Source organism: Syzygium oleosum, unplaced genomic scaffold (assembly GCF_021117445.2).
Source record: "Syzygium oleosum isolate NSW1041296 unplaced genomic scaffold, Sole_v2.1 Sole_v2.10, whole genome shotgun sequence".
In the NCBI taxonomy this organism is placed as follows: domain Eukaryota; kingdom Viridiplantae; phylum Streptophyta; class Magnoliopsida; order Myrtales; family Myrtaceae; genus Syzygium; species Syzygium oleosum.
Window position 1 is genome coordinate 721,445 of NW_026607494.1, and position 55,905 is coordinate 777,349.

Consider the following 55,905-nt stretch of genomic DNA (forward strand, 5'->3'; position numbering starts at 1 on the left):
GAGTCCCCTCATTGACCCGATGTCCTTTAGTGACTCAAAGTCTCTTCTTATTTTCCAGCGGTGCAACCCAAAAAGGTTCAAATACTAAACCGGTACACTTGCTCCCCCAGTAAAGCTGACACAGGATGCTTTTGCATACTCAAGTGCCTTTTAAGACCTACTGGCGAGGACCCATCAGGCAAATCATCAAATCCTCGGGCGAGAACCCCCAAATGCTCATTGTTTGAGTTTTTCAAGACCTGCTGACAAGAATCCACTAGGCAAACCATCAAATCATCGGGCAAGGATCCCCAGGTGCTCAATGTTTGAGTCTCTCCAAGACCTGTTGGCGAGGACCCACTAGGCAAACATCAAATCCTCGGGCAAAGACCCCCAGGTGCTTATTGTTTGAGTCTTTTCAAGACCTGCTGGCGAGGACGCATCAGGAAAATCATCAAATCCTCGGGCAAGGACCCCTAGGTGCCTCAAACAAGACCTGCTAGCGAGGACCCACCAGGCAAATCATCAAATCCTCAGGCGAGAACCCTCGGGTGCTTATTGTTTGAGTCTTTTCAAGACCTACTGGCAAGAACCCACTAGGCAAAGCATCAAACCTTTTGGTAAAAAACTCAAGGTATTTCTTCATAACTCTTTTCAAACCATCTGAAGGGTAAACCAGGTGTTCCTTTGAAAAAGAAAAACATTTCTCATTGCGCGAGATGCAACCAAGATGTTTCAAACGATATATATACACACTCTAGAATAACCTTAATTATCTATTTCTTCTATGAATACATATGTTTTTTCCACAAAAACATGTCTAACAGAAGACATGCCCTTAAGAGGCAGGAACATGCGTAGGTAAGTATTTTTTACTCATGCCCATTTCCAAAAATTCAGGTACCTACGATTTCTATGGTACCCCCCGAACATTTGACCGACCCCTTGGCTCACCACATACCTACAATTGTTATAGTAACCCCCGAACATTGGACCAACCCCTCTTTGTTCACCACGTACCTACGATTGTTATGGTACCCCTAAGCATTGGATCGACCCCTCTGTTTACCGACCGAATATTGGACCGACCCTTCCATTCACCACATATCTACAATTGTTATGGTACCCCCGAACATTGGACCGACCCCTCCGTTCACCACATACCTATGATTGTTATGGTACCCCTTGAACATGGGATCGATCCTCTCTGTTCACATCAATTCTCTTCAGGTACCTCTGACAAGATTCAAGTACTTCGACAAGTAAACCCCCATCAGGACAATCGAAGATAGGTTTGGGTTCTCGACACACAAGGCCAACTATCTGAAATCACTCTACCCTCCTGGCAAGGTAAGTAACCTCAAGTATGTCTTTATTTGCTTTAGCATGCATCATCTTATATTGCATCTTAAAAAAAGAAACCTATGGTCCCGTCAAAAATAGCATTCATTGAACGTGCATGAGCCAGATTTTGGTGTCTTTTTATCTTTAAACGCAATTTCTGCGAGCTCACCTTCAAAGAGGGGCAGCTATTGATACTTGTTTTAATTTTTGCCCAAAATTATTTATAAAAATTTTAGGGATTAATTTCCTTAATTCCTAAACCAAAAAAATTAATTAATTAGTTAATTAGTATCTAATTGCATTGCATATAGATATTAGGCACATTTACATTAATAGGGCCCATTGAAGTATATTTTCTTAATAAATTCAAAAAAAATATTAATTAATTATTTTAAAAAATTAAAGATTATTAAAAATAATAATAAAATTCAGATTGGGCCGGGCCAGAGCCAACCCAACCCCCTCTTCCTTTCCCCCTCCCCACCTGGGGGGGCCTTCTCTCCTTCTCTCCCTCCTTCGCATGACTAACGGCTTAGCCTCTCCCTTCGCCCACACATGGCCCAGCCGTCTCTTCCCCATGCCTGGGCATAGCCTAGCCCCTCTCCCTCTTTCCTCTTCCCCTCCCCAGCTGCCATGAAAACGAGATACAGAGGAGCATAACATCTCCACTGCACCGGCCTAAAATGGCCATAAATGTTAAAGATGTAGAGTAGGCCGGTGCAGGTGAGTTAATGGTGATTAATGGAGCAGAGACAGTTTGTCTCTGGCCATAAAGGACCAAAGAAGAGGAGAGGGAGGCTCGGAATGGGGTCCAAGAGAGAAAAAAAAATAGAGCAGAAAAGGAGAGAGAGAAACCGAGAGAGAAAAAGGGAGATTGGGTGAGAAATTTTCAATCTTTGGCTTACATGTGGAAGAACATACCTGTAGGAGCCTCCCTAGGGAGCTAGAGCCGCCGGTGTTCCACCAAACCGACATACCCGATCGGTAAGCCTTTCTCGGCCCTTATTGTGCCTTGTTCTTGTTCACCGATTGGCCGAGACTCACGCTGGCCACTTGGCGTGAATCCCGGCCCATACCGATCCTCCCCATGGTCCAGACGTCGCCTTCGAAGGTGAGTCTTGGCCATTGGCGCCTGCCAAAACTCCTAAACAAGTCCGAGTGCCCTAGTTTTAGTCAAGCACGTAAGCTTTTCGATGAAATGCCTCAATGAGGCCGAGTTTAGTTTTGGTCGCTGGTCGACAAGGGGTGGTTAGACGGCGGGCTAGGTGGCCGAAGAAGGTTTTGTTAGGGGCTCTAGAGGAGAGAACTAGGTCGGAGTTGGCCTGGGTCGGCTAGCGAGACGTTGGATCTCGCCGGCCGACGTTCTCGCATACCTGAGTCACGCGAGAACTGGTTTGGATTGGCCTGCAGACCCGGTCAAACCGATTTGCAAGCCATTTGGGGCCGGTTCAACCCGATCGAACCAGCTTCTTTTTGTTATTTTCTACTGGACCAAGCCTCAATCGGGACCGATTCGATTCAGATTCAGGTTAATGACCCAGGTTGACCCCTCGACCCGGGTCAGATTCAGAGATCCGACCCTAGTCAACACATATGGGTCGGGTCCGTTGACCCAGGTCCCTTATGACCCGATCTAGGTTCGACGACCTGACCCGATTTAATATTATATTAAAAATATTATTTTTTTAAAAAATAAAAATATACTAAAAATGAAAAAAAAATCGATTTTTTTATTTCTTTTAAAATTAGAAAATAGTTTAGAAATTAGTATTTTTGAATATTTTTCTAAATTATGTAAATTGTTTGATTAATGATCATGTTTAAATCGGATAATCCTATAGGGCTATACGGTAGTATTTTGCATGTTATTTTTACTACTGTTGTATTGTTATTATGCATGTTGTTTTTAATTAGAATATAATTGCATCAAAATGTCATGTTTTGAATGTTGTCACCTTAGTTAGGGTTAGAACCCTAGACTGTATATTTATCTTGACTACTAATCGTTAATGATTGTGTACTTGTTTGATTGCCTCACATGTTAGAATATGGGCCCTAAAATCAATCCAAATTGCCTGAAAAATATTTTCTAAAATGAACAGGGTAAAAAAGTACCGAAAGAGCACTAGTCACTCAACTAGTATAACCAAGACCCCGAACACATTTAATCTCTGGTTTGTAGGAGTAGAGTGATTCTCCCGTCACCTTACTTGGGTTTTTAATCGACCTACCCCAAACCAATTAGTGGCGACTTCTAGATAAAAATCACTTGTAGGTTAAAAAAACCTAAATCCTAAGTCGCGATATGGTATGAGCTTGGAAAAGCTCAGGTTAAGTCTCAGACTTAGACTTAGCACGTAACAGGCGAGACCCCCTTTCTTTTAAGAAAATTGAAGGTCGGTCGCAACAAGATTTTAGGGTTTCAGGTTTGGGATTTAGGGTTTAGAGTTTTAGGGTTTCAGGTTTTGATTTTTGTGTTTAAGGTCTTAGGGTTTGAGTTTTGGGGTTTAGATTTTAGGTTTTAGGGTTTGGCTTTAGGGGTTTGGGGTTTTGGATTTTTGAGTTTTGGGTTTTGGGGTTTATGGTTTTTGAAATTGTTTCTCTATGTAACATTGTTTCTCTTTTTGTTTTTGGGAACAAAAAAGTAGATTTTTTTTACTTTTTGTTTTTGTTTCAAAACTATTCCCTGGCCACTTTTCTATTCCGAGGAATAGAAAAATTAATTGACTTATACAAACGGATTTTTGTTCTTTTTCCATTTTAAAGTTTCGAGTCTGGGGTTTTGGGTTTTAGGGATTTCGGTTTTGGGTATTAGGGTTTGGGATTTAGGGTATATGGTTTACAGTTTAGGATTTGGGGTTTATGGTTTGGGATTCGGGATTTTATGGTTTAATGTTTTAGGATTTAGGGTTCGGAATTATGATTTTAGAGTTTAGGTTTTAGGGTTTCAGGTTTGGGGTTTAGGATTTAGTGTTTCGGGTTTTGGGTTTGGGATTTAGGGTTTAGGATTTGGGGTTTATAAGGTTTTGGGTTTGGGTTTTAGGGATTTGGGATTTTAGGGATTTTGATTTGCTATGTGTTTTAGGGATTTGGGGTTTTAGGGTTTTTGATATTAGTGCTATGTGTTTTAAGGTTTGGGTGTTGAGATTTAACGTTTTGAGATTTAGGGTTTGAGGGATAAGATTTAGGGTTTTAGGATTTGGGATTTAGGGTTTAGTACGAGAATATCTTGTGAAAGAGAGAGATGATTTTGTTTTTTTTTTTGTTCCAGAAACAGAAAAGTAGATTTTTTTAATTTCTCATTTATGTTCCAAATCTATTCCCTGACCACTTTTCTATTCTGGAGAACAAAAAAACTAATTCACGTTACTAAACGGATTTCTGTTCTTTTTCTATTCCGAGAAACAAAAGAACAAAAAAACAGAGAAACAGAAACGTTACTAAATAGACCTTACACTACCCATCGAAATTACAAATTCCATATTTACCGTAGACCGTTGGATAATTACAATCCCCATTACCTGGACTAAGAAGATCATCTCTCATACTCTACTTAGATCCGTCCCATTGATATGATGCCAGATGTCCATCAGATCCAAACTTCACGTACTGTGTATTTGAATCAAAACCAAAAAGGTTAGTCCCATTTCCTATGGAATTCGTGAACAATGCCAAAGCTCCTTCGACAAGTTCAATATAACTGGTCGTGTCCGGAAAGTTTGTCCGAACAGAGTAATACACCTGCGGAGGATCAGTCTCTGTCTGGGCAAAAACACCCCTAGGAGTCGGTGAAAGTGAAAGTAAACCTTGTTCGGTACAATCCATTTGGGGAATTACTCTCGGTCAATTTCTGCCCCACCTTCAATTTCCGCCCAAAGAAAAGTGAGTCGGTAGGGTGATCGAAGGTTGCCACATTGTGGCATTGTTCTTATCAAAGACAACAAGATTGCCGGTGTCGGTCAAGTTCATGCCCGCAACAGACATACCCTTTGTGTTGGTAGACCAAGCCACAGACCCATCAACATCTGTCAATATCAAATCTCCTTCCGCCGTGAGCTCCAAGGTGGCGTTCTCCCCAACCGGGTTGTTTCGATTAGCAGACCGCACCACTGCTGGATCTACTAAATCGTCGGTGTAAGCAATAAAAATGCCGAAATAGTAAACTTTCGGGTTGGCAACGTAGTAGAAGCCACATGTGAATACCATAGCGGAGCCATTGTGTCCTCTCAGAAGAATGGTGATAGGGCAAACGCCTAATCTCGACGATTATTAGCTATCCATGTAGTAGAAAGGCCTGCGGTTGCGCTGTAAGCTCGAGCATGGGACTAAACCGGAAAAGAATGGCAGGAGAAGAAGGGAAGGAAAGAGCAAAAGGCTTCTGCAGGTGAACATGGTATCGGAATTATCAAAGAAAGCAGAGAGAGGAATGAGGAGAGAGCAGAATGAAAACAAGAAACTGGAACTCGAGGTTAGAGGTGAGAGTGCTATCGTTTTAAGCTCCATGGACTAGTCCGAGTACTTTGGATTTGCTAGATTAAGATATTCAGGACATGATCCTCGTCCACACACTAGATGTAGATGCCTCTGACGTGCCGGCGCGAGGACCGGAATATACAATAATTCCAGAAAGGAAACAAAAGAGAACATCGAAATTAAAAATAATTGTTCTTGCTCGTAGATATCGAAGAGCCAGAATGAAAAATAATAAAAAAAATCGTTTTTTAATTTCTTTTAAAATTAGGAAATAATTTAGAAATTAATATTTTTGAATATTTCTTTAAAATATGTGAATTATTTGATTAATAATCATGTTAAATAGGATAAGCCTGTAAGTCTATACAGTAGGATTTTGTGTATTATTTTTACTAGGGTTAATACCACGAAAAACCCTAAACTGGTACACTTGTGACAATTTTACCCCAAATTATTTTTTTGACCATAAAAAACTCCAAACTGGTACACTTATGACAAATTTACCCCGAACTATTTTTTTGACCACCAAAGACCCCAAACTGGTATACATGTGACAATTTTACCTCGAACTAATTTTTTAATATTATTTTTTATTTTTCAAATTTTTTTTTTATTTTTTTTTCTTTTTCTTCAACCTCTAGCCGGTCGCCGGACCGGCGACCGGCCAGAGGCGGAAGCTGGCGAGGTCAGCCTCGCAGGCCGCTGGCGAGGCTCGACCTCGCCCAACGCCGGTGAGGTCGTGCCTCGCCCGGCCCGGCGGGGGCGGCCCTCGCCCGGTCGGGCGAGGTTCGACCTCGCCGCTACGAGGGCGAGGCCGACCTCGCCCAACGCCCGGCGAGGCCGAGCCTCGCCAGCGACCGCCGACCTCGCCGGCTTCCGCCTCTGGCCGATCGTTGGTCCGGCGACCGGCCAGAGGTTGAAGAAAAAGGAAAAAAAAATAAAGAAAAAATAAAAAAATAAAAAAAAAATTCGAAAAATAAAAAATAATATTAAAAAATTACTTCGGGGTAAAATTGCCAACGTGGACGCCGGCCGGCCGGCGGCCGATCATCGGCGCCGACGTGGCGCTGACGTGAACAACTTTAATAATATTTTAATTTTTTTTAATTTTAATTTTTTTTTCCTTTTTTTCTTTTTTTTTCCACTTTTTTTTTTGGTCTCTCTCTCTCCTTCCTCTGGCCGGTCGCCGGTCCGGCGACTGGCCAGATGCCAGAGGCCGGCGAGCTCGACCTCGCCGGCCACTGGCGAGGGCGGCCTCGCCGCGGCCTCTGGCGAGGTCTGGGCGAGGCTCGAGCCCTCGCCCAGCGATATATCATGGAACGAAAACCGATCTCGTTATAAGAATTTATTAGTTGGGATTTACCTTCTATCTTTAGTTAGCATAATATGTAGTGCATCTTTTCTAATTAGTAAGAGATATTTGGTAGATCTATTCTTTCCCTTTTCTATCAAGCAGTATGTTGTATTAATATTTGTACAGACACTGCATCGTCTTCTCCACATTACACTAAGCTCTCCTATCTTTGACCGATACACACTTTGCTAAGATGGCCAAGCTTTCGTTCACGCAATTCTTCATCACGGCCCTCTTCTTTTCAGGTTTTTATGTGAATTCTTCTGCGGCGATCTTGCTTTGCAAGACGTGAAGTGACTATAAACTGCTTTGCTAAAGACGTTTCTTGGTCGATGGAAAAATGCAGCCATGTCCGTGTGGCCTCATGCAGAAGCAGAGAGGTTGTGCAACGAGGTCATAAAATTCCAGAAGTGTACCAACCAGGCTTGTGTGGCGAAATGTAAGAGCAACCACGGCGGCTTCTTCAGCCAAGCGAACTGCGAGAGAGACTACTTCAGCCCCCAGATAATCTGTGACTGCTACTATCAGTGTTGAGTGCTTGAGTCGTTGGCAAGATGCCCCGTAATAAGGCGAATTAAACGTCTCGCCCCTTGAATTTTTGAGTTTATCAAGTAATATTTGGTCTCTGGTCCTTGTTCCTATCTCTTGATTTCACGTTCAATCTCTCTATGATTACCCCATGAAGACTGTCAATTGCAATTTGAGATTTTTGTCATTCCTAGAGCCTAGCTATGGGGATAAGAACAATAGAAGTGTCGTAACTTTTGTACGGCATTTACGGTTTTTTTTTTGTTTGCTTACTAAGTGCCACGAATTTGAAAAATTGATCATTGAAGTGCCATTGGCGAGGATTTGCCTCACAGGAAAATCCAACGTGAACAATTTTTATAATTTATTTTGCTCTTGCCACGAATTTGAAAAATTGATCAAGTACCATAAATTTGAAAATTGATCACTTGCCATTGACAATTTGTTTCCTTGGAAAATCCACCGCCAGCTGTGGGTGAGGTAGCCTTGCCTTTCGGTACCTTTCATCGTGTTCATTTGAAAAAATATTTTTCAAACAGTTTGGATTAATTTTAGGACATATCTCCTAACATGTGAGGTGATCAAACGAGTGCTCAATCATTAACGATTAGCAGTTAAGATAGCTATGCAGCCTAGGGTCCTAATTCTAACTAAGGTGACAACATTCAAAACACAATAATTTATGTAATTATATCCTAATTAGAAACAATATGCACAATAATATTACAACAATAGTAAAAAGGGTTAATACCACGAAAAACCCTAAACTGGTACACTTGTGACAATTTTACCCCAAACTATTTTTTTTACCATAAAAAACCCCAAACTGGTACACTTGTGACAAATCTACCCCGAACTATTTTTTTGACCACCAAAAACCCCAAACTGGTATACATGTAACAATTTTACCCCGAACTAATTTTTTAATATTATTTTTTATTTTTCGAATTTTTTTATTTATTTTTTTATTTTTTCTTTATTTATTTTTTCCTTTTTCTTCAACCTCTGGCCGGTCGCCGGACCGGCGATCGACCAGAGGCGGAAGCTGGCGAGGTCGGCCCCGCCGGTCGCTGGCGAGGTCGGCCCCGCCGGTTGCTGGCGAGGCTCGGCCTCGCCGGCGTTGGGCGAGGTCGGCCTCGCCCTGTAACGGTGAGGTCGAGCCTCGCCAGATCTGGCGAGGGCCCGGCCCCGCCGATCGCTGGCGAGGCACGACCTCACCGGCGTTGAGCGAGGTCGAGCCTCGCCAACGGCCGGCGGGGCCGATCTCGCCGGACCGGCGACCGGCTAGAGGTTGAAGAAAAAGGAAAAAAAATAAAAAATTAATAAAAAAATTTGAAAAATAAAAAATAATATTAAAAAATTAGTTCGAGGTAAAATTGTCACATGTATACCAGTTTGGGGTCTTTGGTGGTCAAAAAAATAGTTCGGGGTAAATTTGTCATAAGTGTACCAGTTTTGAGTTTTTTATGGTCAAAAAAATAATTTTGGGTAAAATTGTCACAAGTGTACCAGTTTAGGGTTTTTCGTGGTATTAACCCTAGTAAAAATAATACACAAAATCCTACTGTATAGACTTACAGGCTTATCCTATTTAACATGATTATTAATCAAATAATTCACATATTTTAAAGAAATATTCAAAAATATTAATTTCTAAATTATTTCCTAATTTTAAAAGAAATTAAAAAACGATTTTTTTTATTATTTTTCATTCTGGCTCTTCGATATCTACGAGCAAGAACAATTATTTTTAATTTCGATGTTCTCTTTTGTTTCCTTTCTGGAATTATTGTATATTCCGGTCCTCGCGCCGGCACGTCAGAGGCATCTACATCTAGTGTGTGGACGAGGATCATGTCCTGAATATCTTAATCTAGCAAATCCAAAGTACTCGGACTAGTCCATGGAGCTTAAAACGATAGCACTCTCACCTCTAACCTCGAGTTCCAGTTTCTTGTTTTCATTCTGCTCTCTCCTCATTCCTCTCTCTGCTTTCTTTGATAATTCCGATACCATGTTCACCTGCAGAAGCCTTTTGCTCTTTCCTTCCCTTCTTCTCCTGCCATTCTTTTCCGGTTTAGTCCCATGCTCGAGCTTACAGCGCAACCGCAGGCCTTTCTACTACATGGATAGCTAATAATCGTCGAGATTAGGCGTTTGCCCTATCACCATTCTTCTGAGAGGACACAATGGCTCCGCTATGGTATTCACATGTGGCTTCTACTACGTTGCCAACCCGAAAGTTTACTATTTCGGCATTTTTATTGCTTACACCGACGATTTAGTAGATCCAGCAGTGGTGCGGTCTGCTAATCGAAACAACCCGGTTGGGGAGAACGCCACCTTGGAGCTCACGGCGGAAGGAGATTTGATATTGACAGATGTTGATGGGTCTATGGCTTGGTCTACCAACACAAAGGGTATGTCTGTTGCAGGCATGAACTTGACCGACACCGGCAATCTTGTTGTCTTTGATAAGAACAATGCCACAATGTGGCAACCTTCGATCACCCTACCGACTCACTTTTCTTTGGGCGGAAATTGAATGGGCAGAAATTGACCGAGAGTAATTCCCCAAATGGATTGTACCGAACAAGGTTTACTTTCACTTTCACCGACTCCTAGGGGTGTTTTTGCCCAGACAGAGACTGATCCTCCGCAGGTGTATTACTCTGTTCGGACAAACTTTCCGGACACGACCAGTTATATTGAACTTGTCGAAGGAGCTTTGGCATTGTTCACGAATTCCATAGGAAATGGGACTAACCTTTTTGGTTTTGATTCAAATACACAGTACATGAAGTTTGGATCTGATGGACATCTGGCATCATATCAATGGGACGGATCTAAGTGGAGTATGAGAGATGATCTTCTTGTTGTTCGGCTAAGTTCGTATACCAGAAATTGAAATCAAACGTCAGAAAACTAACCTGAAAGCAATACAAACAAATAAGCAGAATGTCGATCCGAGCCCAACGAAATAACATCGTGTCCTTAAGACGAATTTGGCCCCTCAATCAGTACCCGAGGATATTGGACAATCGTCTCCCAGGATAGAACGGATCTCGTTCCTCCGAAGTGGTACGTATTCGGAGGACTCCTTCGAACGCAATTTTGCATAATAATCGCATAAAATGACAATGATGAAGTGAATATGCCTAGAGTGTGTCGGGAAAATGTCTCGCGGGAATATGAATGCCACGAAATGTCACTCTGCAGAACTAAACTGTTCGGTCATATTAAAGTGGCGAAAATGAAGAGTTACAAGCTTTTTGTGAACAGTAGCGAAGGTTCACTCGAACCAGTTCGGTTCGTGAACAATCGCGAAGGGCTTCGGTTTTTGTTCGGGCGAACCGAATCTCATGAACAGACATGTTTGTTTGTCTAAAAAAATAAAAAAATAAAAATTTCTAAACAATGTGTCTGTTTGGAAAAAATAAAAAACCGATAGAGAGTGGACCCGGTCGGACGGGGGACCGACCTAGCTTGGCGTAGGTCCTCTCCCTTCCACAAAAGTGGGGTACCCCTTGGGGCCCAAACCCATTTGTGAGGCTCAACTATTTAAACCCATCTCCTATCAACTCTTTTATCCTATGTAGGACACTTTCATCCACACACTTTTCATTCAATTCTATGGGATTTGGATGCCAAAATCCCAACACTTCTTAGTCCAGGTAATGGGGATTGTAATTATCCAACGGTCTACGGTAAATATGGAATTTGTAATTTCGATGGGTAGTGCAGGGTCTGTTTAGTAACGTTTCTATTTCTTTGTTTTTTTGTTCTTTTGTTTTCCGAAATAAAAAAAGAACAAAAATCCTTTTAGTAACGTGAGTTAGTTTTTTTGTTCTCCAGAATAGAAAAGTGGTCAGAGAATAGATTTGGAACAGAAATAAAAAGTTAAAAAAATCTACTTTTCTGTTTCTGAAACAAAAAAAAAAAAAACAAAATCATCTTTCTCTCTTTCACAAGTTATTCTCGTACTAAACCCTAAATCCCAAATCCTAAAACCCTAAATCTTAACCCTCAAACCCTAAACCTCAAAACGTTAAATCTCAATACCCAAACCCTAAAACACATAGCACTAAAATCAAAAACCCCAAATCCCTAAAACCCAAACCCTAAAACACAGCAAATCAAAATCCCAAATCCCTAAAACCCAAACCCTAAACCTTATAAACCCCAAAACCCAAACCCTAAATCCCAAACCCAAAACCTGAAACACTAAACCCTAAACCCCAAACTTGAAACCCTAAAACCTAAACTCTAAAATCATAATTCCAAACCCTAAATCCTAAAACATTAAACCATAAAATCCCGAACCCCATACCATAAACCCCAAATCCTAAACTGTAACCCCTATACCCTAAATCCCAAACCCTAATACCCAAAACCCCAGACTCGAAATTTTAAAATCTAAATCCCAAACCCTAAACCCTAAAATCCAAATCCTAAAACCCCAAACCTCAAAACCGAAATCCTAAAACCCTAACCCCAAATTCTAAAATCCTACACTCTAAACTGGAATTTTCTCTACCACCACCCAGTATTTATTTTGTCTATAAGGAGTAATTTTCTTTATGATTGTATTAAGGTCATCCAATTATATATCATAATATATTATTATTCTATTTCTAGTCCAATTTTATCCAAACATAAATTGTTAAGTCCCCTAAATTGCAATTTTCTCAATCACCACTCGATATTTGCTTTGTCTATAAGGAGTAATTTTCTTTATAATTGTATTAAGGTCATCCAATTCTATATCATAATATATTCTTATTTTATTTCTAGTCCAATTTTATCTAAACATGAATTGTTAAGTCTCCACCAACAATTTCATTGGGAGTAGGAATTTTTAGTGTCCTACCAAACACATTTTTGTTCTTTTTCTACTTCGGAAATAGAAATTTTGTGTAGAAACGCGTTTTTTTCTCAGAAACTCGTTTAGAGAATAGAAATAGAAAAAATAATTTCTGAATAGAAATTGTTTCTAGGAACAGAAATGCTACTAAACAGATCCGTAGTTATCCAACATCAAGCAAGGAGACTAGCCACTTCAAGCCAGTGAAAGATAAATATCCTAAACTTGGGTGTGTGGAAACTGTTCCTCTGTCTTGTGAAGCTTCGCAGTTTCAAACCTTTTTGGAGCTTAATGACACTTCTTACATCACCAATAACACAAACCTGCAACTTACCCCAGATCTAGCAAATATAAATAAGGAGAGTTGTCGAGAGGCCTGTGCTAGCAACTGCTCATGCACAATAGCTTTTTTCCAAAATGATTCAAGTTCTTGCTACTTAGGGCCTGTTTAGTAATATTTTTATTTCTCTGTTTTTCTGTTTTTTTGTTCTCCGGAACAGAAAAAGAACAGAAATCTGTTTAGTAACATCAGTTACTTTTTCTTTTCCTCGGAACAGAAAAGTGATCAGGTAATAGATTTGGAACAGAAATAACAAGTAAAAAAAATCTACTTTTCTATTTCTGGAATAAAAAAAGAAATAATAGAGAAACAAGATCAACCCTTCTTCTTTCACAAGATATTCTCATACTAAATCCTAAAACTTCAACTCTTAAACTCTCAAACCCTAAACCCCAAAATCCTAAACCTTAACTCTTAAACCCCAAAACCTTAAACCTCAATACCCAAACCCTAAAACCCATAACACTAAAATGAAAAACCCGAAACCCTAAACTCTAAAACCTCAAATCCAAAAACCCAAACCCTAAACCTTCTAAATCCCAAATCCTAAACCCAAAAACACAAACTTTAAAATCCCAAACCCAAAACACTAAACTTTAAACCCTAAACCCTAAAACTCCAAACCCGAAACCCTAAAATCGTAATTCTAATCCCTAAATCCTAAAACGTTAAACCATAAAACTCCAAACCCTAAACCCTAAATTGTAAACCCTAAACCGTAACCCTAAAACCCCTAACCCGAAACTCTAAAACCTAAACCCCAAACCCTAAATCATAAAATCCAAATCTAAAACCCTAAACCCTAAACTTCAAAATTGAAATCCTAAAACCCTAACCCCTAACCCCAAATCCTAAAATCATAAAATTCTATACCCTAAACTGCAATTTCGTCGACCACCACCTGATATTTGATTTGTCTATAAGGAGTAATTTTCTTTATGATTGTATTAAGGTCGTCCAATTCTATATCATAATATATTTTTATTCTATTTCTGGTTCAATTTATCCAAACATGAATTATTAAGTCTCCACTGATAATTTTATAATTAAATGAAAAAATTGGTAGTAGAAATTTTTAGTGTCCTACCAAACGCATTTCTGTTCTTTTTCTACTCCAGTAATAGAAATTTTGTACAGTTACTAAATGCGTTTTTTTTTCTCAAAAACTCATTTAGGGAATAGAAATAGAAAAAACTATTTCTAAACAGAAACATTACTAAACAGACCCTTAATATCTCAAGTATTTTCGCTAACATACTTGAAACAAACTGCTAGACATTCCATTGCTTTCATTAAAGTACAGAATATTTCTAATGAAGTACCTTCTACTGGAAATAGCAAAAAGTCGAACACTCTTAAGGTAATAATACTCAGTTCCAGCGTTGGGTCACTCTTCTTCATGTGGTAAAAAATATTCTAACTCTTAGGAGGCAGGAAGTCGATGAAGTTGAAGATGACTACCCAGAACAATTGCCGGACTACCTACAAGGTTCACTTATGATGATTTAATAGCCGTCACTGAGGGTTTCGGTAAGAAACTCGGTGAAGGAGGTTTTGGATCTGTTTTTGAAGGCACTCTGATTGACGGCACAAAAGTTGCGGTGAAACGGCTTGATGGGGTATGCCAAATCAAAAAATCCTTTCTAGATGAGGTTGAAGCTATTGGCGACATTCATCATGTCAACTTGGTGAGACTCATTGGAATTTGCGCCACGAAGTTTTATAGGCTGCTAGTCTACGAGTACATGTCCAATGGTTCTCTCGATCAGTGGATTTTTTGCAAATCAAAAGGGTCGTTTGTGCTTGACTGGAAAAAGTGGAGGAAGATCATTTATGACATAGTTAAGGGCCTAAATTATCTCCACGAAGAATGCAAATGGAAGATAGTTCACATGGACATTAAACCCCAAAATATTCTCTTGGATGAAAACTTCAATGCTAAGGTTGTTGATTTTGGCTTGTCTAAATTGCTTGATAGGGACCAAAGCCAAGCGGAGACTACAGTGAGGGGAACTCCTGGATATATGGCCCCGGAGTGGTTGAGCACAACAATTACTGAGAAAGTGGATGTCTATAGCTTTGGTGTGGTAGTTCTGGAGATAATTTGTGGAAATAAAGTATATGACAGCTCTCAGAACGAGGAAGACAGGTATTTACTTGACGTTTTTAAGAGAAAGGCTGAAGGTCGACTTTTGGATATGGTTGACAACACTTGTGAGGATCTGCAACTAAATCGACCTCACGTGGTCAATATGATGAGGATTGCTGCATGGTGCTTACAAGGTGATTTTTTGAAGAGGCCTTTCCATGTTGACGGTCATCAAGGTGTTGGATGGAGATATGGAAATTCCAGATGATCTTGGTTATGACTTTTCACATCGCACCTTGAATATTGATGTAAGGGTTGGTCAGGAGAATGTTGATTTTGGTGCTCCAATTTTAGTGTTACCATCAATTCTATCCGGTCCACGGTGATCTTGTATTTAATTTTACTTTTGTTTCTCTTTTATAGTGTCGTTTGAAGTTTATGATCATTCCGTATTGTTGTCAGTTTGCCGAATTGCACTGTAATATTTTTTATGTGCTCGACGGTACAAAAACCATTTCCTCCGTATTTTTGTGGATAGTGAATTCAGACGATGATGTACAATCTAGTCGTTGAATTGCATCTCCGTAGACAGTAAATTGTTTTAGTTAAAGTGCTTAAAGTGAGGTGATTTTTCTTTTCTTGGCGAGGACCCGTCTTATGCAGAAGAAATGCAGAAGTCACATGGCATGAAGGAACTGAATGTAGTGAATTTAGTCATCATCACCGCCTGAAATTGCCATATTTGGAAAACCTGTTGATCTTCGTTGGCCATTTTGTGTCACTTGAAACATTGTACTACGCAAGACAGAGACGCCTGAATCTCTCTGTTAATGAAGCTGATTTTGGTTCTTACAATCAGATTCCCGGTTCTGGTGTTGGTCTTGCGCTATTGTTGGAGTCGGAAGCTGTAGCACTACCCTTTTCTCCCCTCCAATAAAACTGCAATCTTGCCATCTAATTAGTAAGGTAATTGACTGAGTGAAGCACTAGCAACAAGAGCTCCACGTATGTGATAAAACCGAAACAAACTTAGAGAATGCATCGAGTTTAATATGGAAAGCTCTTTCAAAGAATGTTATAAGCGAGATACAGCGAAATTAACCGATGAATTAGTAAAAAATACAGACTGTGAATCACATAGAGAAGCACACCGAGAACATAAGATAAGCCCTATTTCACAGGCTCTGCGATTACTAGCTTCAAATAGCAGAGTTTCTGTGAGTACACTCTATAAGAGCACCCATAGCTTCCACAAGAGTTAGCTACAACGCTGTAAAAAGAAACTCTTTGTTCATTCTACTTTCTTGAGTTTGACCGTACTGTGGGTTGCCTAATTGCACTGTAATGTTCTTGATAAGCTCCATGGCATGGTGACTCTTTTTCCCTACTACTGCAACATGTCATGCATCTCTGCCTTCACTCCGAATGTTCTTTGATAGAGGTCTGAATTATAGCATTGTTGTCTTCACTCTTCAGCATTCATGGGTGAAGGAGTGCTGTGACAAAAATAGGCCATTGATGACGTTCTGAATTCTTACAATGCTATCAGTTTTTGTTTTCCTTAGATTCTTTCTTTTTAACTTATACAAGTAATGTTTGCTCATTGTTATTAACAATCAAGATGAATTCTTTTAACTTCGATGTTTACATTCCTCTCTCGAATTTTCATATACTCCGTGCCGTCTATCCGCACATAGGGTGCATCTATGTCTAGTTTAAAAAACAGAAGATTTTCTGAATATCTTGATCCAAACAATTCTGAGTTCTTGGACTTCTCGATGGACCTTAAAATAGTTCCAGTTTCAACTTTAAGTTGTAACCTTGAAGTTGGGTTTCCTATTTTCATCTTCTGTTCTCATTTCTTTCCTGCTTTGTTTGATCAATCAATATCATATTCACCTTTACCCTATATTTTCCTTTCTTCTGCTACCATCCTTTTTCAATTTAGTCGATGCTGAATTTTATGATTATCCAACTACAGGCCTTTCTGCTAATTATTGGGTTAGCCACAATGCATGCTGATAATTCTGTGAGGTTCCTTTATGCTCTATCTGCCTTGATGCCCATTCATTTGCAATGACACAATTTATTTATGCTCTCTCTGCCTTGATGCCCATTCATTTGCAATGACACAATTTCTTTATGCTCTCTCTGCTTGATGCACTTGACCAATGCTGGCAATCTTGTGTTGTTCAATAAGAACAACACTCTGGTGTGGTAGCCCCTTTGATCACACTACTGACTCTCTCGGTCCTCGGAGAGAAATTGAGGGTAGGGCAAAAATGGAACCTCAGAAGTTTTGTGACAAATTCGACTGAACTGGGTTTACTATCACTTTCGCTAACCACCGAAGGTTTATTTGCTCAGACAGACAGATCCGCTGCAGATTTACTGCCCTTTTCCTGTAAATTTTCCTAATACAATAATGACTACAATTATATCGAATTTAAGGAAGGAGCCTTGTATTGTTTATGGATTATGTACAAAATGGTTCTTTGTTTTCCGGTTTCAATTCATCTGTGTAGTACATGAAGTTCGTATATGATGAACATTAGAGGGCGTATCAACAAGATAAAATGTGGACCGTATCGGATGATCTTCTAATACAAGATTTCGGCGATTGTATGTATCCAATGGTTTGTGGGCAAAATGGAATTTGTAATTTCGATGGACAGTATAGTTGTCCAACTTCAACTGTGGAGACAATCTACTTCAAGCCAACAAATTTTAGAGATCCTAAGCTCGGGTGCTTTAAAAGTGTTCCTTTCTCCTGCGAAGATTCTCATCTTCAGATCTTCTTGGAGCCAAGCATCTGCAGTATGGATACCCAAAGCACCCTTAGATTTAGCAAATACAGATAAAGGAGAGTTGCAAAGAGGCTTGTGGGAATAACTGTTCATCCACTGCAGCTTTATCCCGACATAAACCAGATGGCTAATATTCAGGTTCATGCTACTTTGAACCAGTCAGATTTACATTTTTGTAGTTCAGCTGGAATCTAATATATTTGAGGATGCAAAGGCAACAGCTTTGGGATGAACTTTAAGCAAACTCAAGTCTTGGTTCTCGCATTTCGTATTACCGCAATAACGTAATGCTATGTTTAGTATACAATGCGGCCGGTAAGTAATCGTCACGTTGGCTCCCATTCCAATACTGGAGTTTGCTGAGGCTCCAAAAGTTGGAAAATTTGCGCTCCAGAGGTCTACCCTAAGGAACACCGTTTTATTTCTTTATTCTGTAAAACAAACATGAAGTTACGATGAACACTCCATTGAATGTTCTTCATACACTACAAACCATATAATCATTCCCTCGTCAGCAAACTGTGTTTAGTCGAATGGATCTATCCGCGGGTCGTGTTCACTAGCCATAAGCATTCCAGTGCACAGGCAGGTAGGGCACATGACCTGGTTGCACCACAGAAAGTAGATAGTCAAAACACCGGAAACAGAATGCATAGAGCTCTTCCTACTATTAGATCAAGTTCAAGGAGCAACAACTAAGCTGATTCACACTTTTGACCACGCTTCAGATTGGTTCACGAGTTAGATGATAAAATGCCAGTGTTTTTTTATTAATAGCCCACAAAGTGACAGAAACTTAAGGCATGTTTCCATTAAACTGCCACTAAGTCCGAATTGTCCTAAGCTGATGCAATTAAGTAACAATTTAAACTTGGAACATAAAGCAACAGTATAAGATCGACGAAGAAAATGTCTTGTCTACCTTCCCAGCCCCAGAGCAGTTGGGACATCTCTCAGTTTTGGGAACCTGAAGAGGGCGATCTGCAGCACCAGTTACTAGAATGGGGTTCACACTCAAGCACACACCACTTGCTGAACATCTGGCACAAGCCAAGTATCCTGCCATGAGATCACACAATATGAATCATGAGAATGACACGGGTTATTTCAAGAGAGCCAGAGCAATAAACCATAAAACCATATCTTTATAGTGGCAAGCTATGCCAAGAAACAACTCAATACTCAACCTAGGCTCGTATTTGGACTTATTAGAAGATCTCAATTTGATTAGATAAGTAGATGAACCTGATGCATTTGGCAATATCACATAATAAATTACACTGTGGATCTTCATAAAAGACCTATCAGATTTTCCATGAAAAGCATTCAAATTAGAAAATCAAGTCAAATTGTAGAACTTCATGGAAAAAGACTTGCACGTGCAGAGCAGACTCCACGCGGTAGTAGCAATTTGCTAAAAGTGAAAACTGTCCAAATCAGGGTCAGAAGAAACTATCACGAGGAAGTAACACTAATATTCATTAGCAGATGTCTCGTTGTTCATGTTATTTGACAAAACAACACTTACCTGTTCCATTACAATATTTACACCTTTTCTTCTCTTGTTGCTCGACATTATTAGCTTCGATCAACATCAGGGTTGATATGACGCCAACAGCCCCACCAGAAAAAGATGCTACAATGGGGTCAACCTGACTGATTCGGCAATAGGTGATATCAATAAACCAGCACAAGGAATCAAGAGTTTCATCCCACATGTTTGTTTGGTATAAAATTAAAATTGTGAAAATGAAAGGTTTCATCAGCTCCATTATTAGCTTCATATGTCGCCAAGGTTGAAATCTGTTTTTGTACCTTAACTGCAAAGGCAAATGCATATTACGTATGAAATCTTCATAGGAGGTACCTCCCAAACCTAGTTTCAGCTCCAGCTGCAACGCAACATAAAACAGGACCCAGTGTCAGCACAATCACGCCTTGAGACAAAAAATTGAAAGTGCAGCTACATAGCTTTAAGAGGTCAATCAATCCTTTATTAACTTACAGTTGGTGCAATGAGACCACCAAATAGAATGGTCCCACCTATGAATGATAAGCTTGTCAAGTAGAGCTGTTTCAGTGTCTTCTGTGTCTGTCAAACAGACATGGATAGGTTAGCACTAAAGAACAGCAAATAGATGGGGACCATGGTGAATGAGTGAATGGAAGAACAAAGAACATAATAACTAGTGAGGCATTTCTCCCGTATATGATCCATAACTGATTTGCAGGATGGAATATTGATCATGTTTCCATAAGGAAAAAATGTCAGACTAAACAGAATTAGACTTGGAAGGTTCCTTTTATAGGACTTTCGGAGTTGACATCCCGAAATATTCTTGCATGCAACCGGTGCAGGGAAAACATTCTCCAGGCAAAAAAAAGTACTGTGCTTTTTAGACCTTGATAGCCCAAAACATTCTCACATACATCAAGTGCATATGTATGCAAGCAAGGATGCGGGACCTAGTGGAGCCCATGAGGGACCCCGCTTGATCCAGGATCTTTCTTGCTTGCTGGGTGGACAACGCACCTAGTTTGAGCATGACCCTTAAGATCTGTCGATCAGATAATACCTACCATGTGAGGGAGAAAAGGGATGGAAGATGGAATATCAGGCATCTCATCTGCTTCCTCCACACCGTTCTCGTTAATGGCTTTCACACTCTTTGTTCGTTGTTGAATTCGCAGTCTCCTCACCTAGTACAATGGATACCAAAATCGATATGAGGTCCAGTACACTACAACTTCGTTGCAAGTGCAACCAAGTTAACAGCCACCACAAAACCTGACAAAATTGAAATAACAAAAGATTGCATGAATAGAGTCTTTGAACATTTGAAGAAACATTACCTCCTCCATGAGAAGAAAAATTTTATTACGCCTACTCCTGATGTTGTCTTGAATTTCCCGCAATTGCATCTGCACGAAATCCTGCACAGTCTCGGGCCCTTCTATGATGCAGAAATTGCTGCAGAAAACTATCTCGTCTTAGGAACTAATAAAGCAACAGCATCAACAATCACCTTCACCCATTAAACTACTGTTACATATTAAGAAAAGAACAGCAGAAAGAAGATAAAAACTTTTCAAAAGAGAGACAATCAAGATAGTCACATTTTCCGTAGAATTGATAAAGCTCGAATATCTTCGTTCTGCCATTTCATATATATGAACCCATTTTTCCGTTTTAAGCAAGATTCATTTTGATCCGACACCCATGAATATTTACAAGATAAAGACACATAAAGAGGCAACAATGAGTGTAAATTGATGAAAAATCTCAACAAGATCAATCCATTCGGAGCTCTAAGGAAGGAAACTGATCGTTTCTATGCGGATTATAGCCAAACATAAATCCAATCCCTCAGTTAGGCCCAGAAGGAACAGACTAGAGCTAGGCAGTCCCACTGACATGGAAAAATTTCTGAATTGTGAGCATAAGGAAAGAAACAGAGCAAAAACTGAGAACCAGAGGGGACGACGAACCTCGAGCTCTGGTCGCCGGAAGCATCCCCAGAAGAAGAAGAAGAAGAAGAGGAAGAAGAAGAACAACAACAAGCGATTCGGAAAGGCGACGCGCTTCTGGGCAGAGCCAGTCGTTTGGGTGGCACTTCACGAGGGAACGCGAGGAAGGAGGGAGAGAAAGAGAAGCAAGCCATCGTCGCGTTGCGCTCCTGCTCTGCTCCTGCTTCATGCGAATGGCAGATAAAGCAGCATCGAGAGGGAGCTCTGCTGAGGTCTCTCGGTAGTAATGGAATCTTCTCTGAAGGAACCGATGGCGCTGGAAGCATCTCTCTCCGTGCGTCCTGCCTACTTCCACGACAAGACAACCCGACAAAAGCAGCCTGCTGGGCAAGGGAAACAACATTTTTGTCTATGTTGGTCATCGCAATTTCTATTCTTGTGCAATTAGAAGCCTCTTGTGTCTGTAAATTATTTTTCCAATCGAGTCGTTTTCCTCGCAATTTTACTCCCAAATTGAAGTTAACGTGTTGATGGATGACAACTGAGAGAATCGATTTTGCAGTTTGGTCGGAGCAAATAATTAATTTACGGTGACATCTGAGTTTCCATATCATACATTTTTAACAGGTATCGATAGAGGCGGCAGCTTTACTATGTAAACATCGAAGAACGAGGGAGTTGATTAGAAAATTTCTACGAGCTCGAGGGCTCGATTGCAAAAACTATAAGCTGAGGACTGAATTGGATGGCGTGAGGAGATGATTGGTTGGAAGTAGAAACCACATGACTAGTTTTCTTGGATCGAGCTCCAATAGTGTCCATGATAGGTTGAGTCTGGTGCTTGTTAAAAGTTACAATGCGTTGCCAAAATGGGTAAGCACCCAACAAAAATTAGATGATACATTGCTTTGGTTTGGTGGTGATCTCTTGCTTAGACTTACAGAGAGGAGTCCTTCATTCATCCATCTCCCAACCTGCCGTACAATGAAAAGGCAAAAACAAAAGAAAACATGATCCGATGGATAGCACAAGGTATTTTTGCTTGGGGATCCTTCAAGAGAGAAACAACAGCAACTCACTCTGCTTAACAGCATCCTGGTCCCAAAAATCACAGAGAATGAGGAAATTGTTCGACTTCGCATGTTTTTCGCTTTCCCTTCAATGCTTGTGTTCAAACCTAGCACCGATTTTCCGAGAAAAGAAAATGCTTGTTGTACGAAGTCAGAGATCACATTTGATGAATTTAAGGTTCAATTACATGAATAAATTAGTATGTCTCATATAAGTTGGCTGTTTTCTGCATATCCCCAAAGGAGTGGGTGAACAGGCATAAATCGCAGACAGTGCTGCAACTTAGATCACAAATTTCTGATCCTGCAGATGAAATCTTACTAAAGGCATTTACAATCTGGCAATTTCAACCGACTTCTTGAGGGCCGCAAGGAGACTTCTCATGATTCTCAGCTCGCCAGGAGGTGCTTGATCCTTCATCTGTCCGTTTCTTGTGGCTCGGAAGATCGGGACTGAACCATCAGTCGGTGGGGAAACCAGACAATCTATGTACACGAGGACCTCAGTTTGCCCATCTCCAATAGTAATGAACCCTAGCCTTGCTCCTCCGGGAATTTTATCTACCTGAAGCATGAAAGTTAGATCCTTGTCGTAAAAATTTTAGACCAACAACAAGCTGCATTATATTGTCGTGGGGAAATAAGTTGTACCAAACCTACAATCAGCATACGCATGACAATCACCTGATGAGCAGTCTAAAGACGGAAAAAGGGGTGTCACCATATGTCAAGAATTATGACAGAAGCCTGCAAGTGTTTGGATACTCTAGAGAGTCATGACAGAAGTAATGACAGAATTGGATTGGGGCGGCAGAAGGTGATCCAAGGGCAGAGAAGCAGATAAACACACTATAATGGATAAGATTTTGTTGGAATACCCACAAGAAAATACTTGATAACTAGATTTATCGCCTTCATTGAGGTTAGACAATGAATCCATCCAAAGTGAGTTGGATTTTGGGAGAAATAGCAAACCTTCGATTAATGAATTTACTAGTCATCCTTTTTATGGCACCAGTCCATTTCTTCCTCGCTGCCTTTTTAAGATAAACCAAAGAAAGCTAAAACATGTCACACATGATTGCATTTAAGAACCTGATTACTAACATGCAGCATGAATCGATACATGGCTTCTCTAATTGAGACGTCCTAGAACTAGAATTATACATATGTTCGTGCAGAGGAGATCATCCCCATTTTTTTTTAGGATGGTATCGGAATTGGCGTCATATTAGTTATGGGCCATCATGCAATTCAACCAAATACAACAGTGACATGAGTACAGAATGCCGAAGCCAAATGATATGTCGAAGGCAAACTTAAACTTGAGAAAGAGTTATACATGATCGTGCCCAGCTAGTATTTTGGTACACCATTGAACTAAGAGTACAAGCAACAGACAAAACACGAAAACTCAGATACATTAAGAACTTACCGACCTTAAGAGGCACTGGGAGGGGCAAATTTGCGCCTTGACAGAGACTGTTCGCCCACTGTTACATGGCCAATCGGTAATAGAATGAGATCAGCTCAAAAGCGACACTATAAAATCCATTCCACACCAAGCTGTGATCAATCCAATTGAAATAAGCGCATTTCGACTGTGATGAGGTGATCATTCGTGTCAAACACCAACAATGCCAAAGAACCAAAATGCACTCTCCAAGTTGGGACATCGTTTAATTCTACCACTTCGGACTTCGATACGAGGACTTCTGTTTCACTCTACCAACTCCTTTACCATCTATGTAACTTCCATCTCATCATTTTTTCAAAACGCGAGCCTATACTTGAAGCATTTACGACAGACACAGAGACTTCAAACGCACAACCGTCTTGCAATTAGCACGTTCTCGGATCAAAAGACACTAGCGGTCATCGTCGTCGTCACCCGTACCTGGAAAAGCAGGGTTTCGAACCTCTGGAGATCGGTGTCGGGGGGCAACTTCATGGTACCCAGAGAGACTCCCTCGCCGTCGTCCCCATCGGACGGCACGACGCCCCGCTCGTCCTCCGGCGAGGCCCTGGCGACGGCCGGCGTCGTTTGGTCTCTACGGCTAGACAGCGGAGCAACGAGCTTGAGGGACGAGCGCGAGGACGGGGGCCTGCTGATGGGCTGGAGGAGAGGAGGAAGGAGGAGATGACGCTGCGGACGCTGCGCCTGGGCTCGGGCGGATACGGTGGTGGTGGTGGTGGTGGTGGAGCTCGTGAACTGCGAGCAGCAGGCCATGTCTCTTCTTCACAGCGAGAGAGAGAGAGAGAGAGAGAGAGGTTGATACTTGCTAATGGGAGAGGATAATAAGCGGGAGCGCCCGTGTGGTGGAGGGAGCAACGGCGAGGACCGATCTGGAGTTCCAAATAATTTTGGATTAATATCACGAAAAATTCTAAATTAGTATATCCGTAATAAGTTTACTTTAAACTAATTTTTTGATCATCAAAACCTTCAAAATTATACATCTATGACAAATTTACCTCGAACTAATTTTTTAACCACCAAAAACCCAAAATCGATACACTTGTGACAAATTTACCCCCGTTAAATTATATTAATACCACGAAAACTCACAAAGTGGTAAATATGTGACAAACAGAGGGGTAAAACCTTAAACTGGCATATTCATTAATTGCCACGCGTCATCCAACTTAGCAATTTGACGGTAAAATTTAACGGAAACTAACGGAGGGTAACTTTGTCACGGGCGTACCAATTTGGGGTTTTTGAGGTATTAACCCAATAATTTTTACACCCCAATTTACTTATCTTTGGAAAAAAGAGAGATAATCTCCAATTTAAGAAAAATTACGAAAAATCCAAAAAACAAGCATGTAGAGATATATAATATACTTTGGTGTACGCCATTAATTCGAAAATCGGATCTCACATTGAATTCAATCCCAAAGCTTCGTTTATTTCACAAAAAATAACTTTTAAGAAAAAAAAAAGGATGTATGATATCACAAATAAATCCATATTGACATCACCTAATGATACTTGGGCTTTCGTTAAATTTTTTAGGGTAACAAGATATCGAGATAGCTTATGAGTCGATAATATGAACTTTTATCATATATTTCAATGAAGAAATATAAAATTGCTTTTATTTTCAGTGATCCAAAGATATTCAATTGTAAATTAAATTATAGGAAATTGCATTACATATAAATGTATTTACTATATCAAATCACATCAACACTCACACTATTAAGCGCCACGTCACCTAGTACATCATCTGCCACATCATCCACCAGGTCAGCATCCACGTCCTATGACTGCCACATGTCGCCGTTTGTCAGTCCGGTCAGTCACGTTTCGCATGTCAGCACAACTTCAACAAGCTGGACGTGCTAAATGGTCTGGCCAGTTTTACTAAGCCGGTCTCACACTTTTAACTGTTCATCTCAATCTTTTCCAAATTAGTTTTGCACGTTTTCGGACCATTTCTGTAGGTTTTAAAGTGTCTTCTCTACATTTCTTATGTCAGAAGTGGGGTAACAATTGGCAAGCAGATCCCAAGCTTTCTTTATGGTAGCAACACGACCAAATTGAAGTTTGATAGATGGAATCAAAATGTTGCAAGCACATTAAAATTTGATGATTCTTACTTACTGTCTCATTCCTCCAGGCGATTAACAAAATTTTCCTTAGTCTCACTAGTATTCTGAGTGAGTTCACGAGCATTTCTAGTGACACAACGCCGAAGTAGGCATCCTCATAAGATATGGACATCTCTGGTAGTCATTCGATGTAGTTCAGTCCATTCAATTGGTCTAAACAGAAGGAAATCTCAAATGTATTAAGGAAAAAGACACCATTTGTGACATAACTTTTGAACGGTACTCAATTAAATACCATAACTTTTTTTTCAATCACTTCAATGCCATAAGGATCGACTCGACTGAATAGTTGGAATGGATAGCATGTTTTCTCGTTGGCAAGGAAAGAGACAAATGCATGGCAGAACCCTAAGATCAAGCCTATGCCCTATTCTAATATCAAGGCTAAGCATATGAGTGCATAACTTTTTTACCGCTCATTTGAGTGTCATATAACATTTTAATCAATTACTTGAGTGTTATAACTTTTTTAAAAACGTTCATCACAAGTGTCACGCCACATTGGATTTTCAATACGTAGGTGAACATTATTAAAATTATGGCACTCGATTGAAAGTTGTGACACTCAAGTGAACGTTGTTAAAAAGTTATGTCACTCAATTGATCGAAAAATGTTGTGACACTCAAGTGAGCACCATACGAAACTTATATCACTTGTGCCGTTCTTATCCCCAAGTTTATCCATTATAATGAAGATGCGCACCTCGAATAGCAAAAATCGACAAGAGAGGTAGCGTAAACGGCATTGTAAGCATGGTGTAATATTTCAATATTTGAACAGATAAACTCGGCACCAAGCGTTATAGCCCACTGGTAAAGAGCTTGCTCATCTCCCATAGGGTTGTGAGTTCGATTCACATAATAAACGAACATTATCATCGCATATGCATTCTATTTTGCATTTGAAAGAGTTACTGGCTATTATATTAAATAGTATTTATACCATGAAAAATCCCAAATTGATATAACAAATTTATCTTACACCTGTAACAAATTTACCTTTTATTAGTTTCCGTTAAATTTTACTGTCAAATTATTGAGTTGGATGACTCGTGACTTGTGACAGTTGATGGATATACCAGTTTGGGGTTGTACCTTTCATTTACCGGTTTGGGATTTTTCGTTATATTAATCTAATTTAACGGAAACTAGATGATGGTAAATTGGTCGTAAATGTACCAAATTTTAGTTTTTGGTAGTTAAAAAATTAATTTGTAATAAATTTATCACATGTTTACTAGTTTGAGGTTTTTTGTAGTCAGAAAATTAGTTTTGGATAAATTTGCCACATGTATACCAGTTTGAAATTTTTTGTGGTATTAACCCTAATAAATAATTGCAATTCAAATCCAACATTATGCAATTTTCATTATCGATATATTTATATAAGGCTACGTTTGTTTCGCGGACAACATTTTTTGGAAAAACATTTTCCTCATTTTCCGGCATTTGGTTCTCTCAGTAAAATAAGTCAACAAAAAAGATTTTCCTACCAAAACATAAATTTTGGAAGGTGATTTCTTTTTAAAAAATCAAAAATCATTTTCCAAAATATGATTAAGTATTAGCACTTGGACTAGAAACTTTGCGCTTAGGCACGAGAACCTCAACGCTCACTCTTGGGCGGGACTCAAGCGTTGTGGCTCGGCTCCATCTAGGCCGTGCCCAAGACTCTAGCGCGCCTGGGTCCATCAAGGTTAGGCCCTAGACACCAGTGCCCGTGCCCTAGTTGCCACACCCGTTGATATTGAGACCAAGCCTTGGTCCTCGAAGCCCATGCCCCGATCCATCGAGGCCAAAAATATTTTAAAATTTTATTTTATTTTTTATTTTCTTTTCTTTCTTTTTCCTTCTTCCTCCAACGATCGCAACGTGTTCTCGCTCCTCGAGTTGGCAATGGTGACGTGGACCTCCAACTAGATCGTCATCGCTACATGATCGTGTTGGTGGGGGCCATCTTCTTCACTGGGCCCCTTCTCATGGGCTCGTCCCCAACTATGCCTCCTTCTAAATGGGTCGCTTCGCCAATGTTGGTGTCGGCTACGCCCTCACAATTGCCGTCTACATTGTCGAGGTCTTCCATGCCTTCTCCCGTGGCTTCCTCGCCTACTTACTGGAGGTACTAACTCATTTTTTTTCTCTTTTTTTTCCCTAACTTTGTAGCATCTTTTTCATTTTTTTTTTGTCATCAATTTTTGTCTTTTTCATGTTGAGCGTGCATTCTTCTTGTTATGGAAAAAATTAAAGTTAGATAAATACATCATAGTATATTTCTCATTTAAAAGATGTGCTGCCAAAATTTTTTTACCAACATATTATCTAAATGAGAAATCTACTATGACGTACTTCAAACTTTAATTTTTTGCATAACAAGAAAAATGGATGTTCGACATGGAAAAAGACAAACATTAATAACAAATAAAAAATGAAAAAGATGCTATAAAATTAGGAAAAAAGAGAAAATAAAATGAGTGAATACCTTAGGGAAGGAGGCGAGGAAGCCGCCGGAGAAGGCTGGGAAGACCTCACCGATGTAGATGGCAATCATGAGGGCTTAGCTGACGCTGACACAAGCAAAATGGCCCAATAGAAAGGAGTATACCCGTCAGGATTTCACCTACACATTGGCTATCTTCAGGTTCTTCTATAAGTATACCACTGCTTCGCTAATCACTCTATGGGCCTGTTTGGCACTTTGCCAAATAGTAAAAATTTATGTTCTTTTGTTCCCAGAATCAGTTTGGGAGCAGAAATCCGTTTGTTAAATTTTTTGTGCCCGGGCACAATTTTGCAAAAAATTGGTCTCAGAATCAGTTTTGGAACAAAATCAAGAAGCAAAAAAAAGTAGCTTCTTTATTCTAGAACAATTTTTCTATTTCTTATTCTTCTTCATTTTCTTCTTTTTTTTGGTTTGTTGTTGCTCTTCGGCCCGCCGGCGACTGGCCACAGGCCGCTGGCGACCGGCCGTAGGCCAGGGCCGGCGAGGGCGGCTCACGGCCGCGACGGCGAGGCCTCGCCCAGCCAAGGCGAGGCCGACCTCGCCGGCCCTGGCCTATGGCCGGTCGCCAGCGCCAGCGACCAGCCTTGGCCAAGGAAGAGAAGGGAAAGAAAGAAAGAAAAAAAAAGAAATAAATATTAAAAAATTCAAAATATTATTAAAATATTATCAATAAAATGAAATTTTGTGTAGTTACCAAACGCATTTATGTTCTTTTTCTATTCTAAGAATAGAAATTTTGGGCAGTTACCAAACGCCTTCAAATGCTTAGAAATTGTTTCGCATTACGAATAAAAAGAATAATTTCTTACTGGAATGCTCCTAAGCACGAATGGTTACCATTCAGTATTCTATGTCTACCCAAATTACAAAAAAAATCTTATTTCTCATTACAAAGTTCTCACGTAAATCATAACCATATACAAGAATTGAAAAAAAATTATTATGTGCCCAATTTTCTTCTCTTTTTTCTTTGAATTTATTATATTTAACTTGTATGATTATAAGATAAGAATGATGAGAAATAATATGTGCCATGGATTTTATCCGAAGTTAACTTGCTTGGATAAATAAAAGGAGAAAAAAAGTTGGTTACGTTATCCGAAAATAAGCATTCCTTTTTCTTTTCTTCTTTTACTTTTTTTTCATTTCCTATACATTAAAAAGATGACCATTGGCTATAGATCTATCATTTTTATCAGTAATAAAACTAGACAAAAAATGCAATGACTAAGATATAACTTAATTATTATTTTTTTGTGATGGAACCAAGTTGCAAAAGATTGATTCATTATATGGAAAATTGATTCCCACAAATATATGAGCTTTTGAGTGCGTCTGGTTCAACTTCCTCAAAGGAATGGGTTTTTGGTTTGTAGAGAGAGAGAGAGGACTGCAGAGGAGGTCATGAAGACCACAATGGCACAGGCGAAGGCGTACTTATTACGGCACAACTTTGTCGAAGACTTGGTTACACTAGTTATATAACTAATGTCATTGATTATCAACTAAGTTTCACATTCACACTCTTTATCCAATTATGAGCCCCAAATGTTCTTCTCTAACTAAGTGTCCATGCAATATTTTTATGTGTACTATGATCTTTATGTGTGACCTCTAGGCAAAATGACATAATCGAATCACAATCAAGGAAAACGGCATAAAAGAATCGAAACCAACAAATCAAAGGCGGTTATAAAAAGAAACTAAAAAATAACTCAATGCAATGTCGGGTAAAGTATATGATGTGGCCTCATTACAAACCCCGCCATGAGCTTGACCCAATAAAAATCGGGGAAAGAATATACACTGCCTCATTATTATACCCCGAGACATGAACCCAGTGAGCTAAGTACCTAAAATTGAAATCGAAGTTTAATTTTGATTAACAGAAATGTCCTACTAAAGATCTTCACCAATGATATTTAGGTGAACTATTCCCTTAAAGTAGATTTAACATAAACGATAACAATTTTTTTATAATTTTATTATTGCTCTATTTTTTTCTTTTTATTTCTATCTTTTTGTTTTTATTTATTTTTTAATCTCAAGAAGTACTATGCAGGAGATCAAATAACCCTAAATAACCAAGAAAAAGGTAACATCCTAAACCATATGAAATTCGATTAACCCCTAAACACACGAATCTCATCTTCCTATTCCTTTTTACCCAGAAACACTTTTCACTCTCAAAGTTCAGGAAGCTCACATCTCTTCAAACCTCCATTTGGACTTTCTCTAGTTCTTGCTCAACTCACTCATCATTCTTCATCCGTTACCTCATGTATTCGCATCACACAACCCATGTATTCGGAAGTAATTGTCATGTACATACACAGAAAAGACATATACACACAGAACACATGCAGACACAGAACGCATGTATATGCATATACTGGAAATGTATTCACCCAAACGACACGTAACACAGAGAAGACACATTCAGCAAAGACAATCCGCGATCTAATACTTTCAGATGAACGCGTAGGCGGGAGATATCTCATTGGCTCTCACACAAGATTGATATAATTCTTCATTTCAGTATTATATTCCTAATGAATTCTCCAGCGATAACCATCAAACTTTCGCGAATCAGCACATTGACATTATCAGAATAATTCTGGAGAACCGAGCTTAGCTTAACACATGCAAATGTGTGAGGCATATTAAAATCGAGATTCTCGAAAGTGATTAACAAAAGAATTCATCTAGTCTATGCAACTAGCACAGTGAATCAATCAAACGGACGAGGTCATCTCAGTCGGATCTGAGGCTATGTTCATTAGAAACGCAAAATTTCAGCAAACAATTGGTGAGCATTGAGACAGAGAACAACACGATGACGAATTAGTGGAAATCAAAACCGGTTCAACCTGAAACTATCACGGACAAGTCGTAATCACGAATATAAGCTCTGACACGTGCGATTTTCAAGCTAGCAAGAACTAGATTCTCAGCCTCTGCTTTCATACTCATACACCTAAAACAGAAGATACTCAGTTCGATCTAGCAAAAGGTGATTACCTGCAGCGACGACCGATCGGCTTTGAACAAAACAATACCGGCGGTGATCTAGAAGGCTTGAGAATCTGCGAGGGGGTTGATCGCCGCCACTATTTGAACTCTTCAACAATGGCGCTCCAAAACCAGGGACGAGCAGGGAAATTCCTGCTCAGCTCGGCAGTGACGAATAGCCACCGTAGGCGGTGGTTACAACGTCCTGATATGGAGTTGAAGGAAGCGAAAGTTGATGGAGGCGAGGGCTATCAGTCGCCTGCAAAATCGCACGCATTGCATATCTCCACTCGGAATTTCACAGAGCATATACGACTGACAATTGAACAACCTTTCCATTGTATACAATTTCTTTCGTCATATCATTACTTCTGACGATGGGACACTATTACTCTCCGACAAAAAAATTACACTCTCGGCCTAACACATAACTTGATATCACTGATAAGCTGTCGTAACTTCAGCGATCAAAAACCACCACAGTTAGAGAGAAGAGATTACTCGACCTTGAGTGAATTGGGAGGGTAACATCTGCCGACATGGATGACCTCGCCGTTGCGAGAGCTCATGCCGGTCCCCAAGGTCGGCCGCCAATTCGAGCACCAGAACGTCTCGACCTCTGAGAGAGCGAGCTGCCCTACGACCACCCTGCGACCCGCCCTTCTCAACGGAGGCTGAAGCTTCTGGTGAGCCTGACGGGTCTTCAAAACTCTTTGCGAACAGTCGAATGCCTCGGCGAGGTCTGCAAGATCAAACAACCAGCGAGAGCTTTCTAGGATGTGAATCAAACAAATCAGCTATGGCTTCCAACGAAAGATATAATAAACAGAGACAGAGACAGAGACAGAGAGGTGGAAGGAGAGAGTCTTATGGGCGTCGGTTAGATGATGAGAGCGCTTCTCTCGCTTCTTTAGGGGGTTTTGTTTTTTTTTTTTTGACTTATGCTTTCTAGGATCGTAATCGTAATCTGCGGATGCGATTTGACAAAAAAACAGAGCAAGAACGTACCCAAGTCAGTGACCTGGTTTCAGGCCTCGACGGGTAGCTAAATCTGACGGAACGAAAAGCACCGACAACAACGATTCGCGCCGGGTGTAGTTTGAAGGCTCGAGATTAGGACGCTTCGAACTCTCTGGCCCGGAAAAACAGAGACGCGCAAAGGAGTGGCGGCGCAACGGCGATGATGCGGCCGTCGGCGGTGGCAGCAACCACTAAGAGACGAACTAAGGAGGACGCCGTGAAACGCCAACGGGATGAAGAGAAATCACCCCTGGAGAGTATTTCCCTCTGCTCTGCTCTCTCTATCTCTGGCCTCCCTCAAGCGGATGTATATATATCACATTATCCGGTTTCCTGGGTACCCTCCTTAGCATACCAATCCTTACGCCCACGACGGTCCGTTTCGTGAGCGTTCTCAAAAGACATATAGCAGATCTAATGGTGCATGTAGATTGGTGAGGTGGTTACTGCTCTCTCTTTTACAAGAAAAATCTTCACTTACTCGTTACACCGTCTGGCTATACGCACTATATTATTACTATTACTATTGTTATCATTAAAGAGGATTTTGAGAATTAATGATGCGTGATAGATTTTGTTTGGATCCTCTTGTCAAATAATCTTAACAACCTTTCAAAGTGATTCTCATCTTTTTCATGGGTTTTTAATTGGGAAGAGAAACCATGATAAATTAGTGTCTTATCTCTTTTTAGAATGTGCAGCTATAATTTTAAACGAGGAAACTAAGAGATTTGTGGAAATATCTTGCTTAGAGGGGGAAGCCAAATCGTCTCTTTCAGTTCTTATAAGTAGCATCCCCATGAAGCCTACCAATAATCTCATCGTTTTTTCTTCGAATTCGACAAGATTTTTACAAAGTACAAACTAAAATTCTTAACTCCCGAAATTTTTAAAAAGATGGGTCGATGAACCATCCTCGGCAATTTATCTGGCTGGAAAATTTTCCATGACATTTGTTAATAATAAACTCATTACAAGTCATCTTTATGTTGATTTCATCCTTATGCAAGTGATTTATTCACCAGAGAGAGAAGAAGATCGAAAAATAAAGGGAAGAAAATAATCCCAACATGTCCTCTTCTCCACCACCCACCTACATTGCTGGAAACAAGAACCTGTATGTATAATGCAGCACAAGGATCATAGGACACAATTTTAACCGTGCCTCTGACAAAATCAGAGGTTTCTTCACCTCACATTGACTGGGAGAGGTAGGGAGGAGTTTTCTCTTCTATTGTCACTCTGTTTTTTACAATGCACACGAACGCGTATACACACAAGAGCAGACTTCGAAGAGCACCAGCTAGAAGCCTCTTCTGAATTTGCAGATCATCACAACGTGATCTGTAAGAATTATTTTCTCCATTAGCTTCATCCACGCAAGGCCCGGTGTAATGGCAACCATGAAGTCACCGGATGAATTGCCGAGTAGATAAATAAAATCCGGCAGCATTAGTTGTTGCTCTGCGGGTGATGAGGACTCAACCCGCTCCTAGCCATTCCTGGACACCCTACATTGTCAGGAGTAAGGGGGGGACACACTGGATATAACCACTCCCTTGGTTGGGGACTGTGCCACCCTGCTTTCGGTCGATACACTATTGAGAAGTCCAATCACAAACTATGGGATATGGGTTTGCACCATCCGGAGGAACAGGATAAGTTAATTGGATCAGGAGGCCTAATTTCGCATGAGATCTCCATTTGCTTCTTTGTCCACGAAATCATCTAGTTTCATGATCAAATCCCAGTTGTCCTTTGTGAAATTACATTCAGATTATATGACAGCACTAGAAACTTGTTGAAACCACCGAGGGGATTGTCTATATCCAACAGACTGACCATTTTGATCCATATTTGGATTTGGGTCGACTATGGTCTTCACATAGTCCAACTGCTCCTTGCTCATCCTGACTTTGTCCTGCAAAAAAGTATATGTTGGTTAAAGCTTTTCAAGCTCTTGTATTTTAAAATCTATAGTTCCAAACGAATGAGTCATATTATAAGCACCTTCTTCCAAATCTAAGCTTCAATGACTCGGCAGACCGAGGACACAACAAAGTAACTGAGGTTTGGATTCTGTAGGAGATCTATGAAGATTAGCGGAAAGAACGTATTCGTTCTTCTGTTGTTGGTCTTTACATAGATGCAAGTTCACATGCATCACCTGTTTTTTAGGCAAATATTGCAAAATATTATAGTACTAGTGCTAAGGGTGCGTTCAGTTCGGCTTTGCCGAAGCCTTTGGGCCTTAAAGGCTCTTATGCAAATGGCCAATTGCATTTCCAAAGCTCTCAAAATTTAGTCCAAAGGAGGTTTCGAGGTACTTAGAATGCTGCATTTTCATAATGCAAGTCTTGAAGTTAATAATTGTTTTTATTCCACTCTTATACTGTTCATCTTCCCCGTGGTTTTCATAGTGGAGCTAGAAAAAATTGTGAAGTCGCTTGTCCCAGGACCAGGCAGTTTGGTCCTCGGTTCCAGAAACTAGGAACATGTCCTCCTAATCCGATTCCCAGTTCCTAGGTGGAACCGGACCAGACCGGAAACCGATCATCCCTGTCTATTAGTAATATACATGGCAAAAGTTCCAAAAAAAAATAATGGACTAGGACAGAAATATATTGCCACTTCTCTAAAAAGTATGTCAAAGAATCAAGATTATAGTAATAGCATCTAAAAATAATGTTATCCCGAGTTTATCCCATCTCTTCTATAACTGAGAAAAACATGTGTATTTAATTAGGACAATGTAAATTTAAAAACTTTATAAAGCAGTTTTGTCATTAAACACGTTTCTATTCGCATTAGAGAATTCAAAAGTATTTATTTGTACGAATATGATGTGATATCATCAAATGTTTCATACAAGAGTGATAAATGGCAAGTTGCATCTTACATGATGTATGAGATATGTCACAAATATAAGTACCTTTTATCATAGTAGAATATAGTGTATGTCTTATGCCGGTACAAATTGTTTTACAACAAAACGAGTACTTTCTGTAAGTACAGAAAACATATGCCCGTTTCCTCATTAAACTGATCAATTGGACAGTAAAAGAAGTCTCTGGATCAATGAAATTGTTAATTTATTAGTTCTATCAAGTGAACAGGCTCTGTTTGGAAAAAGGAGAAAAAAGAGGGAAAAGAAAATGAGTGTGGGAAATGAGGAGGAAGCAGGAAAAGAAACGAAAGAAAATAAAAAAATATTTTAAAAATTATAATTTTTTAAAATTACAAAATTGTCCATGTCAAAGCGGCCGTGCCACGTAGGACGACCGGTATCCATATTAGTAATTTCCAATCAAATGAGATTTTCATTACCAAAGGACGAAAAATATTTTTTAGTTCGTTTTCAGGTCTTAGCCAAACACTGAAAAATATTGTCATTTTCCTGAAAAATGACTTCTCAGAAAATATTTTACAGAAATATCACATTTTTTGATAAACAAACGGAGCATAAATCTCGTAATATATTCTGTTTCTTACACCAAGTCCTAGATAGCATATCTATGATCTAAACAAAAACTGAGGCTATCTTATAATAATGAATCATGACTAGAAGAGAGTACGGGTGATTGGTTTAGTGATGGGTTAGTACCTGGTTCTAGAATCACCGGTTTTGGTTTTTTTTTTTTTTTTTGGTAAGGAAATCACCGGTTTTGGTTCGTTCCTGGTTCTACCAAGAATCCAGCCCACTTTTTTATTTTGTGTAAAAAATGAAATTACTATAATAAAATATAAAAGTTGCACCATTCTACTAATAAAAACATATTTTAGTTAAGTGATTATGTGGTTTCTTCGTATTGAAGGCCATAGTTGTATTCTTGATGGATACAAAAGTAGTTTTAAAAAATATTTTTCATCGGTTTGCTTTTCAATACCGATGCAACCGATTCCTTGAAATCAGAAATCAAATCAGTCCTACGCCAGTTGCATGTTCACGGAACAAGTAACTGAACCGATACTCCGTAAAAGTGGAGGCCGGTTCGGTTCGGTTCCCCAGTTGAATCGGATCCATGTACACCCCTAAAAGAGAGACAATTGTGCGGGGCCTAATGCTCAACCTTTTGATTCTGGTGTCCCCGGGCGCTAACTCTTCCCTTCCATGAAGTCTCCTCTGTCTTTGGGTGAAAACACAAAAACAAAAACTTCACTTAAAAAGAAAAAAAAAAAAAAAAAACTTGTGCTCTTCTTCTCCCTCTTCGGTTTTTATATTTGGTAGGACATTTTTATTTTTCTCTTTTGACCTCAGACCAACCGTTGGGTTGAGTAAACAGTCAATATGTAATAAAAGGCAATTCTTGAAAAAGATTTATGAGTTAAATCAAATGTATACACATAGTTCGGATTGTTACAACTTCTAGCAGATGATTCGTCTTCTCTGATCTCTTCAACAAAGCTCGGTACAGCTTCAAACTTTGAAACGATACCAAATCATACTCGGCAACTGGAGCATGCCCTTACCGAAATCTCACTAGAAGTTCATGTGATCCGAGGATAGTTGACATGAATTGAGCTCAAAATTTGCCGGGTCCATGGGATGATAATAATGCGATCTCTTTCAGGTTTGCCCACGAAACATTCGCCCGATTGATGATCCCCCGAATTCTTGGACGACTATACTTCTACCGGCCTTTGCAAAGGACAAGGAGAAGGAATATATCGATCGAGATCGTAGTCAAAAGCTTGCGCATTACACGTGGCTTGTAACAAGAGCAAGACGGCGTCGACTACGGTCGTCCTCCACGGTCCCGTCGAAGAAGGCGACTTATCTTATGGGCAACGAACTTAATGCCGTGGACGAAACTGGTGATGATTTTCCGCTTGACGGATCCTCTTCTTGGAGGGACAATGCAGCAGCTATGCGCCCTTCGGGTTCTCATCGCATCCAACGATCCTTGTGGACTCATCGTTCTCTTCTGATCTGTTGGAAACATACGCGGAAAAACAAATACAGAACACAGAGATTTACGTGGTTCAATCACAAGGTGATCTACGTCCACGGGCGAGGCAAGACAAGATTCCATTATAATCAAAGAGAGTACAGTTTTCAGAAGTCGAAACAACGACAAAAGCTCACGGATCACAAAACTCTCCGAAAACAAAATTCTCTCTGTATACATCAATGAGAAAACCTAGCCGCGGTATAAATAGTGCTCCCCAAAAAAATTTCTCGGAGGCTATGCCCCCGAAACCATCGAGACATTTGTTCGCTTTCTCCAGCTCGAGCAAACCGCCATAGAGATTTGTTCGCTTGCTACGAATTGGGCCTATCGGCCCAACCCTCCGCGTCGCGAACTATATCTCAATTTTTTCTCCACTTTCGGGTCGCACAAAAAATATGTCGGATCGGGTGATAAACAGGACCGAGTACATATAATTCAAGACATATTTAACAAATCTCCACCTTGGCTTGAATTTCCCAAAATAAAACAATCAAGAAGCCGAACACATTCTCTCGGCATCCCTAAGCCTACGTGAGCTAACTCGATGTAGGAAACAAGGGCTGCAACGAAAGAACATATCCACTTCAAAAACAAATGTAGAATTGTCATTTACCTCGCCACCAAAGCCCCACAAGGGGCAAACTCAACCAAGCATGCCAATCAAGTTCAAGCAATGCTTAAACTTGTTGGCGTGGATCTAACTTAGTCAACATATCGACAGGATTGTCACCTGTACCAATTTTCTTTACCGTCATATTTCTCTCAGCAATTGCCTCTCGAATAAAGTGATATCTGACATCGATGTGCTTAGTCCTTTCATGATATGCTTGATTTCTAATCAAGTATATAGCACTCTGATTGTCACAAAAGACAACCGAATTGTCTTCCTGCTGGAGCCCAAGTTCCTGAACAAGATTCCTTAACCAAATACCTTCTTTCATTGCTTCTACTGCTGCCATATACTCTGCCTCTGTAGTAGACAAAGCAACTGTCGACTGTAAGGTTGACCTCCAACTAATAGCCGAACTAGATAGTGTGAAAAGATAGCCAGTTAAAGATCTCCTCTTATCGAGATCACCTGCATAATCGAAATCCACAAATCCCACGATTGAGGTACCGTTGGAACTGTTTCTATCAAACACTAGGGCCAACTCTGCGGAGCCTCTAAGATACCTAAGTATCCATTTCACTGCCTGCCAATGGACCTTTCCAGGATGCGCCATATATCTACTAACCACACTAACTGCCTGCGCAATGTCTGGACGAGTGCATACCATAGCATACATAATGCTACCAACTAGTCATGGCCACGGTTCGGAACCGGCCGGTTCCGGTTCGTGGCCATGTGTGAACCGAAACCGCCCCTAGCAGTTCCGGTTCCGATTCCGGTTCCGGTCCGGCCGGTTCCGGTTCGTAATTTAAAAATTAAAAAAAATAAATTATGAAATAAAAAAATAAATAACTATAAAAATATGAAATAATGAATTATTTAATATAAATTACAATAAAAATAAAAATTGTAGGGGTGATTGGTTCCCGGTCAGAACCGGGAACCGAACCGGTAAGACCGGTCTTTTAATTTTAGAACTAGGAACCGGACCGGCAAACCATAGAACCGGGAACCGGACCATTGGTCCGGTCCAGTTCTAGGCGGTCCAATGGAACCCTTTGCTCTTAACTAGCAAAGGATCGTAGTCACAAAAGGCATACAACTTCACATGCTCATGGCTTGGCTTGGATTTTATAAACAACCCCTTTGATGGTCTCTTCATTCCCATTCGATGTGAGACTCTTGGCATTTGCATGAAGACAAGCCAAGAGTCTCATATTGAAGGAGTTCAAGGCAAACCGAGAGTCCCACATCGAATAGGAAGGAAAAGATCATCAAAGGGGTTGTTTATAAAACCCAAGCCAAGCTTGTAATTAGAGTTCAATACACCCAAGCCAAGCATTGCAATTGGAGATCAATGCACTTACAATGTATGGCAATTAGAGTTCAATTTGTTTTATAAAAAAAAATTAAATAATGAAATTTTTTTAAAAAAAATTTTCATTATTATTATTTTTTAAAAAAAATAACTTGGAACCGGAACCGAGCCCGTAGGCCACGGGCCGGTTCCGGTTCCGGTTCCGAACCGCGGGCCCGGTCAACGGGCCGGGCCCGGGTTTGACCGGGCCGGTTCCGAGCCTGTTCCGGGCGAAAACCGGCCCGTGGCCATGACTACTACCAACTGCACTGGAGTATGGGACACGAGACATCGCAGCCTTCTCGACTTCTGATTGAGGTGAATGTAGAGCTGAGAGTCTAAAATGGGATGCCAACGGTGTACTCACGGGCTTAGCGTTTTGCATGCCAAACCTCTCAAGTACCTTCTCAATATAACTCCTCTGCGAGAGATATAACTTCCCTCCTTTCCTGTCCCTTGAATCTGCATTCCTAAGATCTTCTTGGCAGGACCCAGATCTTTCATCTCGAACTCCTCACTGAGCCATTTCTTCAAGATCAACGTATCTGACATGTTCTTTGCAGCAATGAGCATGTCATCCACGTATAAGAGAAGATAGACAAAGGATCCATCTGAACCCTTTCTGAAGTAGACACAACTATCATAGTTGCTCCTATGATAACCGCTCCCTATCATAAAGCTGTCGAATCTCTTATTCTTGGTGACTACTTCGGACCATACAATGATTTCTTCAATTTACAAACATGATCTTCCTTGCCTTCTACATAATAGCTCTCGGGCTTGGCCATATAAATAGTTTCCTCAAGCTCGCCGTGCAGAAAAGCAGACTTCACGTCAAGTTGCTCAAGCTCTAAGTCAAATTGAGCAACTATAGCCAGCAACACACGAATGGAAGTGTGTTTTACCACAGGGGAGAACACTTCATCATAATCAATTCCCTCCTTCTGATTGTAGCCTTTAGCTACGAGCCGAGCCTTGCATCTAGCATTTTCAACACCTGGAATTCCTTCCTTTTTCTTGAAAACCCTTTAACACCCGATGGCTCTTTTTCCCTTAGGCAACTGCACCAAGTCCCAAGTCTGGTTCTTGTGAAGTGATTCAAGTTCCTCAACCATAGCAACAGCCCATTTCTCTGATTCTGTGCAAGTAACAGCTTCCGTATAGGTAGAAGGTTCCTGAATACCCATATCTTCTGCTGTCGTAAGAGCATAAGCCACCAGATCAGAGAACCCATATTTCTGAGGAGGCCGGGTCTGCCTCCTTTCTCTGCCAGTAGCAATAGAGTATGGCTGCTCCACCTCATCTACAGCTTCCTCATCTGAACTTGAATCAACATGAGCATTTTGCTCATTCAAAACATTCTGAGAGGTCTTTTCTAGAAGCTCCACCTGAACCTCCACCTCATTCATATCACTCTCATGTTTTCCTGCAGACTCATCAACAACTTTCCTTTGATCAAGCATATGCATTTCATTAAATGTAACATCCCTACTAATAATGAACTTAGGTGAGTTAGGTTCCTGGCACCAGAAACGATAACCTTTCACCCCATTAGCATACCCAACAAAAATACATTTCTTTGCTCTAGATTCTAACTTACCATCCTTAACATGATAATAAGCAGGGCATCCAAAAACCTTTAGATTGGAATAATCACAAGGCTTACCTGACCACATCTCAAAAGGAGTCTTGCATTCTATTGCTGTTGAAGGAGAGCGATTAACCAGATAACAAGCTGTGTTAACAGCTTAAGCCCAAAAATCCTTTTCCATGGCAACATTAGAGAGCATGCATCTTGCTCTCTCCAATAGAGTTCTGTTCATACGTTCGCCACTCCATTCTCGCTGTGGAGTGTGCCTAACCTGTACGGTGTCGAACGATACCTGCATTTGCACAGAATTCATTAAAATCGCCACCACAGAACTCAAGACCGTTATCGGTCCTAAGACGTTTGATCTTCTTCCCTGTCTGATTCTCAACAAGGGCTTTCCACTTCTTGAAGGTTTCAAACACATCACTTTTTCTTTTCAGAAAGTAAACCCAAACCTTCCTGGAATAATCGTCAATGAACGTCACAAAGTAAAGAGCACCACCCTTAGATGGAACCTGTGCTGGTCCCCATAAATCGGAATGGATATAGTCGAGTGTGCTCTTTGTCGAATGCGTCCCCGTACTGAATCTGACTCTGCATTGCTTGCCAAGAACACAATGCTCACAGAAATCTAGCGAGGTCGTCTGCTCCCTACAAAGCAAACCGCGTTTACTCAAAATCGACATGCCACGCTCACTCATGTGGCCCAAACGCATGTGCCACAATTTCATTCTATCATTATCAGAAACAGAATTGCTTGTGCCAATTGAAGGACCCATAACATTGCTACCCTGCAAATGATACAAGTGATTCACCTTGCTTCCTTTCATCACAACCAGATTGCCGTTTGTAACTTTGAGAACTCCACCTCCACCTGAGTACACACACCCAATGGAATCCAAACTGCTCAACGAGATAAGGTTTCTCTTTAAATCTGGTATACGTCTTACTTCAGTCAAGATTCTTACTGCTTTGTCGTGGCACTTAATCCGAACAGTACCAATACCCACGACTTTGCATACAGCATCATTCCCCGTCAAGACTGATCCACCATTCAATGGCTCGTATGTGGTGAACCATTCCCTGTTTGGGCACATGTGATATGATGCTCCCGAATCCATTATCCAAACATCATTGGACAAATTAACAGCAGAGCATGCCGTAAGAACACTGTCTGACGCATTAGCCTTATTTTCGTTTGCAACATTCGCCGAATCTTGTTTTTGACTATGTTGCTTATCCTTTTTCTTGAACGAAGGACAATCTGACTTGTAATGTCCCTTTTTATGACAATAGTAGCACTCAACGTTCATCTTATCTCCAGGTGGCTTAGATTTTGAACGACCAACAGATTTCCCTCGGAAAGCTTTATCCCTGCTCTTGGTCCTGCCTCTCACAAACAAACCATCTGCTTTGTTTTCACTGGTATTCCCATTCAATTTTGTTCTCAGTTCTGCAGAATTCAAAGATGCTTTGACATCCTCCAAAGTTATGGATTCACGTCCATAAAGCATCGAGTTCACAAAATTCTCGTATGAGGCAGGCAGTGAACATAACACGATCAAAGCTTGATCTTCATCCTCGAGTTTAATATCTAGATTTTTCATATCCAGAACAATTTTATTAAACTCATCCAAGTGTTCCTGAACAGACGTACATTCGCGCATCTTTAGGGTATAAAGACGCTGCTTCAAATAAAGTCTTGATGTTAGAGATTTCCTCATGTAGAAACTTTCCAGTTTCTTCCAGAGACCGGCCGCTGTTTCCTCATCGGCGACTTCTCGCAAAATCTTGTCATCTAGAGACAACTAGATCGCGCTATACGCCTTCTCGTCCATCTTTTCAATCTCAGCCGAGGTCATATCATCTGGATATTTTCCGTCCAGTGTCCTCACCGTACCCTCTCGCCTCAATAAAGCCTTCATCTTTATTCTCCATAATCCGAAGTTGTTCTGTCCGTCAAAAGATGAGATCTGAAACTTCAAAGATGCCATCTCAAAGAACCCTAGAATCGAACGCTGCTCTGATACCAGTTGTTGGAAACATACGCGGAAAAACAAATACAGAACACAGAGATTTACGTGGTTCGATCACAAGGTGATCTACGTCCACGGGCAAGGCAAGACAAGATTCCACTATAATCAAAGAGAGCACAGTTTTCAGAAGTCGAAACAACGACAAAAGCTCACGGCTCACAAAACTCTCCGAAAACAAAATTCTCTCTGTGTACATCAATGAGAAAACCTAGCCGCGGTATAAATAGTGCTCCCCAAAAAATTTTCTCGGAGGCTACGCCCCCGAACCCCCTGAGACATTTGTTCGCTTTCTCCGGCTCGAGCGGACCGCCATAAAGATTTGTTCGCTTGCTACGAGTTGGGGCTGTTGGCCCAACCCTCCGCATCGCGAACTAAATCTCAATTTTTTCTCCACTTTCAGGTCACACAAAAAATATGTCGGATCGGGTGATAAACCGGACCGAGCACATATAATTCAAGACATATTTAACATGATCATTTGTGCGATGTACATGAGCGAGGGAGGGATCGGCTTGCCATGTTTTATCTTGTGACTACGGTTTTTATAGTGCACGCCTGCAACAGTGATGGATGCGAGCAAGAAGCTGAGACCAGGGAAAGACAAAAGGACGGCTTGGAGCTGGAAGTGGATTCATTTGGATTAAGGTAATAGTATTGTCCGACCAGATTAAACTTATGTGTGTCAGCTAAAAGGTGAAGGAGAATATGCCTTAATTTATTAAAAGCTTATCACTGGAGTCAAACTGTTAACGTTGTTCCGATGTATAAAGAAAAAAGTTTACATTTCAAACATGTTATGTACGTCTCAAACTCATCGCGCCATCGTAACTTGATCCATGTAAATCACTAGGTAAAAGCAAAACAAATAGCTAAGTGACAAAGCGGACATAAACCATTCACAGGCTCGATTTTTCTGAATGAAAAATGGAGGAATTCCGACAAATTGTGGTCATTGATCACCATGCAATGCATTGACACTATTACGTGGGCGCATTTGGTTCGGCTTTGGAAATGGATTTTGTGCTTTGGAGGTCATCATGACTTGATCCATGTAAATCCCAAAGTGCAAGCAAAACGAATAGCTAAGTGACAGAGCGGATGTAAACTATTCACAGGCTCGATTTTTCTTAATGAAAAATGTACGGATTCCGACAAATTGTGGTCATCGATCACCATGCAATGCATTGACAACATTACGTGGGTGCATTTGGTTTGGCTTTGGAAATGGATTTTGTGCTCTATAGGTCATTGGGCAAATGTTAAGGTGTTTGGCAACTTTTTGGGGAGAACTTTTGGGAGATAGGTTGCATTTCTAAAGCCCTCCCATGGCCCTTAGCCCAATGCAAGTTTACCCTCACCATTTTCATTGTGCATCCTTGCACGACGTGGCTGACAAGTCTCGCTTGAGGTTGCGTGACCCCAGGCAAGGGCCACCTGCTCATTGGGTGTCGCTTGTGGTCATGCAACCTCAAGGGACGGCTGTTGGTGCTAGATTTGGCTTGCCGGCATTCGTAAGTAGATTTTCTTATTTAGTTATTTATTTAAAATATATACCTAAAGTCCTTTACAAGTTTGGTTTTTCCAAATAACTCTCAATGCACGTTTTAATTACACTTTACTAAACGCTATTTGCAATCCAAAAAAATCCTTTTAATCTAAAATTTTTGTATTTTCCAAAAGGCTTTTCCCAAATTTTGAATGGAACGTAACCTATTGCCTTTTGATTTTTCTTTATCAAAAAGTGTATTAGTGGTAATAATGCGTTAAAATTAATGTTGAATATTAAGAGATATAAATTTTTCGACATTCTAATATATAATTTTAAAAATATATCATTTAAAAATCTATAGGTAACTAAAAAGAAAAAGGGATAATACTAATAAAAATCCAAAATCGATATCCCTGACCTAAATCTACCCTCCGTGAGCATTCCATGCAAAATAGTTAAACTGCATACGTGTCAACATACGTAATTTTGCAAGTCAGATTTTTCTTTCCCACGTTAGGTCCGTCTTGCAATTTTCCGCCATGTGTGATGATACGTCTGCATTTTTCACGAGATTTCAGATGAAATGCTAACAGAGAATATATTTGGGTCAGGATACTAGTTCCGCACTCTTTGTGAGACAAAAGATAGTTTCAAGTAAATATATCTGGGTATACCAATTTAAGATTTTTAATGATATTAACTCTATTTATTATCATATGATTGAAAGATTTGAAACACTATGGCCACGGCAATCGTCGTCCACCACCCAAACTGCAACTTCATTTGACAAGGCTGTTAGCCACAATATGATCCTCCTCTCTCTCCTCCCACGTCTTGTGTGACATCCGAAAATTTTGTAATAATAAGTAATTGACATTGGAGATTTTCCATGTTCGAAAATAATACTTAGATAATAAAGCTAAGTATTATTTAAGTTAGTAATTGTGCGGACGCGTAGAAATCGTTGTTAGACCGTAATTTGCGAGACGCGGATTTGGAAACCTAATTGTTCCGAGCTCGACGTATTCAAAATTCTAAACGCTGATGTGTACGTTAATAATAGTGCGGTATTAATTAAATTACCATTATCTTGGTAATTAATGGGTATTATTATTGGTTAATTTTGGTTAAGTAGTGTTAGCCATTTTATTCTAATTTGCCATTTAGGGAAAAAGGGGGGAGATATTATCACAAAATATCTCTTCTAGACTTTTCTTCTCTCACGTGGCTATTGAAGGAGAAGCTTGACCGAATGTCAGTTGTCCTCCTAAGCCTAGCTTCTACCCTAGTTAGACACCTAGCCTAAACAATCATTTTCCTTGGCCACCACTCCTTTCTTGATTTCTTACACCTAGCCGTGATGAAAAGAGAAGATGCCACCTGTGAGTGCAAGGTGTTTATCTACCTCAACGTATATTCCTTTGTCTCATTTTTATTTGGGTAAACACCGAAGGAAATTTTACTCCAAATCGTAACTCCCTTCTTCACTTTCTACTTTCACTTTTAACCGATTCAAAATCTACGGGAGAACTTTAACTTTTGGGTGTTCAGATTCTGCACTAGGTAAGTGAAGACTATAGATTTAAGCTAAGTAAACCTACCGATATTTTTAACTTGGTTGTTTGAGAAATGCTATTCTGACGTGTGATAATAGTGAGGATACGGTGATGGTTGGATCTATTCTGCTGGTTCTGTATATGTTCAAGTTAAGGTGATTTGTTTCTTTAAGTGTGGTGGAAATCGACAAGTGGAACGGTTAAATCTGAACGTGTAAATGTTATCTTTGAGGTGATTGTTGAATTCTTCTTGCTGGTTTTATGTATATTCAAAAGGGTAGAAAATCGTTTTACTCAAAGTAATGATTCTGTTTACTTCTGAAATGAGCAAATTTTAGCCTCAAAATCTGATTCTGTATACCTTTGAAACTGCTCAGACTTTACTGTCAAACAATCTGGTTCTGTATACTTTTGAAACTGCTCAGATTTTACGGTCAAAATATGGTTCCGTCTACTTTTGAAACTGCTCAGACTTTACAATCAAAATCTGGTTCTGTCTACTTTTGAAACTACTCAGACTTTACATTCTAAGTCTAAACTAGCTTCTGAGTCTGAACTCGCTTTTGAGTTTGAACTTGCTTCTGAGTCTGAACTTGTTTATGAATCTGAACTTGTTTCTGAGTCTGAATTTGCTTCTGAGTCTAAACTTGCTTCTAAGTCTGAACTTGTTTCTAAGTCTAAATTTGCTTATGAGTCTGAACTTGTTTTCTGAGTTTGATTACCTACTGTTCAGACTCACCTATCTAGAATTGGTATTTTCTAAACCATGAAAGTTTTATATCAAAATCTGGATATGTGTACTTTTTAGACTTGAGTAGACTTCAGTCTTTTGAGTCTGAACCTGTATTGCTTCATACTTATGGGCTCGAATGATACACTTCATTTCTCTAAAGGATATGTGATGTGAAAAGAAGGATAATATATGCATGCAAATACTTGGTTATCGTGGCTTGCATGAGGAGAATATATGTATGCAAATACTTGGTTGCCATGACTTGCATGAGAATAATATAAATTCCGTCGCCCATATAGTGGTGTGTGACAATGCCCCGTGTGTCAGGATGCCCCGGGGAGTGTTTCGGGATGCCTCGAGAGTCGAGATGCCCCGTTTGTCGGGATGCCTCGTGTGTCGGGATACCCCGGGGGTGTTCGGGAGGATGAAATAATGAACCTAACGCATGAGCATGAATGTTTTACATCATATGCTTGCGTATGGATGAAAATATTGTGGAATAATGAAGTGGTTTGATTTGTGTGGCATATGCAAATGGAAAAAGGTATAACATGCATTCGAGTTCTATGCATACTATTTGTTATGCATGCATGTTGTCTATGTCAAGTGAAGTGGTAAGCTGATTTTCCTAACTTAAAACTAGAGATTTCATTTACTGGGCCTCGGGTCATCCCATTATTTTTCAAACATGTAGGAATGGACAATCTGCTGTCAATGTTTACTGGTTTCCCTAGACAATATGGTTGCCAGTACGTTGTTATGCTTTTCCAAGGGCGAATATAGTCTATACTAGATGTATATCTACTATATGGGTTGATGTGGGGCTTTCGGAGTGGGTTCCTCGTCGATTTATAGCATAGTATATGAACCTCACTGGCGACATGGTTGGGCCGTTGCGGGATTTTGGTTGATATGAAGGCGGCGACACCTACGACTCGTTATAAAGTCTACTTTTGTGCGGGCCCTCTTTGGAGTGGATTGTAGCATGGAGATAGGCAACCATCGACCTACCCAGTCTTTTGTTTTTGTCATTATATGATGTTTGTCTGGATATGTAAATCTGACAAGTGTTGTTAATAAGAAGCAAAAGTATCTTGACTAAATTTGTGCGATATTCATGTTTAAAACTTGTTTGGATTTTGATTTCCGCTGACCAAATTATTGATAATATTAAAAGACACATGTCGCGCGTGACGTTTTGGGGCAGCACATCTTGCCTACTGTCCAGACAAATGAAAAAAAGAAATTGGAGTATTGAATAAACATCAATATTAATTACATTATAAATTTTGACAAAACATTTTCTTAAGCAAATGGATGATGATTATCACGGATAAATTCATATTGACATGGCCCACATTTACTTAGACTTATTAAATTTTGTCTCGCAAAGAGATATCTCATGAGTCGATTGTGAACCAAGAAATATTTTCATACTTATCTAAAATCGAAAGAAATTTAAATTGTAAAATAAATTATAAAGGATTACATCATACACGGATATATTACAATAATCCCAATGAAATTGTGGGAAAGAATCATAAGTCATCTATTTAGTTATAAAAAAAAAAATCACGTTTCTAGTAGATATATTTACCATAATTCTTTTTTTCTAATTTAAAAATAAAATTTGAAATCATCTGTCGTCTATCTTAGGAGCATAATATTTATATTTCTCTAAATCAGTCGGGTTCCAATTTTGCTCTATTTTGCTAAATAGTCTTATCTACTACTTCTTCACTTAACCATGCCAAAACATCTACCATTAACATAAGAAAAGTATTAACAAGTGACATTCTTATTCCATTAGATAACTTAGTAATTAACCACATCCAAAGTTTTGGAAAATACATATGAATGAATCGAGTCATTCGTTTGTTTATAATGTTATTTTAACATGCAGTTACCATTAAATAGAAATTTACACTTTCGTAATTCTATTTGTTAATGAGTTACACTCAACCTAAATCTTGCAAAGTCAAAGAAAAGATTGACCCTAATTCATCAAGATTACTAGATTTGACCTGAAGCTCGAGTATTGATATTGATATTGTGTGCAAAAAGATGTTGATAGATTGTTGACATTTCCTTATGATTACTGAGATAATGTGAATTCCAAGTATGCGCTTCCACTAAGGAGGTTGGTCGAGTTAATTCAGACTTACTATCATGTGATTTGGAGTTTCTTGATCACAAGTTTAAACTCCAGTCGCTTTTCAAGCTCGGCATATCTTGACTTGTTTGTGGCGTAGATTCAACTTGTGCATTAAGCGTAGGGTAACTTTTACTTTGCTTCAACTTGCGTAAAGTGGTAAGATGATGATAAGATTGCTCAAAATTAAAAGTAACTATGACTCGAATCGAATATTTCGACAGCAATCAATGGAGTTCCTATGGTAATGCCTAGAGGGGTTGCCGACTCTGCTCTCCCATCCCACCCTATTTACCAATAAAAACTAAATTTCTATGCATGGACTAATGAATACAAGACCGAGATTTGAGTGGCATTTACTAAAATTGTCCCATACATTGAGATTATGAAATTAAGAAAGCAAGGATCATATAATTTATGGGAGAATTACGACAAAAATCATAAATCTATTATAATTGTATCAATTCAAACCTAAATCCTTTTTTGTTTTGCCAATTTAGTTATAAATCTTTTGCATTTGTGCATATTCAGTCTATCTAGCGTGGACTTTTAAAAATAATACTTTAATGTTTTTTTGAATTTTTCTTTTCTTTTCTTTTCTTTACTTTTTTTCCCTCCACTTAAGGCTAGCACTTGGTTTGGAAAATGAAAATATCAATTTACGGATAGATTCAATCTCGACTGAGGAGTCGTAACCGCTTGTAGATCTACAAGGTCGATATACAATCATGAAGCCTGAAGTTGTGGATAAGCGATTGTAACTATCAATTTGAATGTTAATTACTCATAAGCGATTACTCTTCGTAATAGACTATAGTGTTGAATTGTTGTAAAAGGATCCGTATCATCAACGCAAATTTATGTATTTTCTCATTTTCAGTTCATCAATCCAATATTTGTATTTCATTTTCCTGTAAGTTTAGTCGTTTTTTATTCTTGTTACGCAATTTAATTTCCGTTATAATTGTCACTATCTCCAATTCAACAAAAACTAAAGATTAATTTTTAGTGAAAAGTATAGAGAAATAGAGATCTAATATCCCGCTTTCGGAGGTAGGTCTGTATTGGGTCGACATCAGCATCACATCTAATGATTTTCACATGAGATAGGCCCACAAGCCACTGACATCAGATGATAGGGACTTTAAGGTTCGACATCATGGCAAGTCAAGGACTCGAGGCCTAAGTTTTAGCAAAAACAAAAAAGGACTTGAGGTCTAAGATTGATGAAAAAAATTGAAAAATGAAAAGTGTGAATAGTGATGTGATTAAGAACGATTGAACCATAAAACCACACAAATATAATACTAGCATAAATCGTCGCTAATAGGACAGCCATGATTGATGGAGAAGCCTCACGGAAAAAATGAATCTTGTTACGTTATTTCGCAAAAAATAAATAAATTATAAAATATTTTTTAAAGAATTTACTTTTATCATTTGAAAATGATTAGTTAATGAAAAATATATTTTCATTATTAATAATAATTTATAACTAAACATTTTCGTGAATAATAAAATTATCATTCGTTTATTCATTTTTGTAAGCGATAAATGTAATCATTTTTAAAAAATATATATTCCAAATCACTCATTTTTTTGTGAAACAAGTAAAGCCTAAGAACTAATCTAGTAACTTATGTCTCCATGTCCTTCGTTCTCTTCTCACGTCTTCACTCTCTTAAACATTTAATCTCATATGTATCTTGCTCTCCATCTCCGATCGTAACTGTTAACTGATAAGTCTTCGATAATATTTCATCTAAATGTACATTCTATTCGGAGTTTATTGATGTTGTTTTGTTGCTAAGACACGGATGAACTGACCCGAATCGCTTCATTACTGTCGATGACGAAGATGTTGTTGCCATTGTTTCTGATGATGATGGTGATTGCCAGAATAGCAAGTTATCGTCGTTGTTTCGGTTGCTGATACAATGCGGTGGAAGTAGCTGCATCGAACTGAATATATCGTTAGTGTGTTGTTGTTTCGCTCACTAAGGATGGGATGCAATGTTAGCTGAACTTCTCTCTTGATCACCACTAGTTCCGAGTTTTGCTGATGTGTATTATGTTTATTCTGTGTATTCTTTGTAGTTGGTCATCACATGAGAAGAAAGCTTAGAACGGATCTCTAGCGCAAGCCCTCCTCCAGAGCTCTTGGTTTTTTCTTTGTTATCAGCCACGAAATTCTTTGCAAATCCACTCGGATATTGAAATGAGTAGCATATTCTATAACTGTAGAGTTACCCTGAGACGGATACATGAAACCGGCCCCTCATTTTCGCTTGAAATGACTGCGGGAAAAACTAGGTATAAAAAGTCTTCGCAAAATCTTTCCACAAGGTAGTTACATTATGGCCCCCAAATGCTAGTCAAGTCCTTCTAAGTAGTGATTTGTAAAGTCAACTGTACAATCATCAAAGACTCTTTCCACCCTGAAGATCCCCTCTATCCCTATGATCCAACGCCCAATTATAATAGAATTGGGTTTTATATCATAAGAGGGTGGCTTCACCTTTATAAATTGGGCCAAGGTGCATTGTTTGTCATTCTCAAAGCCGGCAGCTCCACTTCTACTTGCTTGCCTTTCATTAATTTTATGTAGCAGAGCAAGCGTCCTTAATTCAGAATCTATAATCGCCTGGACCCAGAATGAATCGTGCACGTTAGTGTTTCAACAAAACAATGTGCTAAAAACTATCAAATGCCTCCACAACGTCCCATAAAATCTAAATCCAAAAAGGTCACAACCGAAGCCTCGATACCAACAAATCTTACACTCCAATTCTATAAGTATAGGAGAGATGACACGAACCGTCCTGAAAATTCAATCTACCCTGAACCTAAGAGGTAGGAAGGTCAAGCCTATCGACCTATCCATCTGAACCTAGGGGGTAGGAAGAGTGTCAACTTGTGAATCCTGATCAAGTGGCTGAACTCGTATTACAACAATTAGGTGTCGACAAAGGAATGATCAAGCTAGTATGTAGAAAGCGACATCCTGATTGGGTGGACACTATAACTTACCCAAGAAAATTCAAAACTCCTGATTTTGTTGTTTTCACTGGCAAAGATGATCAGTTGACCATCGAGCACATTAGTCAATTTATTGCCCAATGTGGAGAGACGGGAACAAATGAATTCCTGAGACTTAGGTTGTTCCATTTGTCTTTTATCAAAAACTGTCTTTACTTGGTTTACGAATTTATCTCCTAATTCAATTCATACTTGGGTTGAGATGGAAAGACAATTTTACTTTCGATTTTATAGAACGGCATATGAAGTATCAATTACTGATTCGACCATAATATATCAATACAATAATGAAACAATCGATCAGTTGTGGCTCAATATAAGAGGGCTAAGAATAGATGTCTTACTTTAAACTCGGAGAAAAAATTCACAAATTTGGCTTTCAGTGGATTGAAATTCAATTTTAAAGAAAAATTCAAAGGCCAAAATTTGGCCAATTTATTCCAATTGGCAATAGGAGTGTCTAAGTATGAACTATTACTGACAGAGATAGAGGGTCACGTGAAGACTTTACGCAAAACGTGCCTTTCTAGGAAAAATATGAGCCACATGATAAATCCGACCAAAATAAAATTCGGCAAGAAAAAATCAAATTTGCCAATGACAAGGGAGCACATGATGAATATTGATTATCTAATTTAAATGAAAAGAATGATTGATGAATCATTCAATTTTTTCAAAGGGGACATTTGTTTGCACCAAAATGATCAATTTTTTGTTAATAACAACATGCAATAGACTTAGTCAATGAGATAGAGTTTGGTCATTTGTGAATAGAATTATCGACAATTTTAAGAATCAACAATTTGATGAATCGACAACTTGAAGGAATCGACAAGAAGTGGAGTTAACAATTTTGGATGCAACTGTTAAAGAAATAATCATCAACACAGTGGAATAAAGCAACTATTAAGATAGTGGAGTCGAAAAAACTGTTAAAGTAGCAGAGTTAATGTAAGGTAACCGTTTGTAACATCCCTTTATATTCTCTGCTTGCAATCTATATTTGTTACCCCCGTTGGTAACTATTGATTATAGGCTTTAAATAGTCACATCATACTCTTTGGAGCCCTTGCGCACAAACAAACAAATATGTTATTTTTCAATTCCTACATTGTAGTTATTATTTCCAGATTCACGTCGTCGATTAAATTTCAGCGTGTTTTTTAGTTATAGTTTCCAGATTCGTGTCGTTGATTGAATTTCGGTGTCTATCTTTGCTGTGTATCCTTGATGCCTCATCGTCAATTAAATTCTGGCATTGCATCTTTACATTCTCAAGTTTTGTCGTCGATTAAATTATAGTATAGTTGTATACGTTCAATTCCATTTGAAGCGATTACGTTCTCAGACTTTGTCATAGATTAAATTCCGACACAATGTGTATACGTTCAGTTATGTTTAAAGTGAAGTTATCGATTCTCTTATCTACCTGCGATATTTCCTGTCCGAAATCGCCACAGAACCCGTCTCCTCTAATAAAAATTGAAGAACGACTTTTTGCGAAAGATATTTTGTCGCAAAGTTGAATTCTGGTGAAACAAGTTTGTGATGCTTCTTACTCGCTATCTTATCTTTATCTAAGGTTCCGTTTGTTTCACAAAAAATAAATGATGTGCAATACATTGTTCTAAAAATAACTATTTGAAATAATTAGTCAATAAATAATATTTCATTATCACAACAATTTGTGTCTAAACATAATCATAGACGATGAAATTATTTTTTATTCATTCATTTTTGCTAGCGATACAAGAGATCATTTTTGAATAAATGTTTTTCAAATTATTCATTTTTCACGAAATAAATACTTTCTAAATCACATTGCTCTTGAAGCAATCCAAGTGCCATAAGATCTCTTCTCTCTCCTACATCCAAGGTACACCAACCCCCTCTCCCCACCCCCCCACCCCTCTCTCGAATGTATACTTTTTCGGATTAATAGCAAGAAAAACTCCAAACTGATATACCTATGACAAATTTATCTTAAACTAATTTTTTGACCGTAAAAAACATCAAACTGGTACACCTGTGGCAAATTTACCCAAAACTAATTTTTTTACCACCAAAAATCCGAAACTGGTATATTTATGAAAAATTGACTCTCCGTTAAATTGAATTAATACAACAAAAAATCACAAATTGGCTGCACTTGTGACAAACGGAGGGTAAAACCAAACTATACACCCGTCAATTGTCACGTGCCATATAACTCAAAAATTTGACGGTAAAATTTAATGGAAACTAAATGGGGGTAAAATTATCATTGATGTACCAGTTTGTAGTAATTTGAGGTAAATTTATCACATGAGTATCATTTTGGGGTTTTTCATGGTATTAACCCTACTCATTTTTTTTTCCAATTTTTTTATTTCCATTTGACATTGAATTTGTGCTTTGGTGTTTCGAATTTTGCAAGATTTTCCTTCAAATTTAGTTTGAGATCTCGATATGAGAGAGAGACCGTGACGACATGGGCGGTGGTTGCAGGCTCTTGGTTGCGGTGGCAGAGTTGTTCACGGGTGTGTCCATGGGGACTGCACTTGCGAAGAAAGGAAGAACGAGAAGAGGGAAAAAAAGAAAGAAAAAGAAGATATTAAAAAAAGAGTTATTTAAAAAAAATAGAATTTCCTATCAAGCTGACTCCATATAGCGTTAGGTGCCTTCCTCCATCAACTATATAAAAGAGAAAATATTAAAAAATTATGGATTGTACTATTTGGAACTTTCACATATTAATTGTACTGTTTTAGTACTCTGCATTTATTGCAAATATAATGTACATTATACATAAATTAAAGTAAACCGATTTTCACTTTCAACTTAAACAAATCATATCAAAAAGCAAGAGCGTCAACCGCTCGGTTCTCCTCGGGTCTCCACCGACACTCGACCGGACCCAAACATGGATGCCGCCATGTTTCTTTCGACCCGGCCTTAGACACAATCCGCATAAAGCCCAACCCAAGTTGGGTCTGCACTTATTGCAAATATATATAAGGATTAATACCACGAAAAACCCAAAATCGATACATACAAAACACCCAAATCAGTACATCTGTGACAAATATACCTCAAACTAATTTTTTAACTACCAAAAGTCCAAAACTAGTACATTTATGATAAATTTACTCTCCGTTAGTTTACGTTAAATTGAATTAAGATCACGAAAACCAACAAATTAGTACACTTGTGACAAACGGAGGGTATAACCCCAAACTGGTATACCTGTCAACTATCACGTGTCATTTAACGTGTAATTAATTTATGATAAATAAATTAGTACACTTGCTTCTGCTTCTTCTACCTCAGCCAGTTGGCGGCCGTCGACCGGCGAGCTCGGCCTCGCCAGAGCCTCGCCGATGACCTCGAGCGAGGTTCGCCGACGTCCGGCGAGCTCGGGCCTCACCAGATCCGGCGACCTGGGCGAGGTCGGCGACCTTGGGCGAGGCGCGAGGTCGAGCTCGCCCAGGTCGTCGAATCTGGCGACCTCGGGCGAGCTCGACCTCGCCCGGGTCGCCGGATCGGGTGACCTCGGGCGAGGCCGATCTTGCGAGGCCTGAGCTCACCGGCCGGGCGAGCTGGGGCCTTGCCGGCTTGTGGCGAGGCTCGAGCTCGCCTCTGGCCGGTCGCCGGACGTCGGCCGTGGCAATGGCCGGCGACCTGCCGGAGAAGAAGAAGGAAAAAGAACACAGCCGGCGGCAATCGTTGCCGAACGCCGGAAAATATTTTCCGAAACTTTTTCATATTTCAGCCGAACACCGGAAAATTGTGTTCAGGAAAAACATTTTCTAGGAAAATGATTTCCGGGAAAACATTTTTCAAAAACACAATATTTTCCGCCAAACGAATGGAGGCTAATTGTACTGTTTTAGTACTCTGCATTTATTGCAACTATAATGTACATCATACACAAATTAAAGTAAA

General features: G+C 39.5%; 2 protein-coding genes, 1 long non-coding RNA gene and 1 pseudogene across 4 annotated transcripts; 1 reads left to right on the forward strand and 3 right to left on the reverse strand.

Moving 5' to 3' along the window:
* The first annotated feature begins 9,878 nt into the window (after positions 1–9,878).
* Positions 9,879–15,357, forward strand: LOC115687967 (G-type lectin S-receptor-like serine/threonine-protein kinase SD2-5; annotated as a pseudogene).
* A 2,494-nt stretch (positions 15,358–17,851) lies between these two features.
* LOC115687949 (protein ORANGE-LIKE, chloroplastic-like) lies at positions 17,852–21,606 on the reverse strand. Its single transcript, XM_030613663.2, has 8 exons — positions 21,268–21,606; positions 20,632–20,749; positions 20,359–20,478; positions 19,784–19,870; positions 19,594–19,670; positions 19,307–19,434; positions 18,701–18,837; positions 17,852–18,381 (listed from the first exon to the last, which is right to left on the reverse strand). The coding sequence occupies exons 1-8, from the start codon at positions 21,570–21,572 to the stop codon at positions 18,304–18,306; spliced, it is 1,050 nt and encodes a 349-aa protein (XP_030469523.2). The 5' UTR covers positions 21,573–21,606; the 3' UTR covers positions 17,852–18,303.
* A 1,002-nt stretch (positions 21,607–22,608) lies between these two features.
* Positions 22,609–24,596, reverse strand: LOC115687950 (uncharacterized). 2 transcript variants are annotated; one of them, XM_030613665.2, is made up of 3 exons: positions 24,214–24,596; positions 23,752–23,809; positions 22,609–22,877 (listed from the first exon to the last, which is right to left on the reverse strand). In XM_030613665.2, the coding sequence occupies exons 1-3, from the start codon at positions 24,544–24,546 to the stop codon at positions 22,648–22,650; spliced, it is 621 nt and encodes a 206-aa protein (XP_030469525.2). In that variant the 5' UTR covers positions 24,547–24,596; the 3' UTR covers positions 22,609–22,647. The 2 variants fall into 2 exon arrangements, with proteins under 2 accessions (XP_030469525.2, XP_030469524.2); XM_030613664.2 differs by having other exon boundaries at positions 22,609–22,881; positions 23,756–23,809; positions 24,214–24,588.
* Positions 24,597–31,250: 6,654 nt separating this feature from the next.
* Positions 31,251–33,516, reverse strand: LOC130139147 (uncharacterized). Its single transcript, XR_008817369.1, has 3 exons — positions 32,455–33,516; positions 31,953–32,188; positions 31,251–31,705 (listed from the first exon to the last, which is right to left on the reverse strand). It is a non-coding gene; the product is annotated as an uncharacterized LOC130139147 (long non-coding RNA).
* Positions 33,517–55,905: the final 22,389 nt, after the last annotated feature.

Bases quoted from the DNA above. Each gene is read 5' to 3' on its own strand.
- LOC115687950 (XM_030613665.2), bottom strand. From the start codon at position 24,546: ATGGCCTGCTGCTCGCAGTTCACGAGCTCCACCACCACCACCACCACC. The intron at 23,810-24,213 runs GTACGGGTGACG...GCCATGTAACAG, and splicing joins TCGAAACCCTGCTTTTCCAG to TGGGCGAACAGTCTCTGTCA. The intron at 22,878-23,751 runs GTAAGTTCTTAA...TGCTTCAGGTAG, and splicing joins CCCAGTGCCTCTTAAGGTCG to ATAAAATTCCCGGAGGAGCA.
- LOC115687949 (XM_030613663.2), bottom strand. From the start codon at position 21,572: ATGCTTCCAGCGCCATCGGTTCCTTCAGAGAAGATTCCATTACTACCG. The intron at 20,750-21,267 runs GTTCGTCGTCCC...AGTTTTCTGCAG, and splicing joins TCCGGCGACCAGAGCTCGAG to CAATTTCTGCATCATAGAAG. The intron at 18,382-18,700 runs GTAGACAAGACA...TGGTGCAACCAG, and splicing joins ACTGCTCTGGGGCTGGGAAG to GTCATGTGCCCTACCTGCCT.